Source organism: Pogona vitticeps, chromosome W, assembly GCF_051106095.1.
Source record: "Pogona vitticeps strain Pit_001003342236 chromosome W, PviZW2.1, whole genome shotgun sequence".
Lineage (NCBI taxonomy): Eukaryota > Metazoa > Chordata > Lepidosauria > Squamata > Agamidae > Pogona > Pogona vitticeps.
Window position 1 is genome coordinate 3,351,966 of NC_135798.1, and position 54,301 is coordinate 3,406,266.

The following is a 54,301-nucleotide window of genomic DNA, read 5'->3' on the forward strand; positions in this document are numbered from 1 at the left end:
GTCTGTGTTGAGAGCAAGGCTACAACATAAGGGGAGATAGTCACTAGCTAAGGGCTCACCCACCCGGAACTCAGCCACGCATGATAAAAGGGAAACAGGGATCAGAATATAGTCTATTCTGCTGGATCCGTAGGGGGAGATGTACGTGAACTCACCCTCGCTGTCGGACTCTGTAAGGCCATTTAGCCAGATTAAACCTCTAAGTAGACAGAGATTTGCCAATGAATCCCCGCGTCATTAATTTGGTGGTCTTTAGACTGCCTCTCTGAAACATAAGGATGTAAGAGGGAAGCATCACGAAATGTATCCAGGACACAGTTGAATACTACCTCACCCTGGCCTACTCTAGTCTCCTGCTAACAGCAAAGGGATCCCTGGAAACCTAAGATCAAGATTGTCTAAGGCGTGGCTCAAGGCTTCCCATTGACAGGCCCTGTGAGACTTGGAAGAGACTGGGGGCATGTAGTCATTGGCTATCAAGATTTCTTGGTTCCTGGTTTTAAGTTTTATACCCTGGATTTTACAGCTACCATCAACTGTGGGAACGGAATCTGAAGATAGGGAGTCAGCAACTAATATTGCTAGGCCCCCAGATGGGTGGCCCTTTGCTATGAGCCTTTGTGCTGGAAGGGAGTATGAGGCATTTCCTGTTAGTAGTATAGAATGAACTGCCAATTTCTTGGAGTTGGATAATGCTAAAGCCTCGGAGAAAATCACGGAACTCAGGGTCCTGCAGTTTCCTGTACCACCCCGCCACATTCCAGGAAATCAATCTAAGGTCAGCAGAGGGGCCAAAGGAGAGCAAGTTGGCTGTATGCCAGTTTGCAGACAGCAGTGGGGCACACATCATCGTATTCAGCGGCAGGCTGTCTGCGTAGGGGACCACCCTGGATAGGTTGTCTGCAGCCAAGGTAGCCGAAGGTTCTAGCAGAACCAGTAGGACCATAGGGCAGTCACTGAGCTTCTTGTGGTTGTGAATGTCCACACTCACCTTAGCTGGATTAGATGAGGAGCAGGGCACTTGCAGTGGTGTCAGTAGTTCCTCGCTCTGCCTAGACTCTTGGATATTAAGTAGTTGAGGGAGAGTTGAGGACTGAGAGGAATTACTGTGGCCCCTGGTGTCATGTCCTGGCTGGTCATCCTGCAGTCTCTGTGCTGCTCTGGTGGTTAATGACATGGGGCCCACTGGTGTGTAGGTAGTTGTAGGCAACTCTGCCTGGATATATTCCTTATGTGGGGAGGACCTGCCCTTGCAGGCTTTTAACCTAATTGTAGGCTCATGATAGAGACGTTCATCCCCTGAGGGGATAAGGATCCTTCAAGGGTGCTCTTAGGCTGGGAGGATTCGACTAGGGTCCTCATCTCCTGCCTTAGTGCCTCTATCTTCTTGAGCACCAGGTTCTGGTTTTCCCGTGGCAGCACTTTGAACCCATCAATGGCCTTGTTAGGCAAAGTCTCACTGTCTATATCAATATCACGCTGCAGTAGAAGTTCTCCTAGGTCGGGACCGTTGGTGGAGCTGGAGCTGGACCGTATGAGTGATAAGGTGGACAGTGGCTCATTCTGAGGACACACGTCAATGGACTTCCAAGAGAGGTGCTCCAAGGTCGGAATGGTTTGGGCTTCATCATAGGCAGTCTCTCCCTCGATGCAACTTTTTTTGAGGAAATGCCAATTGTTTCCGGTTGTCCCGGTGTTTCGATTGAGGGTCTGGCTGGCGATACTAGTGACATCAGATCTACTGATGTGTCTGGATCAGGAATGATCAGGTCCTTAGTGGCGGTCTTTTGTTCGGACGAGAGGCTTGGTGGCTTTGGCCCAGGGAGTGTATTTCCCAATGCATCAGCTGTAGACATGGATACTGAAGGGTCAAGAGGAGAATCACTGCATAATTCCTTACTTTTCCTCTTCCCTTTGCCTTTTTCAATGTCCTGGGCACTGCTTGAACTGGGACGGGGCGGGTGTGTTTCCACGCAAGGCTCAGGATGAGATGATTTTAGCTTAACTAAGGAGCTTCCGATATTGTTAGTTGCTGCTTTTAGTTCAGATAATAGAGAAGGAACACCTGGGCTCTTAGCAGATGGAGAGTCAGCTCTGATGCTTGTATTCTGACGGCCGTTGTCTCTTAGCTGCAGGCTGGGCAGCTGTACAAGACTTGGCCTTGGAGTTTCAGAGGAAGCTGATAAGGAGCATTTCAGCATGTTCTTTGGTATCAGTGATTTAATAGACATGTCGCTGAACACTCTATGCAAGAATATATTGTAAAATTCAAGAAGATATTTTTTTCTCATGAAGTAAATGGGGAATTCTGAGACTTTTGAACTTCAGCAGCACACGGAAGCAGCGCGGCCACCGGAAGCACCACGGGAGACGTGTCATTTCTAATAAATCAATCTTACGACTATCCAAGCATAAAAGGCTGCCCAGTGAATTGAGCACATGTTGTTTGTCTGTCCATCTACCCTTGTTTAGCGGAGTGTCCCAGACCTCTAACACAGTTTGATTTCTCATTAGGGAGTGGCTTGTCTCCTTGGAAACCTCTGCACACATCCGAGTATCAGGTACAGTTAATTTTCTGGTTCTTTCTGGGCAATTAGAGTGAGGTCCTGTGTCTTGTCCGGGGCATAAAGATATGGGCAGAATAGTCTTGTTAAGCTTGTCCAGCTGAACTATGATAGAGTTAAGCTGTTGACATATATATAAAATTGTCTTTCCAGTAATTGTGCAGTGTTTGCCAAGCAGAGTTAAAAAGTAATTGCTAAAAGAATTCTCACTCTGTGAGGACTGGGTATCTTGTGAAGTCAAGGAGGGTGACAACTGGTCTTCTGCGAAATCTCTGATTAGGGAACCAGGAGAGCCAGGTCTAACAAACTCACCCTCTGGGTCTGCAGCGTCTGACCATGCCGGGCAGTCTTCCAGCCGCCTCTGTTTTGATGTCTTTATTGGCAAGTTCTCTTGCCTGAGAGGGTGTTTGGATCTTCTCGTCTTCCCCATAGTTTCAAAGAACGTTATCCAAAAGGAGAAACAGAAGCAGAAAAACAGGGAAGAAACTTCTGTTTGGCTTGGTAATCTACCAAGTAATAGAGATTATGCCGGAGCTGTACAGAAATGTGTCTGCTCACAGTGCCATCTTTTTAAGCTCCTCAAAAATAATAATAGTAATTGAGTTTTAAAGAGGGTACTAATGAATTTGTATTCTCTATTTTTAAAATATAGAAATACCTGGTTCTTCATGGATAAAATATTCATGAAGAGGGTACCAATGAATCTGTATTCTCTATTTTTAAAAAATATATCGTATTGAGAGTACAGTGGTGCCTCGCTTAACGATGTTAAACCATGCCAGGAAAATCGCTGTTAAGCGAAAACACCATAAAGCGAAAAGAAAAACCCCATTGAAACGCATTGAAACCCCTTCAATGCATTTCAATGGGGTCAAAACTCACTGTCCAGCGAAGATCCTCCATATGGCAACCATTTTCGCTGCCTGTCTTGTGAGGAATCCGTCACAGGAACAGCTGGGAGCCATTTTTTGGTGGCCATTTTGGAACCACCAATCTGCTGTTCAGCGATCGTTGTTTTGTGAAGAATTGGTTCCCAAAGCAGGGAACTGATCTTCGCAAAGCAAAAAAAAAAAAACATTCTGACCATCGTTTTGCGATCGCTTTTGTGATCACAAAAAGATCATCGTAATACAGTTTTGTCGTTATACGAGGCAATCTTATAGCGAGGCACAACTGTATGCTGCTTTGTAATGGTAGGGATTGTTGGAAGGAGTGGAAATTTTGGTTTTTCAAGCTCTGATCTCTTCGGGCCCTGGACTGCACTGGGTCAGAGGTGACCAAATCCTTTGATCCTTAACATCTGAGCTTCTTGGAGGCTGGGAAACCAAAGCCTTAGGAAGATTTGGTTTTGCTGACTGATGCAGAACAAAGACATATAAAAATTGGGAGAGACCTCCCACAAACTGTTCTTAGAAAGGAACTGAGAACCGTAGATTTTTGGTTTCATGGAGTACAACAGATGATGGAACTGATGCCGGGTGAAAGTCCTTGGAAGAGCGGAAAGATAACCATGTGGAGGTGACAGCCGGCAATGGATTTTACACATGGCTGGGTGAGAACAAAATTTTCTGTGTTAACACACAGCCAAATAGTGCTTTTAAACTTTCTATATATATATTTGTAAAGTTTAAATACTTTTGCATATTTGTTGTGCATTTTTCAGGCTCTTTGGCCCTGTTCTGAAGGTTGCTCTTCCTTCGCCAGTCTCTGTGGCCGGCATCTTCAGAGGACAGGATTCAGAACTCTTTGCTCTGGTGCAGTTCTGAATCCTGTCCTCTGAAGATGCCGGCCACAGAGACTGGTGAAACGTTAGGAAGAACAACCTTCAGAACAGGGCCAGAGAGCCCGAAAAACCCACAACAACTACCAACATGAATCTGACACAACTCCGGGAGGCAGTGGAAGACAGGAGGGCCTGGCGTGCTCTGGTCTATGGGGTCACGAAGAGTCGGAAACGACTTGGCGGCTAAACAACAACTGTCATGATGATGGTTTATGTGGTTTAGATCTTGTACTGAAGATGGGATTTGTAGTAGTGTACAATATAAAATGGATGGCATTTTGTTTCTCTGTATAAATGATATCTGCAATGCTGACAGTGTATTTTTCCAGAAAGAGGGGGGAATGTTTTTCTGTAGGCCTGAGAAGAACATTCCTAGATAAGAAGGATGGACCTTGTTGTGGCAATTGCATACGGCCAGGACAAACCACACCTGTTACCCTTGGGAAGAAGACAGAGCATAGAAGAAAGAAGATAAAGGGGGACTGTTTACTTAATTTCATGCCGTGATTGGATGACAGCGTGAGAGATGGGAAATCAGGGATGTGCCAGCGAAGCTTGAAAAAGGAATTTTTTTTTATTTTTTACTATGGACAGGGGGATTCATTGATTCGGGGTTCAGGATTCATTATTCATTCTTTTTCTCACTTGGATTTATTCCTTTTACTATGGACATTCTTTGGGACATACTTTGACTCATTCATGGATTCTTTCCTGTGGATTATCTTTTTGGACTATGTAGTTTTTCTAGGTCTGGTTGCTTGCTACTCAGTGCAAGTAAAAGGACAGTGCAAAATGTAGGGAATTTTAGAAGGAGGGGGGCTTTTGCTTTTTTGCCTTCCCTTAGGTAGCTTTTTATAATTTTGGGGGATTTGGGGGATTTTCAGTGTTTTTGTATTTTAATGGATTCATTGCTTCATTTCTACAGTATTTTGTAATCAACCTGGAAAATGATCTTTTGCTTGCTTATGCATAAATTTACTCTTCTTTATGGAATTTTCTATTTTCTTTAATAAAATAATAATTATAAAAATCAATTGGTCTCTTGAACAGTAAAGCTGTCCTAGTGTCACCCTGAGGGGGAAACTTAGGCCACTTCATGCTACTGAGTCCTAACCTGTTGAGCATATTGAGTCTAAGGACTACAAAGCTCATATGTTTGGCTTTTTGAATTTTCCTAAGGTACAGAGGTGTTCTTATTAGGGCAGACTTGTAAGAGGGTGTTTGGCACAGGCCTTTGCTGAGTTACCAGGACTCAACCCAGCAACTTAAGGGTGTGCAAACTCCTAATTACTCTCTGTCCAAACGATCTAGCATCCTCTAGGGCAGTGGTTTTTAACCTTTTTGAAAGAAACGCCCCCTTGAGCCATTGAGGAAGTTATCATCGCCCCCTCCCCGTGGTGATGATATCTTATTTATTTATTTATTTATTTATTTATTTATTTATTTATTTATTTATTTATTTATTTATTTACAGTATTTATTTATTTATTTATTTATTCATTCATTCATTCATTCATTTAAGACACTTAAATCCAATGACCCCTGAAAACAAAATTCAATTCCAAGAAAATGAAATGCCCCCAAAAAGTAACATTTAATGATTTAGTTGCAAGGGAATTTTAAGACTCAAAAAGAAATATAAAAAGGGCATAAAAACAAGCTGCAATGCAGGAACTACAAATTTCAAGACAAAAACTCTGAAACTAAATTAAAATTGGAGGAAAATATATATTCATGCACACTAAAAAGGCTGCAGCCATCTTCACAGGTTTGGCTTGCTCCAGCGCCCCCCTACCGCCCCCCTTCTGCTCCAGTGCCCCCATGCCGCACCTTTTCGTTCTACCGCCCCCCTGAAAAATGAAATCGCCCCCTGGGGGGGCATTATCGCCCAGGTTAAGAACCACTGCTCTAGGGGAGCTGATCGCTTACAACAACAATATATACAGTATGAGATATACAGGCAAAGGGGAAACCAAGAGGAGATTCAGACAATTTCCTGAGAATATTTTTTAACCCAAAATCATCACTACCAAACCTCACACAAGACTCCACCCACCCACCCACACAGTTTTCCTAGTGTAGGAAATGGGCAGCCCCTCTCCCAAGGGGCTCTCCTGCCCCCATTGCTATGGGGGGGAATGGAGGGTCAGGATTCAGGTCAGGGCCTGGTTCCTGTGCAGGGAACTTCCCTCCGTTGCAGGGGCATCAGCAGCTGCCTTGGCTGCCAAATGGGTGGCATAGAAATGAAGTATCCATCATCAACAACATTCCCAGCTATCATCCAACCTACCCACTCCTGCTCTTCCCTCTGACTTCACTCACAACCCTGGCAGGAGCTGGGAGGGATGCAGGTGGTGGGGTCTTGTGGCTGGCTCCCCCCCTCCTATCGTGATGCCTGGGTTGTTTTGGAATGGACGCTTCAGAGCCATTGGCTTTACAAAAGACCTGCCTCTCACCCACCCCCAGATGCAAAGGCTGAAATGATCCCTGTGAGGAGGGACTCTTTCTGGGTTGCATTTCTCTTTTTATTTTCTCCAGCGCTCCATCTAGGAGGGACGAGTCTTCTTCTTCTGTCTCTTCCCAAAGCCCCCTCCGTCCGTCTGTCAAGAGGAGCCTCCAAAATCAGAGGCCGCAGGAGAGGTGGTTCGTCTATGGAAACAAGGAGCCGGCCTTTGGGAAACGGGCTGGCCCTGAAGGCGGCCTTTGGGACCCGACCCCCGGAAAGGGCTCTTCCTGGCAGCCAGGAGAAAACTTTCCAGCAGAGATCCCCTTTCTTGGGGGAACCAGAGGAACTGGCCGGCAGGATCTACCCCTCCAGTGCTGGTTGGAGGGGGTGAGGGAGAAAGAGGCAGAGGCCACCTGGCCGGAGGGCAGACTAAGGGGCCTGGATCTAGCCTCCCTCGTTCCCAGTTGACCCCTTATCTTCTCTCCACCTCCAAGCCCCACTTCTCTGGGGCCCCTCGTATGCCCCCACCCCCTACACAGGAACTTTGCCTGAGGACCCAGATTGAGGTGGGCAATGGCCCCGGGGGGAGAGAGAGGAGAGAGCAGTGGGGGATGTCCCTAGATATTCCCCAAAGGGGAGAAATATACCCCCCCACTCCTCCAGGGGGCGGGGGGGCTCTCCATTCCTCATTTCCTCCTGGGGCCGAGGGGGATCTTTAGTGGGGCTTGTTTGTGTTTATGTGTGTTGTGTGTTTGTGTTGGAAAAGAGAGATGGGAAGTCAGGGTGGGGGCGAGATCCTGATACTCTGAAGGGGCAGGAGGGACCCCCCAAGAAAGGCACCTGGGCCCTCTGTGTGCACGTGTGTTTGTGTATTTTTCTTGGTGTGTCCATTCAGGCTTGTGGTTGTTTGTCTCCCCCCACCTTCTCCATCCAAAGTCTGTGTATGCCCCCCCAAAACCCCTTTTGTTCCAAAGCTTGTCACGGTCCAAGCGCTGAGAAAATAAGAACTGAACTCGTGGCACAAATAAAAGCCAACAGCGATATATGTTACTTCCTGTTGCAAAGGCCGGGCAACTTTGGTCAGACAGAGAGTCAGATTTTCGCTACATCTGGAAATAGCCAAAAAAAATTTTTAAGTAAAGTGGTGGCAAAGCAAAAAAAGCAAAGCTTGCTGCTTATATACCGCCCCATAGCGCTTCAAGCACTCTCTGGGCGGTTTACAAATTAATTATGCAGGCTACACATTGCCCCCCCCCAGCGAGCTGGGTACTCATTTTACTGACCTCGGAAGGATAGAAGGCTGAGTCAACCTTGAGCCAGCTACCTGAGATTTGAACCCCCAGGTCATGAGCACAGTTTTGGCTGCAGGACAGCGGTTTAACCACTGCGTCACGAGGCTCCAAAACATCTCCTTCTGCTTCTGATTTCTTTTTAAGGTGAGGGATGTGCCCTTGGAGGGGAGGAAATAAGGCAAGACAGCTGTGTGATTCCTTGAGAAAAAACCAAATTGGGCCCACTGCACGTTTTGTTTGTATTTTGATTGATTGATTGATTGATTGATTGATTGATTGATTGATTGATTGATTGATTGATTGATTGATTGATTGATTGATTGATTGATTGTCTTGTCAGGATGGGGAAGGGGTCAAAACAGTTTTTGATGTTGTGTTGGTTTAGGAGTCCAGGTTAAGAGGTTGCTGTTTTTGCAGTGGCTCCAGGAGTGAAAGTAGTTCACAAAAATGGCCATTTATGGTGTCGAGACCCTCATTGGCCACATTCGAGGTTTCTACCACAAAGCGATTCATGCCACGTAGAGGAAGAACGGAGGGGGCTTGGATGCTGAGACTCTCCACAGGGACGTGGTTCCTAACTCAGACGGGACCTTCCACACCTGGCTCAGTACTGAGATTGACCTGGAGGAGAGGGACCAGTATCATTGCACTGCAAGCATGGCAGCCTGCTCAGGGATCCTGACCCAGCTGTGGAGAAGCCTGGAAAGAACCTGGAAGGGACGAGGAGGAAGGCCAGTTGAAGGCCAGTATCTCAGGGTGTGTGTGTCTGGTGTACACCTGGTTGCAGAACTGGATGTGCCATCAGCCATGCAACAGACAAACACCTTCCTGAACGGAGAAAATGATTACCTTTCTGAAGCAAATTGAACAGGATCCTGGGCTAGGATGTTCAGAACGGCTCAGTGGATGGGAACACAGGAAAGGCCCTGAAAGAGGATCAGGTCATCTTTCTGGCTGTGACTGGGTTCAATAAACAATTTGAGCAGTTCCTCCTTTTCGGCAGGAACGAACAACGGAGTCTCTTCATGCATGTTTAACTCTTTATTTAACTTAACATCAGGAGAATCTACAATAACTTCAACAGGGTCCGTTGGTTTAACATTTAAAGGGGACTCAGTCCAAGATAACATCAGTTCTTCCTTTAACTTCCCTTCATTCATTTTGGGGCTGGTCCAAAGCCTTCTTGATCAGTAGGTTTCCTCAGCAATGAGTAAGGGGAAGCAAAAGATGGGGAGCAGGGGGAGGAGAGAAAGGAGGTTTTGCAGACGTCACCCCTCCCAGATCCGGGCAGCTGGACTCCCACGTTGCTGATCACTGACCAAGGACACATTCTCAGCTAAACTACTTAGTTGCAAACAAGAGTAATCCAGGCAGCCTCCCTTCTTTGTTTACTGTTCAGTAAACAGTTTGAGAAGTGCCTCTTTTTTTGGCAGGAATAAATAATGGAGTCTCTTCATGTGTGCTTAACTTTTTATTCAGCTTAACATCAGGAGAGTCCACAACAACTTCAATAGGATCAATTGTGCCAACATCTTTGTTTAACTTTTCATTTACCTGGGGGGGGGGGGACCCGGGGGGGGAGCTGGTCCAAACTGCTCCTGGTCAGCAGGCTTCCCCAAGGGAATGCTTTGGATTGCACAAATCATCCTGCAGCATGGGTGACGGGCCCTGTCGCCTTCCGGCTTGATGTTGGTATGAATGGGTCCCGGCCGAACCCCATTCCTCCAAGGACTGTGGCCATGTGGAGAGACTACCACTGTCCATTCCACTGGATCTGGCAAAAACTCTTCAGCCTTCACCTTAGGGGGGTCCGGCAATTGTTCTCCCCACCTTGAAATTAGGAAAATCTTCTAGCCACTCTGGAGTCTTCACATAAGTTTCCTCTCTCTCTTTTCTTGTCTCATTATTATCCTCTTTTTCTAATCTCTGTTTTATTGGTGCTCCATACACTTGGGATCCCTTTCTTTCTCCTTCCTCTTCCTCTTCCCAAACTGACAGTTGCTCCACCTTCCCTGCACCTTTTTTCTCCTCCCCAGTTAGGAAAACCTCTACCCTCCCCTTTCTTCCCTCTTTGACCCCACCTCTCTCTCTTCCTTAAGGTTCAGGTCTTTTCCCCCTTCTGTTCCACCCTCTGCTGTCTCCTCTTTCTTTTCAGTCTTTGTGGTCTGAGGGGATGGCTCACTCACTCCTTTTTCCTCTATTCCTACCACTCCTTCACACTGACCTTAGCATTTGGTCCAGGCAGGGATCAGCCACCAGCCCCAACAGGAAGCCCATCAGAACGGTGGGCGGGCGTGTGGTTGCACTCCCAGGCCAAAATCCTGTCCCTTAGTGTTTTAAGGTACAGTGGGGTCTTGACTTAAGAACTTAATCCATATTAGAAGGTGGTTCTTAGGTTGAAAAGTTCTTATGTCAAATCTGCATTTCCCATAAGAATGCATTGAAAACCATTTAATCCGTATCTGCTCTTTTCCGTCCATAGAAACTAATGGGAAGCTGCTATTCCGCCTTCTGCCATTAGAGGGGGATATTTTGTTTCTTTTTTCTTTTTCTTACGTCAATAGGGGGGAAGCAGTTTGCAGAAGAGTTTGCAAAACACATCTCAGCCAAGCCAAGCCCGTTTGGGGCAAGCAAAGGAGGGAGGGAACACCTTTTAAAGCAAGCACTTTTCAGACAACAGAACAGTTTGGAAAACACGTTTCAGCCAAGCCAAGCCTTAAACCCCCACGCACACACACAGCAAGGCACAGAATCCAGCAACCATTCCTCCAGCACAAAAATGCCTGCCTTCCAGAAGAAACACCACATCGCTCTCTGCCTAGAGAAGTCCTCCCAGTCTCGGTCCTTCCTTCCCACTCCCCCGTGCCAGTCTCTCCTACCTTTGAGCTGGTCTCTTGCCTCCGTTTGGACCTGGCTGCCGGGGGGGGGGGGACTTTGCTCCAGCTCCCGGTGGCGGCGGCGGCCAGATTCCTTGCCGGGTGCAGGTGAGGGGAGAGGAGAGAGAAGAGACGGCCGGGGAGGGAAGTCAGGCAAGGCATGGGTGGCCATGGAGCGAAAGGGGCTCCCTGCAACCGTGGGCGGCCAGATTCCTTGCCGGGAGCAGAGAGGCAAAGCACGTGGGAGCGGAGGGAGTGGAGCCCCCTGTGGAGGGCTTCTGCCCCACTGCCACCGCAGGAGCAGGTCAGGGGGAGAGAGCAGACGGCAGGGGTGGGGTGTGGCTGTGTGGGGAGGGCCTGCCCGAGCACGGAAAAGCGGCAGCCAGAGCAGAGGCAAAGCTTGGCAGGGGTGTGTAACTTGAAATAAAGTTAGTGGGTCGAGGAAATATTTTCCTCTCAGAGCAGTTCATAAATCGAAAAGTATGCAACTCGGGCCGTTCGTAAGTCAAGACCCCACTGTACACTCGAGGAGGCCCCTTGAATCCTTGGGGAATTCAGTGATTCAGCTCATCCAAAAATTCCAAGTTCCAGCCTTGAGAGATGCAGCAAAATGCAGGCTACACAGACAGAGAGACCGTTTCAGCGGCAGCATCCTCACATTGCATTTCTAAGGGAACAGGGTGTGAGGAACGCTCACAGTCCTGCTCAACAAACTGCCATCAGACAACCACAAATTCAAGCAGCTCTCCTTTATTAAAAAGCACTTTTGCAAATGCAGGTGTAGTTGTGAACAATGGAAAATGGATTCCATATTGGTTCTCTGTAGAAGTGATTTTGCATGCTGGGAGTGTATTTCCAGAGGGCTGTGGGAATGTTTTCCTTTAGGCCAGGATAAGCCATTACAAGATGAGAAGACCAGACTCTTGTTGTGGCGTAGAAGGAGATGGACTGAGAAAAACAACACCTGTTTCTCATGAGAAGGAGGGACTGTTTCCATTACCTCATGCTGTGATTGGATGACAGCTTGAAAGACGGAGAAGGGTGGCTCCAAAGAAGCTTGAAAAATGAACTTTTACTATGTGCAGAGATCTCTTCTTTGTTTTACAATTTTTGGTCTGCTTTTTCCATCGTAGTTTTTCTAGGTCTGGTTGCCTGCTGCCCAGCGCAGGTAAAGGACTGAGGGAGATGTAGGAAGACAGGAAAGAGAGGAAGGGGGGCTTTATGTCTTCTGCCTACCCTAAGAAAGCTTTTAGAGATTTTTAGGGATTTTTAGAGCTATTGTAATTGAAGGGAATTATTGCTTCATTTCTATTTTGTAATAAGCCTTGAAAACGGTAATATGCTATGCTTTTGCATCAAACTGACTTTATTTTGTAAATCTATATTTTTTCAATAAAATAATAAATATAAAATCCTTTGGTGTCTTGAACAGTGAAGCTGTCTTAGCAATACCCTGAGGGGGAAGCAAGGCCACATTAAGCTACTGAGTCCTACTTTATTGAGCAAAGTGGGTCTGAGAAATACAAAGCTCATCGGTAATTTCTTCTTGTTTTTCTTATGGTTGAGCAAGTATCTTTTTAGGGCAGACTTGTAAGACGTTTGTTGCATGCCTTGGCTGAGGTCACCTAGGACTCAACCCAGCTGCATGAGGGTGCACAGACTTCCAATTACTCTCGGTCCGACCGGTCAAGGATTCCGTTAGAGGAGGCGGATCGTGACCATCTCAAAATGGCTACCGCCTCTCCAAACTGGCTGCCGCCTCTCTGCTGGTTCCTGACTGTCAGCTGTTCAGCGCTAAAGTCCAACTGTTCCGGGGCTACCAAGGAGGAGCGGGCCTCAGTCTACTCAGTCTTACTACCAGGTAAGTGATTTTTTTCTGACTTCCCCCCCATAGAAATGCATTAATTAAATTTCAATGCGTTCCTATGGGATACCCACGTCGCAAGACAAAAAATATTGCAAGACGGCCTGTCTTGCGAGCCACCAAAAAACTCACAAGACCTGTTCATCTTGCAATTTTTCTCATCCCGCGAGGCATTTGTCGCGTGAGGCACCACTGTAATAGCATAAAAGAGCCTAGTTCTTCATAAATAATACAAAATATATAAAATTTGTTTCATAAAAAATAAGTAATACAAATTCATTGGTACCCTCTTTAAAATTCAATTACTATTATTATTTAGGAGGATAAAATAAATTAGTTTTTCTCTCTTCACGACTTGTTTTTCTTTCATCAGTTGGCCTTAAAAACGTCAATCATGAGGACTTCTGGCTCGATGCTGCGACGTGACAGCAACAGGAGGACAGAGCTCTGTCCCCTGGGCTGAAATTCTGACCTGCTTGGGACACCATACGGGTTCGGAACCACCCTGGAGGGGTGGTGAACTGGGGGGGGGAAGCCTGTTGCTCACGGGGGGGCGGCGGCCACCCCGTTCGATCCAGGAAACTCCCTAATCAGCCAACGGGCAGAAACAAGCAATCTTTGCTTGCGAGTCGTCGGCAGCCGACTAATAAGAACAACAATCAAGCGATACAACATCAACGTTACTACGGGTGAGATAACTAATTGCTTCTGATTACCCCTGGACAATACAATTCCTATATATAGGAAAAAGAACCTTCTATCGCTCTCATGAATTATTAGCGGCAGATAATCTGGAGAGAGGATAGTTGATATGGAAAAATATTATGAAGATTAATTGAAATTAACTACTGTACTCATTCAAATACATTTAAATACTTTAAGAACATTATAATTTGGGAATTTTCTCATAAGTTATTACTAGACAAGTTTTGATTCATGTTCCGACTCTTGTTTTGTCTACCTGAACTCTTTTGGCATAACGCCTAGAAACACTGACCTTGAACATTCCTGTTCATCTCTCTTTGATTTTTTTTATGCCCGGCTGGATAAAATTAACCCTAAAGTGGTTTTTTCTTTAAACTGCACTGTGGGAATATGTTTGCTATGCTTGCTTCTACACATTGCATTTGCTGGTCTTTAGTAAAACTATGTAACAGTTATGTTGTAGCACACATACATGCTAGCTTTTTGCTTCCTTATATGGAATGTATATAACTCACGCATGCGCCTAAAATTACACAGGTAATATGTTTAACGAACATAGTTGATTGGTTTAGAAATGCCGCAGTATGAGGTGTATCTAAGATAATAAAGAGAGGCACAGAAAGGGTTTTCAGATTCCTTTCGGACTCTGGACAAGATAAGAGTCCGGCTGAGCTGTTCCCTATGCTGCTTTGCCTATTAAACTCATGCGTTAGTCCTTGTGTCTTCATTCCTTCATCGACCTGTATGGCAGCTGGACTGCTATACTGCACCTTGGCCCAAAGTAAACCTTTTGGAACTATCTCCAGAGACTTGGAATCTCAGTTTTTGTCGATGCAGAAATGTGGAAATTAGGCTACCAGGACATGGCTACAAACACAGAATTGAACTGTAAGACTTGGTGCTTCTGAATTTTGGTCCAGGCCTATTTAGCCAAACTGACTAGCTGGCATAAACCCGTGGAAATTAGGCCATCTGGCCATGGATACAACTAATGCATTCTACATTGAATTGGACTGTGAGACTTGGGGGCCTTGAACTTTGGCTTAAGCTGGTGGGCATCTGGAACAGAATGGCACAAGGACAATTTTGGGAGGAAACAAAATCTGCTCTTCAAACAATACTAGAGAAAGTGAGATCCCACTATCAAGAGGCAAAATTATCCAATCAACATCGGGAAAATTATAGTCAACAAGCAATTGGGAACAACGAAGAAGGAAATGTGCCAGATGATGTATACCAATCAAAAGAGGAGCCGGAGGAACTAACCTAAAAGAAACCTCAATTTTCGACCAGAGGAGAGTACTAAGGGAAGACAAGGGGACAAAAATAGTAAAATTAACCTAAAGAAGCCTGGAAAACCCATCGAAGATAGACCAAGTGCTTAAAGAGCTAGTGGACATAAACCAGATGCACAAAATAGTTTCAGAGGGCATGAAAGATGGCATAATGCTTAGAGATACAAGAACACAAAGTGAAAATAGGGAAATGAGAGGGAATTACTTAGAAAGATGAAAGGGAAAAACGAAAAGGGGCCCTTTAATGTTGGAAAACATGTATATATTTAACAGCAAGAATTGTAAAAGGGTATATTGTATTCTTTATATTAAAAAGTAGAACTAAATTGAAACAAGGGAGCCCTAATCAGGATAGATGTAATATGGTGGTCTTTCATTTTAGGTAAACTAAACTAGATATAAAGCTGGAGTATGGACCTGGAACTACCTTTAATAAGAATGCTATTAGAAGACTTGAGAATATTGTATATTATGAAAGTAGTGTTATGATAATAGCCATACTATATATCAAAATATGTATATGAATAGTTTGAATGTTTGAAAGATGTTTGGAATTTGGGGGATAATTGGGAAGACACTGAGATGTTAAAAACAAATAACTGTAAGCAAACATGTAACACGATGTTTGACAAGCACAAACTAATGTAGATAGGTTGAAAAACTAATAAAATGTTTATTTTTTTAAAAAGTCAATCATTTTCCCTTTTTACACCAATTTTGTATTCTTGCCACCTCTTCTTGATGTCTTCTGCTTCTGTTAGGTCTCTCCCATTTTTATCCTTTATCTTGTCCATCTTTGCATAAAACATTCCTTTTATATAGCCAATGCCTCCGGTACAATGTTACGAGCCTCTATCCAAAGTTCTTCAGGCACTCTGTCCACCAAATCTAGTTCCTTAAATCTGTTCTTTACTTCCACTGTGTATTCATAAGGGATTTGGTTTAGATTATACCTGAGTGGCCCAGTGGTTTTTCCTACTCTCTTCAGTTTAAGCTTGAATTTTGCTATGAGAAGCTGATGATCAGAGCCACAATCAGCTCCAGGTCTTGTTTTTGCTGACTGGTCCGTGCGGACCAGATAGGCGGGGTATAAATCAAATAAATAAATAAATAAATAAATAAATAAAAAACTTATAATTTTCAATAAAAGACATGCAAAAGTATTTAAATTTCTAAAATAAATATATACAAAGTAAAAAAAAAAGCACTGCTTGTCTCTAGGTTGTTCTTCTCTCCCAGGTATGAGTAAAATCCATTGCTGGCTGTCAGTGCCTCATGGTTATCATCCAGCATCAGTTCCATTTTCTTGTACTCCTTGAAAACAAACATCTACGGTACTCTGTTCCATTCTAATAACAGTTTTTGTGAGATATCTCCCAATGTTAATATTCCTCCATTAAGTCAGCAAAACCAAATCTTCCCAAGGCTTGGGTTTCCCAGCCTCTGAGAAGCTCAGACGTTAAAGATCAAAGGATTTGGTCACCTCCGACCCAGTGCAGTCCAGGGCCCAAAGAGACCAGAGCTTGAAAAACCAAAATTTCCACTCCAACAATCCTTGCCAATACAAAGCAGAAAACTCTCACTACAATAGCACAGAAATGCCTAGTTCTTCATAAACAATACAGAATACATATTAAATGGTACCCTTTTAAAAACTCAATTCCTGTTATTATTTATGAGGGTAAAGCCTTATAAAACAAATGACAGCTTTTCTCTCTTCATTACTTGCTTTTCTTTTATCAGTTAGCATTAGAATATCCACCTTTTTCTTTTTACACTAAATTTGTAAAAGTTTCCATGGCACAATATATGCTTATTTTCATTTATCACAAGGCTCAAGTGTATTTTGTGATATCTCTGTCAACTAATGATAGAAGTAAAATGAATCACAAGTGGTACTTCAAAATACACTCCTTTTTTCTATTTTCTTTCAGTTTTGCATTATGTCAGCATTTGGTTGCTTAGTATTTTCAAAGGAAACCAGAAGAAAACAGAATGACCTCCTACTGCGTACTCAACTTATCAGGAACTCTTTCCACATTCTGTGCATTTCTATAGTTTCCGCCAAGTGTGAGTTCTTTCATGTTTCCTAAGGTTACTACTGCAACTAAAGCTCCCACCACATTCCATGCATTTATGAGGTCTCTCCCCAGTGTGAGTCCTTTGATGTGACCTTAGGGTACTGCTTTTACTAAAGCTCTTTCCACATTCCATTCATTTATGAGGTTTCTCCCCAGTGTGAGTCCTTTGATGTAACCTAAGTTCACCACTTGAAATAAAGCTGTTTCCACATTCCATGCATTTATATGGTTTCTCCCCATTGTGAGTTCTTTGATGTAACCTGAGGTGATCACTGCGACTAAAGCTCTTTCCACATTCCATGCATTTATGAGGTCTCTCCCCAGTGTGAGTCCTTTGATGATACTTCAGGGTACTGCTTCGACTAAAGCTCTTTCCACATTCCAGGCATTTATGTGGTTTCTCCCCAGTGTGAGTCCTTTGATGTAACCTAAGTGTGCTACTCCAACTAAAGCTATATCCACATTCTATGCATTTATGAGGTTTCTCCCCATTGTGAGTTCTTTGATGTAACCTGAGGTGATCACTGCGACTAAAGCTCTTTCCACATTCCATGCATTTATGAGCTTTCTCTCCAGTGTGAGTCCTTTGATGCAACCTAAGGGTGCTACTCCAACTAAAGCTCTTTCCACATTCCAGGCATTCATGTGGTTTCTCCCCAGTGTGAGTCCTTTGATGTAACCTAAGGGTGCTACTCCAACTAAAGCTCTTTCCACATTCCATGCATTTATGAGGTTTCTCCCCAGTGTGAGTTCTTTGATGTGACCTAAGTTCACCACTTGAAATAAAGCTCTTTCCACATTCAAAGCATTTATGTGGTTTCTCCCCAGTGTGAGTCCTTTGATGTGAGTTAAGATGACTACTCTTACCAAAGCTCTTTCCACATTCCATGCATTTATGTGGTTTCTCCCCAGTGTGGGTCCTTTGATGTAACTTAAGGTCACCACTCTGACTAAAGCTCTTTCCACATTCCATGCATTTATGTGGTTTCTCCCCAGTGTGGGTCCTTTGATGTAACCTAAGGGCATAATTGCTACTAAAGCTTTTTCCACATTCTAAGCATTTATGTGGTTTGTCCCCAGTGTGAGTCCTTTGATGTGACCTAAGTGCACTACTTGAAACAAAGCTCTTTGTACAGTCTATGCATTTATAAGGTTTCTCCCCAGTGTGAGTCCTTTGATGCAACCTAAGGGTGCTACTCAAACTAAAGCTCTTTCCACATTCCAAGCATTTATGTGGTTTCTCCCCAGTGTGAGTTTTTTGATGTAACCTAAGGTGATCACTGCAACTAAAGCTCTTTCCACATTCCAAGCATTTATGTGGTTTCTCCCCAGTGTGAGTTCTTTGATGGAACCTAAGGGTGCTACTCCGACTAAAGCTCTTTCCGCATTCTATGCATTTATGAGGTTTCTCCCCAGTGTGAGTCCTTTGATGTAACCTAAGTTCAGCAGTTGAAATAAAGCTCTTTCCACATTCCAAGCATTTATGAGCTTTCTCTCCAGTGTGAGTCCTTTGATGTAACCTAAGGGTGCTACTCAAACTAAAGCTCTTTCCACATTCCAAGCATTTATGTGGTTTCTCTCCAGTGTGAGCCCTTTTATGTAACCTAAGGGTGCTACTCCAACTAAAGCTCTTTCCACATTCCATGCATTTATGAGGTTTCTCCCCAGTGTGAATCCTTTGATGTAACCTAAGGGTGCTACTCCGACTAAAGCTCTTTCCACATTCTATGCATTTATGAGGTTTCTCCCCAGTGTGAGTCCTTTGATGTAATCTAAGAACAGCACTGCGACTAAAGCTCTTTCCACATTCCATGCATTTATGTGTTTTCTCTCCAGTGTGAGTTCTTTCATGTGATCTCAGGGTACTGCTTTGACTAAATCTCTTTCCACATTCCATACATTTATGTGGCTTTTCCCCAGTGTGAGTTCTTTGATGTGATCTAAGGTGATCACTGCGACTAAAGCTTTTTCCACATTCAAAGCATTTATGTGGTTTCTCCCCAGTGTGAGTCCTTTGATGTGACTTAAGATGACTACTCTTACCAAAGCTCTTTCCACATTCCATGCATTTATGTGGTTTCTCCCCAGTGTGAACACTTTGATGTAACCTAAGTTCACCACTCTGACTAAAGCTCTTTCCACATTCCATGCATTTATGTGGTTTCTCCCCAGTGTGGGTCCTTTGATGTAACCTAAGGGCATCCCTGCGACTAAAGCTCTTTCCACATTCCATGCATTTATGTGGTTTCTCCCCAGTGTGGGTCCTTTGATGTAACCTAAGAGTACCACTGCGACTAAAGCTTTTTCCACATTCTAAGCATTTATGTGGCTTCTCCCCAGTGTGAGTCCTTTGATGTGACTTAAGGTGACTACTCTGACTGAAGCTCTTTCCACATTCCGTACATGGATATACTTTCTCCCCTTCATGTGATCTTTGACGTCTACTGAGGTGACATGCATTTACGTGGTTTCTCCCCTGCGTTACTCCTTTCATGTGAAGTCCATGCCTGGTCATTCCTATTTTCAGTTCTCTGTTTTCTTGCTTGATTGCGAGTTCCTGCCCAGGTTGCCCCAGATGTTACTGGGCAATTCTTCTCTTGGCCATCATCTGGTAGATTCGAAAAAGAAGAGAAACAATCACTTCCAAAATCTGGAGGAATCAAGAATGAGGTGTTCAGGTAGGATCATTTCCACACCCAAGTAAGTACATCAAATTCAAAGTATTTTAATTTTTTCCCTTCTCAAATTCTCCCCAATGATTGTACTTAAGTTTCCAGAAAATTAGAAAGGAATTTCTCAAAGTTGATTAAAAACAAAACAAGTAATTGAATTAAGGGAATTTTATAAGAAAAAAAGAATAACGGGAGAAGGACAGTTAGAAAGGAAGTATAAAAGTTGATGAATGTAGTTAGATTATTAGACTCGAGAACTGGTAAAGAGAAATTAGTGGCAAATGCCAGGAACTGACAACGTCTGCAGAGATTATTATTCAAAAGGTGAAGAGAAAGGACAGGTCCAAGAAAGGGATGGGATGTAGAATTTATAAAATGCTATTATGTGTAGAGAATCATCAGGAACTTCTGAAAACAGGATAGGAAGCAGAGATGGTAAAGGAAATAGTTAGTATAATCTTAGACCTGGACAGCTAGAAGGGAAGTCAACTCCGAACATCTGGCTCCAGAGTTAGGTACTTAAACCAATGTGTATGGAAAGAGGGGAGCGAAGAATTTGATAAATCACATCTGTGAGAATAAAAGCAAAGAATTTAAACATTGAAATTCAGAAGGTATTTGACCCCAGCTAAATTAAATATTACAAAATCTAGAGGCTACATATTAAAGTTGTACCTCCAGGACATTACATTATGCAAAACAAAAAAACAAAAACCTGGAACATAGGTTGTCATAGGGATGGTCGTGGCACTACAAGCCTCCAGGCACAGGGAAACTTCCATCACAAAGTGAAAGTAATGGGGGGGAAAGACATTTAAACCAAGACATTCTTTTGAACTGATTTCTGTTCATAACCCAGAAATTATGTAAGCCAAGGTGTACATAAAATGAGATACTACTGTACCTCAAAGGTATTGTTCTTGGAAGTGCTACCTGTTAATCGCACAGGGCCAGCTATTGATTGATTGATTGATTGATTGATTGATTGATTGATTGATTGATTGATTGATTGATTGATTTGATTGATTGATTGATTTTATTCCGCGCCCATCTAGACCAAAGTCTACTCTGGCAGCTAACATTAAAAAAGGAATAAAAAGAATATAATAAAATAAAAAACAACAATAGTAATACAGTTCAAGATGGAGGGGAAGAAATTCAAGTGATGACAACAGGGAAGGCCTGCCTAAATAGCCAGGTCTTACATTTGCTCTTAAAAACACCCAGCGAGGGAGCCAGACAGATCTCGGAGGGGAGACTGTTCCAAAGCCGAGGGGCCACTGCCGAGAAGACCCAGTTTCTTGTTCTTTCTTTCTGGACCTCCCTCTGTGTTAGGCCCCACAATCATCCTTCCTGGCTAGAACAAGTGATTCGGATATATCTAGGTGGGAGGAGGCGTTCTGCTAGATATCGAGGTCCTGAACCATTTAGTGCTTTATGTCATCATTAACACTTTGAAATCAGTGTGGAAATGAATGGGCAGCCAATGCAAGGCAGCCAGAGTGGGGAAAATATGCTGATATTTTCTCATCCCACTGAGAAGTCTGGCCACCTCATTATGCACCATTTGAAGCTTCTGCGTCAATATCAAAGGTAGCCCCACGTAGAGTGCATTGCAGTAGTCTAATCTCGAGACTCAAAGCACATGGACCAGAGTGGTGAGCACCCCAACATCAAGATAGGAACGCAGCTGGGCAATCCGCCACAGATGGAAATAGGCGGAGCGGAACATAGACGCCACCTGGGTTTCCATGGTGAGCGCTGGATCCAGATGGACCCCCAAGCTGTGAACCTCACTAATGATGGTGAGAGTCACTCCCCCAAAAGAGAGGGAGTTTCCCAAACCACTGATGGAGGGGATGACCACCCTCAGGAGCTCCGTCTTATCTAGGTTCAGCCTCAGTCCATTCTTCTGCATCCATTGCAGTACAGCCTCCAGGCAGCGCTGAAGGGAAGGAACGGGATCCATTGTGGTTGGAGAAAAGGAGATGTAGAGCTGGGTGTCCTCAGACAGGTGGAGCTCAAGGGTCTCCACATCTGGTTGAGACGATGGTGTCAAGAGGAGGGGTTTAGATTCATTTGGCACTCAGGAATTTTTTGGGACAAGCCAGGCTTGTACAAGAGGGAGGGGCTTCACTTGAATGAACACAGAACTGAACTGCTGTCACGTAACATTAAAAAGGTGGCAGAGCAGCTTTTCAACTGAATCCCGGGAGAAAGCCAACAGGAGCCGAGAGGTGTTCATTTCGAGACTCCTCATCCCTGTGGAATGAGGGTGGAGAGGATAGAGAAAAACAAAGTGATGATAGTGTAGGAATTAGGCCTGGGAGCGTGATGGGATGGGATTGTTGGTCCACTGGAAGGAAAAGCAAACATGCCGCCCTTCTTCGGGGACCCCAGAGGCAGGTGCTTTTAGGCAAATGCTCGAAGCGTCTGACCAAAGATGAGAGAACTGGAACATTGGGAGGATAGATAGAAGATTGAGAGTGGCCATAACAGAAACCTGGTGGGATTCGGAGAACCAGTGGGATACTGCAATCCCAGACGATAAACTCTAGAGGAGGGACAGGGAGGAGTGTGTGGGAGGCGGGGTGGCCGTCAAGGTCAAAGAAGGGGTAGAATCCAGCAGAAATGGAGATGGACGGCGGGTCTGACTCCATCATAGAATCACTGTGGGTTAAACTGCCAGCCCCAAGGAGTAATGTGATAGTTGGGGGGGGGCTTGCTATCATCCTCCAGATCAAAAACTTGAGGGGGAAATGTTGGGAAAAATTTGAGGGGGGAAATGGAGAGAAATCAGGGAGGTGTCCAAAATGGACAGGATTGTAAACATGAGGAACATCAATCATCCTCACATCCACTGGGCCAAGGCATGCTCAGGTCAAGAAAGAGAGACCGGGTTTCTTGACATGCTAAATGATACATCTTAGAGCAATTTCTCATGGAGCCCAAAAGAGGACAGGGGCGGGAATGTCGCTGAGTCACTAGGGAATAGCGACTACGCTGCCATCTCTTTTGCCGTGCATGTTGGGGGGAGAGTGTCATGGAAATTTGACACAAAAAGCCTTAATTTCTGAAGTGTGGACTTCCCTCAGATGAGGAAGCAAGTAAGAAAGAAGTTGAAAGGGAAGTTTACAAAAAATATCTCAAGAGTGCCTAGTCTTTTTAAAACAACGGTAGTAGAGGCCCACAGGAAGTGTATACCGCAAAAAAGGAAAGGGGGGGCTCAACTAAGTCCAAGAAAGTGTTGGAATAGTTAACAAGCAAAGTTACAGAGGCCTTAATGGGAAAGGAGGGGTCCTTCCGTAAATGGAAATCTTTCCCAGATGAGGAAAATAAAAAGGAACATAAATTCTGGCAAAAGAAATGTAAGAAGATGATAAAAAGGCAAAGAAAGACTTTGTGGAACATATGGCCAGCAATATAAGGGAGAATAACAAAAGCTTCTTTAAATATGTTAGAAGTAGGAAACTTGTCGGAGAAGCGGCTATCTGTCTGGATGGTGAGAGAGGGAAAGGGGAGGGAAAGGGGTACATGAAAATTGCAGAGAAATTAAGTGAGTTTTTTTGCAACTGTCTCTATGACAGACTTTGGGCAGATTCTGCTTCCCGAACGGCCCTTCTTGAATAATGAATTAAATCAGATACAAGTTATTCTACTCACGCCACACGTGTCACCAGGAGGTCTTCTCTGGAGGCCTGGAAATGGTTAACAGGGACTCAAATGGGAAGGAGCCTTTTTCCAGCAGTAGAGGTGGCAGAAGCCTATAAAGAGATTCACACCTTGGTAGAATTTGTATATAAGACTTCAGGAGCCATAGATCTCTTGGGGAATGTCACTATGGAAACACAAGCAAAATTAAAGGCTTAAGTAGTTTCCCTGAAGAATATGGTTTTGCAAAAGAGGTTAGCCACTCGTAGGATGCTCCTGCATCATGGCGGCCTGTGTGCGTATATAAATCAAACACGTCGTATGTACCATGAAGCCTCAAAAGGACTAGCATGGGATCATAAGGCGCTAGCAGTCTGCGATTAAGGGACAAGTGTTAGGACCTTCAGATTTCCATCACAAATTCCATCGAACCACTTGATAAAAATAAAGCATTTGATTGATTAATGGAACATCTCCACTGGTAATTAGGACAAACTCCTTCAGCCCAAAGGCACTGGAATCCCTCAAAACAAAGAACTTGGGTTTGATCCTAATTATAGTGAAAGTACAAATCCACCATTCATATAGGGAATATAGGAGGACTGGCTCTGTCCAAAGCTGGCACAAATATCTCTTCCTAAAAACACAATTAAAGAGTTGCGTAAAACACTGGTTCTTAACCTTGGGTTACTCAGGAGTTTTGGACTGCAACTCCCAGAAGCCTTCACCACCAACTGTGCTGGCTGGGGTTTCTGGGAGTTGCAGTTCAAAAACATCTGAGTAACAAAGGTTAATTCGGGACGTGGTGGTGCTGCGGGCTAAACCGCAGAAGCCTGTGCTGCAGGGTCAGAAGACCAAGCAGTCGTAAGATCGAATTCACGCGATGGAGTGAGCGCCCATCGCTTGTCCCAGCTCCCGCCAACCTAGCAGTTCGAAAGCATGCAAATGCAAGTAGATAAATAGGGACCACCTTGGTGGGAAGGTAACAGCGTTCCGTGTCTAAGTCCCACTGGCCATGTGACCACGGAAGATTGTCTTCGGACAAAATGCTGGCTCTATGGCTTGGAAACGGGGATGAGCACCACCCCCTAGAGTCGAACACGACTGGACAAAAATCGTCAAGGGGAACCTTTACCTTTACCTTTAACAAAGGTTAAGAACCACTGGTGTAAAAGAACAAAAGGCAGACATTTATTTGTGAACAATAGAACAAGCTCCAACAGGAAGTGACCCAGAAAAACAAACATTTGATGCAATTGTGGCTGGCTCCTCCAGGCTAGAAGTACAAGACCCTGCCATAATATCTCCACAAACATGGGTCAATATTTTTTATCCCTTCTTTTTGACAAAGATAGAGCTGTTAGACCCTTTATGGATTGTTGCCTTGTTGTGGTGAAGGGGCTTGAGTAATTTATAGAATCTATGGGCTATGCCGTGTAGGGCCACCCAAGATGGATAAGTCATAGTGGAGAGTTTTATTTATTTATTTATTTATTTATCAAGCGGCGACTCTATACATGGAAATCACCAGATGGGCAATATCGAAATCAGATTAATTATATTCTCTGCAGCCAAAGATGGAGAAGCTCTATACAGCCAGCAAAAACAAGACCTGGAGCTGATTGTGGCTTTGATCATCAGCTTCTCATAGCAAAATTCAAGCTTAAACTGAAGAGAGTAGGAAAAACCACTGGGCCACTCAGGTATAATCTAAACCAAATCCCTTATGATTGCACAGTGGAAGTAAAGAACAGATGTAAGGAACTTGATTTGGTGGACAGAGTGCCTGAAGAACTATGGATGGAGGTTCGTAACATTGTACAGGAGGCGGCAACAAAAACCATCCCAAAGAAAAGGAAATGCAAGAAAGCAAGGTGGCTGTCCAACGAGGCCTTACAAATAGCAGAGGAGAGAAAGGAAACAAAATGCAAGGGAGATAGGGAAAGTTACAGAAAATTGAAAGCTGACTTTGAAAAAATAGCAAGGAGAGACAAGAGGGCCTTCTTAAATGAACAGTGCAAAGAAATAGAGGAAAATAACAGAAAAGGAAAAACCAGAGATCTGTTCAGGGAAATTGGAGATATTAGAGGAACATTTTGTGCAAAGATGAACATGATAAAAGGCAAAAATGGGAGGGACCTCACAGAAGACATCAAGAAGAGGTGGCAAGAATACACACTGGAATTATATCAGAAAGATTTGGATATCCCGGACAACCCAGACAATGTAGTTGCTGACCCTGAGCCAGACATCCTGGAGAGTGAAGTCAAGTGGGCCTTAGAAAGGCTGGCTAACAACAAGGCCAGTGGAGGTGATGACATTCCAGTTGAACTATTTAAAATCTTAAAAGATGATGCTGTTAAGGTGCTACATTCAATATGTAAGGAAGTTTGGAAAACTCAAGAGTGGAAAGAGGATTGGAAAAGATCAGTCTACATCCCAATCCCAAAGAAAGACAGTGCCAAAGAATGCTCCACCTACCGTACAATTGCACTCATTTCGCACGCTAGCAAGGTTATGCTCAAAATCCTCCAAGGTAGGCTTCAGCAGTTTGTGGATCAAGAACTCCTAGAAGTACAAGCTGGATTCCGACGGGGCAGAGGAACTCGAGACCAAATTGCTAACATGCCCTGGATTATGGAGAAAGCCGGAGAGTTCCAGAAAAATATCTACTTCTGCTTCATTGACTATACAAAAGCCTTTGACTGTGTGGACCACAGCAAACTATGGCAAGTCCTTAAAGAAATAGGAGTGCCTGTCCACCTTGTCTATCTCCTGAAGAACCTGTATGTGGGACAGGAAGCAACAGTTAGAACTGGATATGGAACAACTGATTGCTTCAAAATTGGGAAAGGAGTACGACAAGGCTGTATATTGTCCCCCGACTTATTTAAATTATATGCAGAATACATCATGCGGAAGGCTGGACAGGAAGAATCCCAAGCCAGAATTAAGATTGCCGGGAGAAATATCAACAATCTCAGATATGCATATGATACCACTCTGATGGCAGAAAGTGAGGAGGGATTAAAGAACCTTGTAATGAGGGTGAAAGAGAAGAGTGCAAAAAACGGCCTGAAACTCAACATCAAAAAAACTAAGATTATGGCCACTGGAAGAATAACCAGGCATTGCTAGGCCCTGAACAAGCTGTTTTCAGGAAAGGTAAGGCCACAGTAAATGAACTGCTAAAAACTTTCGCATCTTATTAACAAAACAATTAAGCATGAAAATTCTAAATTGGATGTGGCTTTCCTTGACTTAAAGGCAGCTTTCGATTCGGTAGACAGAGAGCTTCTCTTGGAAAAACGTGAAAATATGGGAATAGATAAAAGACTCCTTTCCCTCATAAGAATGTTATACTCTGGCACAACATGCCAAGTTTGTGTCTCTTGGAAAGTGGAGTTAAGTAATCAGTTTCCAACCAACAAGGGAGTGAAGCAAGTCTTCATTCTTGCTCCCTCCCTATTCAACCTTTTTACGAATGACCTAGCCCCCTTTCTAGCCAGTGTGGAGGGCCATCCACCAAAATTGGGGATGCATCGTGTCCCGTTATTGCTTTATGCGGATGATGCTGTTATCATCTCGCGCTCCTGTCTGGGTTTGAAATGTTTAATTAAGAGAACTGTGGAATACCTGGACAAAAGGAAATGCAACTAAATTATGATGGTTTCCTACTGCAATGGAATCCCGATGGGCTCAAAATCGAACAGGTGAAAAGGTATAAATTCCTAGGCATCCTGTTCCATTACAAACATTCCTGGTCTCCCCATCAGAAAATGGTTATATATGGAGCTAGACTCACTGGTCAGGCAATACCTTGTTTCTACTATAATCCTGGCAATTGTTATGTTCTGGTGGCTTTACAGGTTTTTAAATCCTAAATTATCCCACAAATTATGCATGGCATCCCACTCTGGTTAAATGCCATGGATAGGTCAATTGAACGGGTGTCATCTCTATACTTACATAAAGTGCTGGTGCTACCAAATTATCTTCCCTATTCGGTGGATTTTCCTCTTTGGAAACGATGGCTTGGCTGAGATCATTTCAATTCAATTCTGGCTGAAACTTTTTTAAAACTCTGACCCAGATAGTTTATTATATCAACTATTTCTGGACTCTAAACCTCCCTTTGGGACTACTGCCCTTTTTAAAAAAATGATATATATTGGCTTAGGTAGTGACTCCTTGGGCTCACTAAATCAAGGGAAAGCTTTCCAAATGATTGGAAAACCAGCTGCTTTCCTTTCCCTGCTTAAATGTCCACAAAAACGCAGGGCCATTCTCCCTAGCCAGATGCAATGTCATGCCTGCAACCTTACTATACAGTAGGTTCAAAGGATTCCCGTCCCTCAAAAGACATTGCTCATGCCAGCAGGGTGCATTGGAAACCCTTGCCCACATGTGTCTGCGCTGTCCACACCACCAAAGAGGTCGTTCCAAATTTGTGGCACTGATCCTGATAAAATTGGAGAGAAAATCTGATGTGGACAAAGTCCATTTTATGTTATCTGTGGAGGTGCCTGACATTCTGGAAAGAATTGCAGATTTCATCAGCTCAATTGTCAGAAAGTGAAGTTTCGCTTTCAATTAAATCTTTTTAGGGATTGGTCTTCTGCTTTCCTCCCTCCAGGATTTTGTATGCATGGGGCACTTAATGAACCAGCTTGGTTATGTTTTATTCTCTTTTATGCCAATAAAGGTTTGTCTGTCTGTCTGTTAGCAGACTTGATTGGCAGGAATCGTGATGATAGGGAGAGAACTTATGAAGAGCTGAATTCAAGTTCATGGGATTGGTCTTGGATAACTTCATAGATGCTGGACTTCTCCACCCTACTATATATCTTGTAATTCCAACTGTGGTTATTATATTGGGATTATTTGTATGTGTTGTATCTAGACTTTTGCCTCTCTGTGTTGCTTTTTGTTCAACTCAAAGCCCAGGAAAGGCTAAACAAAAATGAGAAGATTTAAATTCAGCATTGTTTCTATTGTCAGAATTTAAAAAGGGGGGAGTGATACCTGGATATGGCCAAAATTAGTTTTATTCTTGGTCTTGGAGTAGAACATTTTATTCTACGTATTATGTTTTCAGCATTACTTCTCTCTTGACCTTTGTATCAAATCAAATGCCTGTATTTCACACCTTCCTCACCTTTCAACTAGTGCCTAGGTTCTTAACCTTTGTTACTCGGATGTTTTTGAACTGCAACCCCCAGAAACCCCAGCCAGCACAGTTGGTGGTGAAGGCTTCTGGGAGTTGGAGTTCAAATCTCCTGAGTAACCCAAGGTTCAGAACCAGTGAACTAGCAGATGGCCCATTTAGGAATGCTGCCCAGAGGCTAAACACAGATAGAATCATAGAATCAGGGAAAAGTGAAATTGGAAGGGGCCGACAAGGCCATCAAATCCACCCCCCTGCTCAATGCAGGAATACAGTCAAAGCAGATCTGCCAGGTGATATAAGATAAGGAAGTTGGGACAGTGTGGCATGTTCTAAAAGAAGGTCATTAAGGGGAGGTGGGCACACCCCAAGTATCTATAGGGGACCCATGTGTTTGTTTTGCACATGTGTGTACCAATTAGATGTAGGATCTCAATATTAAGTAGATTTTAGCCAATGGGTTTGTAGAAATCTAAGACTCTGTTATGGTATAAAGTCCCTGTACACTGTATTTTGGGGGTATTCTCTGCTTAAGAGAAGTTCCAAATGACTTTGCATTGGAAACAAGAGAGGAAATGTCAATGTGCAATTTTCCCCATAGAGAGAGGGGAAGAGCGATGTGCCCCAAGGATCAGTCCTGCCATCGGTGCTTTTCAACCGGTTCATCAATGACCTGGAGACAGGGATAAGCAGTGAGGTGGCCAAGTTTGCAGAGGACATGAAACTTTTTTCCGGGTGGTGAAGACCCGAAGGGATTGTGAAGAGCTGCAGAAGGATCTCTCCAAACTGGGAGACTGGGTGGAAAATGGCAAATACGGTTCAGTATGAAAAAATGTAAAGTACTGCACAGTGGGACATAAAACTGAATCTTTTTTTCATGAGCGAATGAGTTCTCAGCTGTCCGTGATGGATCAGGAAGAAGAGCTTGGTGTGCTGGCAGACAGCTCGATGAAAGGGTCCACCCAGTGTGCGGCGGCACTGAAGAAGGCCAATTCCATGCTGGGGATAATTAAAAAGGGGACTGAAAACAAAGCAGCCAACATTATACAAAAGGCTGGTAAGGCCACACCTGGAGAACTGCGGACAGTTCTGGTCGACGCACCTCAAAAAAGACAGAGTGGAACTGGAAAAGGTGCATTAGGGAGCAACTCGAATGATGACTGGGGACGGAGGCCCTCCCTGATGAGGAAAGGCTACAGCGTTTGAGGCTCTTGAGTCTAGAGAAAAGGTGCCAGAGGATGGTTACATGATGGAGACGTATAAAAGTCTGCAGGGGATGGATCAAGTGCCTAGACGGGGGCTCTTTTCCCTCTCACACAATACCAGAACCCTCAGGGGACGTCCACTCCAATGGAGTGTTGGGAGAGTGAGAACAGAGGAAAGAAAATATTTCTTTACCCAGCATTTTATTAGTCTGTGGAACTCCATGCCACAGAATGTGCTGGTGACATCTAGCCTAGATGCCTTGAAAAGGGGGGACTGGAGAGATTTCTGGAAGAAAAGTCAATCGGAGGTGACAAGCCATGATGGGGATGTATAATCTCCAGGCTTTGAAGGGAGGGACCTCAAAAGACCAGATGCAAGAGAGGGGGATCAGGAGACAGGGATCTCGTGGTCTCATGCGCTCCCAGGGGCTTCTGTTGGGGCCACTGTGAGATATAGGAGGCTCGACTAGATGGGCCTTTGGCCTGATCCATAAGGGCTCTCCACCCTAAAGAAGAGATGATATGGGTTAAGGCTCTGATGGCACCACGAAGCCTACGGAGGGAGAGACCAAGAGCTGACCGATGCTCTTTCTCAGGCTTTGACATCCCTCACCATCGAAGGCAAGGAAGAGGGAAGAAGCTGGTGTGTGATGCCTTTTCTGAAGAAAGATGTATTTTTAACACATCTGGGCGCCATAGCCCTAGAAGCAAAAGAAAAAAATACTTGCCCCATTCTTTGTGGGGCAGGCCAATGGGCCACTTATTCACTTTCCTTCTTTGCTTATTTATTTTATTTTTATTTTATTTATTTCATTTATTCCCCGTCTATCTGGTCATTACGACCACTCTAGTCATTACGAGCACTTGCTTCATTCTCCAGAGAGTTAGCAGGGTTTTTTCATTTGTTTTGTTTTTACATCAAAAGATACAAATGCCCAACAACTCCTTTCTTCCCGGAAAGTCGATTTAGGTCTGATCAAAGCCCTGCTAACCCAATAAAGCAGGAGCAGCAACAGGAGGAGAAGAAAGCAGAAGAATACTGGCCCAGGTCAAAGTGAAGGAGTATTTTTAACTCTCCAGCTATTTCTTACATCATTTTTAATTCCTTAATTTGGAATCACTCCCTTGCTCTTTCTAAATGGAGGAGACCCGCCAGCCAGCCTGTGGGAGTTTGTCAAGGCAACTCCGAGGTCGATGCATGGATTAAAGAGCCCTCCACACGTTGAGATTAATAATTGGATCTTTCATTTGCTTTTCCCTTTTCAAAGTTCCCCAAAGCAGAAGTGGCTTCTTTAGTTCAATCTTCAAGATCCCAAAAGGAGAAAGAAGAGACTCACAAGAGCCCCATGACAAAAAGGGGGGGAAGGGTCCTACCCTCTACCCAAAGAAAGTGGAGGGAGCCCAAGCCAGTGAAGAGGGGAAAGGGGACTGTAGTGAACAGCCCTGTCCTCACCTGTCCATAACTGCAGAACCTTATAGCAGGAGCCTATGAGTGGGCGGAAGGCGGAGCCAAGGGGGGAGGGAGCTGGATATATAAAGGCTGGTGGATGGGGTCTGATGGAGAAGATGCTGAGAAAGAGAGGCTGTGTGTATCTTGAAAGTGACTAGTGTGATGAGATGGGTTTTTAAGTTAAAATCTTTTAATGCATATGGGTTTTGTAATTAAGAAATAAGCCAGAGAGATTCCATTTTGTTTCTTTGTATATAGTATCTGTGCTATGCTGACAAATTGTTTTCTAGGCGAGCAGAGAGAATGTTATTCTGAAGGCCTGAGAAGGACTCTGTGTGATTAGATAGATGGGAATTGTTGTGACTCTTTGATAAACCACCGTAACCCAAATAACATCTGCTGTGTATGAGAAAGAATTCATGTGATGTAACAGGACTGTTTGCCTAGTAACGAACTCTGATTGGATGACATCGTGGGAAGGTGCATTAGGCCCTTGCCAGTTACTCTTGAAAAAGGAACTTTTTACCTATGGACATTGTCTTTCCAAGACTGACCTTTCAGTCATTCGTGACCTACACTTCAGCCATTTGGAACTTACCCTGATGTCTTTAGAGAGAGTTTGGTGGCCTACCTACATGGACTGGTTTCTATGCTTTGCTGGATTACTTTTGGACTTATAGGATTTTTCCTAAAAGGACTGTGCATGGACTATTTTCTATGGACTGTTCTATGGGATATACTTTATGAACTCTTTTTCTTGGAATACTCCATATGGACTATGCTCTTGTAATTTTGTAAGGACTATGGTATATTTACTGGATTTTTCTTTTCTAAGGACTATGGGACATATAAGGGATTTTTACTTTTGTTTAGGGGTTTTTATTCTATAGGATCACTGAGGACTATAGCCTTATTATAACCTACTTGGATTATTTGGTTTTACTAATGATTTCTTGTACTGGAACTGTTTTGATTCTTTTTAATGTCTTTTTGTATTTTTAATAAGGTTTTGGAATACTTTTCTATTTTTCATGTTTTCTTTGCCTCACTACATCTTTGTAACTAAACAGCACAATGCTAGTTTATTTGTTTTGGTTTAATTTGGCTTTGAATATCTAGTAACATGCTTTTACTTTAATAAAATAAAGATTATAAAACTCATTTGGTTTCCTGAACAGTACACTTGTCATAGGGTCATCTGAGAGTGCTGCCTCGGCCTAGCTTACTTAGAGTCCTGTCAGTGGTGCAAGTTAAGTCTAAGGACTACAAAGCCCACTTGACCTTTTAACAATAATATCTGAGAGTACCAGGGTGTTCTTATGTGGGCAGACCTGCGAGAAGGAGTGTTGTAGCATGGCTGGCTGAATTTGGACTCTTCAGCCCATTTTAGCATGTGCAAACTCCTGATTGCTCTCTGTCCAAGCTTACACGTGTGTTTTCGAACCCGTGTTCGTCACATGGTGGCAGCGGTGGGATGGACCACGTGCTGGGTTTTGTAGTACCTCAGGATGACCAATTTTTGTTCTATCTGGCAGCTTGAGTGTCTCTGATCCACAAGCTAAGTTTTGATTGCAGTGGGACACTGAGGCTTCAAGGAGCTAGGTGCTTCCCTGGGTGTAAACAGTAATTTCCTAGGAAATGCTGTTTGCCAGCAGTTAGATCTAAAGGCTGTGGTGAGAGGTGTTAAATCTTCAGGCTGTGGTAATGTGTGTTAGAATTTGGGGTGCTCTTTTAAGAAAGAGATTCCCAGTGGGACAAGCAAACTGTTAGGAAACAATTGGATTTAATCAGTAGGCATGTGCAGGTTGTTACAACGTTGTAGTGAAGAAATTCCAAGATGCATGTCCTTTATTTTTGGAGTGCTTGCACCCAAGTTGAGCAGGTCATTTCACAATCTTAGGATTGCATAAATGACTCTGGCTGCATTGTTTTGGAACTTGCATCCAGGGTTTTTTTTTGTTTTTGTTTTTGGCCTAAGTGTACTCCTATAATCTTAGGATTTGCCGGAGCACCTGGCCGTGTTCCAGACTAGCTCTGGGTCTCCCCACTACGATCTTAGGATCTGTCAGGAGTACCTAGTTGCATCTGGCTTGGCCTAGAGTCATGCCCTATGATCTTAGAGGTATCTATCTGCACCCAGTTCAGTCATTGATCATCTCTGTAACTTTAGGGTTCACAGAGTGATCACAGTTTTTCTTTTCTCTTCCTTTTGGATTTTTCAGTATTCTGGTTTGGCAGCTGTCTGTCTTCTCACAGACCTTAGGGTCACAGGGACAGCAGTTGGTCGAAAGTGCAGAAGAGATTTTTAATTTTATTTTGGTTTGGCAGCTGTTTGTTCTCTCGCCTATCTTAGGATAGCAGAAAGGACAGCAGTTGGTCAGAAGTGCAGAGGAGATTTTTAGATTTTCCTTTCTATTATTAGAGTTTTGTTATTGCTGACCTAGCCAAGGCTAGATTGCCAGCAGAAGATGGAGGAGAAAAACCAGTCAGATACCGTGGATATACTCTTAGAAGTGGCTTCGGGACTTTTCGAGCAAGCCAAGCAGAAAATTAGGGAAAGAGATTTCCTGATACGTGAGCTTTATCAGGAAAACATCCTTTTAAAACGTTTTCTTAGCACAGAACCTGGCTTGATGCAAAAGTTTTTCCAAGTTCAGCAGGGTTCCTTTGGGGATTACTGCAATGAAACGCTCCAAACAATTGGGAGCAACCCTGAGATGCAAGATGCTTGTGTGGAGTTAACGAGGCCCAGTGGAATGCTAAGGAGCATTCCAGAGAAGACAGCGATTCATCGCCCGTCCAAACAAAGGATTTACAGGCCCTGGAGCCGCGCGCAGAGAAAGGAATGCAGGAGAAAGTTTGCCGCGAAGGGAACTTGAGGAAATCAGCATCGAACGAAGCAAGGGAAAACTGCAGTGCTCCAGAGAATTGCAGTGCATTGGAATTCAGCTCAGAACCATCTTCAGCTCCTTTTCAGAGCACAGGACAGGTGAGAAGTTCTGAAATAATTCGGGATGAGACTATGGGTTTGCCAGGACTTGTGTCAGCAGATCTTGATGCAAGTCAGATCTCAAACAACCCCCCTTCTCTTAGCCCAGAGGGAACAGCGAAAGCAGACCCTGTTAGGTTGGCAGAGACCTCGTGTACTTCATGGCAGTTCGGAAATAAAGAAATATACCAAGGGGGTGGCCTACTCAAGGTACCGGAAAAGTCAGCTGAGGAAACTGGAGGAGTGAAGGTTTTCTCAGAGTCTTTGCCAAGTGCCATAGGAGGTGATAGTGGAGCAGTTTTGCAGCATGGACTTTCACATTGTTGCGATAGTACAAATGACTCTGTAAACTTGATTAAAGATAGAAAGCTGCATTTGAACCTGTCAGATTGTGAGACTGTTCCTAACACAACCAACTATGAGGGAAGCGCTAACTTTTTGAGATTACAAAGTACTGATGTTTCTCCAGAGACTGAAATCATATCTGAAAGATTTGGCCCAGTACCACAGTTAATCTTCTCAGAAAGATCTTTAGAGAGAAAAACAGAGGTTTGGGACCATTCTTATTTTCAACAGCCTATTTTCCAAGGAAGTGGTGAGAATGCTGATACTGTTTCTGAGGCTATGCAGAGTACTCCCGAGGGAACTTTGTTGCAACAGCGGCCTCTTGTGACCAAACCTGATAGCACAGCTAATTCAGTGATACATGTGTCCAGAGGTGTGACATTTCTGGACCAAGGCGTGGAAGGCATTGATCAATTTGGCCCAGGACAGATATTGGAGCCTGTGTTAGCTAATCACCAAGACGTCTTCTCAATTTCACCGGGAGAAACTAATGAGGTGACACATTTTATTACAATCAATGTTGAGATGTTGGTAGAAATTGTTGCAAACGCTGAATATATTTCTGTGACTGGAATAAAAGGAGGGCTTTACCAGATTTTAATTAAAGAGGAACATCGCCCTTATACGTCATTTAATTGCCCTCAGGGAATTTACCAACTCAGAAAACTAGCACCTGGAATGGAAAATACCTATGTTACTTTTCAGAAATTGGTTGATGAGTTGTTTGGTGATTTATATTATGTGATTGGCTATGTAGGCAACCTTGTAATTTACAGCCCTGATCCAATTCAAGCAGACCAAAATGCTTTGTCATTCTTAGAGAAGCAGAGACATCGAAGCCCAAGATTAATGCAGTGGTATTTCAGATTGCAAAAATATGATTTTGATGTTAAACATCTACTTGCAAAGGAGACTTTAATTCCCCACTGCTTATCTCGAATGTCCAGTGCAGATGCAAGGGGAGAAAATGGCTAGAATTGTTAAAGCTCTGATGTTTAATTTTCCTGGTATTCTGTATGACTATATTCCTGAGCATACATAGAGTGTTTTCACTATTATTACTTCATATCAGTATATTGGTTTAACAAGTTATTATGATGTTAACCCTGGTTTCACTATTTTACTGTTTGATGACTAGAGTATTATCTGAGCATATGCAGAGTGATATATTTGATTAATTATACTAACTTGTTTATTCTTCTGTTTTTCAGACTAGTAGAAGGTCTAACGCAAATTTCTCTCATGTATGGTAAATACTGTAATTATAATAGTTCTCATGTAACAATTGTTTTGCTATTTTAGAATCATATTTGAAATGTATTACTTTATGTTCAAGTTAATATCTTTCTCTATTTAGTTACTGCTTAATTATGGCATCTCATCTTATTGAGTTATCAAAATTAAAACTTAAATTGTTTAGGAATTTTGTTAATCTTCAGGGGGCTTGTGATGAGATGGGTTTTTAAGTTAAAATCTTTTAATGCATATGGGTTTTGTAATTAAGAAATAAGCCAGAGAGATTCCATTTTGTTTCTTTGTATATAGTATCTGTGCTATGCTGACAAATTGTTTTCTAGGCGAGCAGAGAGAATGTTATTCTGAAGGCCTGAGAAGGACTCTGTGTGATTAGATAGATGGGAATTGTTGTGACTCTTTGATAAACCACCGTAACCCAAATAACATCTGCTGTGTATGAGAAAGAATTCATGTGATGTAACAGGACTGTTTGCCTAGTAACGAACTCTGATTGGATGACATCGTGGGAAGGTGCATTAGGCCCTTGCCAGTTACTCCTGAAAAAGGAACTTTTTACCTATGGACATTGTCTTTCCAAGACCGACCTTTCAGTCATTCGTGACCTACACTTCAGCCATTTGGAACTTACCCTGATGTCTTTAGAGAGAGTTTGGTGGCCTACCTACATGGACTGGTTTCTATGCTTTGCTGGATTACTTTTGGACTTATAGGATTTTTCCTAAAAGGACTGTGCATGGACTATTTTCTATGGACTGTTCTATGGGATATACTTTATGAACTCTTTTTCTTGGAATACTCCATATGGACTATGCTCTTGTAATTTTGTAAGGACTATGGTATATTTACTGGATTTTTCTTTTCTAAGGACTATGGGACATATAAGGGATTTTTACTTTTGTTTAGGGGTTTTTATTCTATAGGATCACTGAGGACTATAGCCTTATTATAACCTACTTGGATTATTTGGTTTTACTAATGATTTCTTGTACTGGAACTGTTTTGATTCTTTTTAATGTCTTTTTGTATTTTTAATAAGGTTTTGGAATACTTTTCTATTTTTCATGTTTTCTTTGCCTCACTACATCTTTGTAACTAAACAGCACAATGCTAGTTTATTTGTTTTGGTTTAATTTGGCTTTGAATATCTAGTAACATGCTTTTACTTTAATAAAATAAAGATTATAAAACTCATTTGGTTTCCTGAACAGTACACTTGTCATAGGGTCATCTGAGAGTGCTGCCTCGGCCTAGCTTACTTAGAGTCCTGTCAGTGGTGCAAGTTAAGTCTAAGGACTACAAAGCCCACTTGACCTTTTAACAATAATATCTGAGAGTACCAGGGTGTTCTTATGTGGGCAGACCTGCGAGAAGGAGTGTTGTAGCATGGCAGGCTGAATTTGGACTCTTCAGCCCATTTTAGCATATGCAAACTCCTGATTGCTCTCTGTCCAAGCTTACACGTGTGTTTTCGAACCCGTGTTCGTCACAACTAGAGAGTGAGTTAGAGATCTGTAAGAGCCTAGATTGAAACAGAGGGTGAAAAGAGTTTTAAAGTTATATCAGATTTGATTCCAATACAAGTGATTGGCAACCTGTGATTGATCTAATGAATATTTATCACCTAATAACTTCCCTAATCAAATAAGAGCCTTAAGTTTTAAACAGCACACTTGTCTCTAAACATATTTGGTATTAAAGAATTAATATCTGGTGGCAGCGAAGAAGAAAGAAGGGCGAGAACCTCGTGAAGGCCTGGGGGGGGGGGAGAACAGGGGCTTCAGAGGAAATCGCCACAGGGACAAAGTAGGAAAGTTATGGCTAGAAGGGATGGAGAACGCATGGATTCCTATGTGGGAGAGGATGATGATACCAAAAGAAGAGGCAGGAAGGGGAAGGAACCACACACACCCCAAATCAGGACAACCAAGGTTTGCCTCTTGTCAAGAGGACCGAGGATGGGGTTGAGGGGTGAGCAGGATTGAGATCTTTAAATAAAAACTTTAAAATAAGATGCAAAGAAAACCATATCCCCCCAAACCAGCACTTTGCACATGTTCAGAGAGGCAGTGTGGTGCTGTGGATGGAGTACCGGACTGGAAACCAGGAGACCTGGATTCAAATCCCTGCCGGGCCAGGGAAACTGAGAGGAGAGATATAGTGTGGGGGGGGGCAAGGCTACTTCAGCCACCTCTTGAAATCTCACTTACCTTGCAAATGTTGGAGGGATCTGGGATGTGGTTCTTTGTTTTCGGTCCCCCCCCCCCAAAAAGCAAAGGGACATTAACTCAGTCTCGCCCCTTCCTAGGAGAAAAGAAAAACAGGAAAGATCATCTGGGAGGCTTTTATGCATAAAGCAAATGGTAAAAAAATCTTTCCTTTCGGGAGATTTTGCCTTCCTCGTGCTCCTATCGAAGGGGGGGCTCCCTCCCCTCTTTCTCACATTGATGGAGGGTCACGAGAGGAGAAAGTGGAACGAGAAGTTCGGGGGGGGGACGACGCCCTTCCCTTCCCTCCCAACCAAGCGCCCCTGAGAAGGGGGGGAGGGAGGAGAGAGAAGATCCCGGAGAATATTGTTTCCGATCCAAATCAGCAGCAGCCAATCTCACACAAGACTCCACATACGGAGAGACACAGAGCTCTGGGTGGGAAGAGAAGGGGGGGTGGGGGGGTGGGATGGAGGGTCTGGGTTCAGGTCAGGGCCTGGTTCAAGGGCCAGGAACTTCCCTCCCTTGCAGGGGCAGCATCAGCACCCGCCCTGGGTGCCATAGAAATGAAGAATCATCCTCATCATCCACACCCCTCCTTCCCAGCTGGACCCCCTGTCTTCTCCCTCCTCCAAGCCCCATTTCTCTCCCCCACCACAAAAAGCCCCCCCCATTTTCTCACTTGGGGTTCTCCAGGACCCCCTTTCCCCAAAGCTTTCCAACAACAAAAGGGTTTTCCTGGGGGGGGATCCTGCTCAGACTTCGCCCCCCCTGGGGGGGGATCCTGCTCAGACACACACACACACACACACACACACAAAGGGTGAAGGGACTCCGTGAGAAACACACAAAGAGGGGGCCTTGCTGGGGGGGCGGCCCTCCTGCCCCTTCGGGGTATCGGGATCTCGCCCCCCCCACCCTGACTTCCCGCCTCTCTCCCCCCCACACACAAACACACAGAGACACAACAACACACACACACAAAAGCCCCGCCGGAGATTCTCCCCCCTTCCCCCGGAGGAGTGTCAGTGGGGGGGGCAGCGAGTGGGAACCTCTTTCTAGGGACCCCCCCACCCCACTGCTCTCTCTCCCCCCCAAAATAAAGCCCCAAATCAAGTGTGAGGGGGAGCGGGCAGGTATTTTTCTCCTTTTGGTGGGGGGGGAAACCTTCTAAGGAGCCCCCGCCCCCACTGTTCTCATGCCTCCCCCTTCCCTCTCTCCCCCCCCCAAATAAAAGCCCCAAATCGCCCCCACCTCCGTCCCGATCCTGAAGCGGGAAAAGAGGCCGGAAAGAAACAGCGAGAGAGAGGAAAAAAGGGGGGAGGGAGGGAGCACAGCATCCACTTCCTGTGGGGGGGACACACCCCCCCCCGGAAGCACCCCTCCTCCCTCTCCTCTACAGCTTTCATAGCTCTATGTTCTCCCCCTCCCTTCCCTCCCCAGGATGCCCCTCCCCCTTGGACACAGAGACAAAAAACCCTCCCCCCTCCTCAGTGGCGATTGGTTGGGAAGGAGGGCGGGGAGAGAACATAGAGCTACGAAAGTGTGAGAGGACCGGGGAGGAGGAGGAGGAGGGGGCTGCTTCCGGCGCTGCATCCCCCCCTTCCCTCCCCCTTTTTCCCTCTCTCTCACCCCTCCCCCTCCCGACCTCTTTCCTGCCTGAGAGGATTTGGGGCCTTTTTGGGGGGGGGGAAGAGAGGGACAGGGAGGGATGTCCCTAGAAAGATATTCCCCCCCCCCCGGAAGGGGAGAAAAATACTCGGGGGGGGGACGAGGCTGAAGTTAGCTTCTTATTCAGCCAGCTTCTTATTCACTTCTTATTCGAGATCCAGCTTCTTATTCACTTCTTATTCGTGTCCCAGCTTCTTATTCAGAACATGTTGTATTTAAACTATTAAACCAAGTTGGATCACTCAAATATCAGGGTATTAATAATAAATCATATCTCTAACACAAATTACAATAGTATTTTGCCTGGCCCAACACTGTTTTGGGCACGGAATAGGCTGGTAAAGTGGGCACGGCTGCATATTTTACCATTTTGAATAAGAAGCTGGAGTGTTGCAAGGGTTAATGTGTCTTGGGCCACAAATTTGACACCAGAAACCAGCAGAGGGGGGTTACTTACATATGACCCCATTGTATTTTGACTGGCCCAACGCTGTTTTGGGCACGGAATAGGCTGGCAAAGTGGGCACGGCTGCATATTTTACCATTTTGAATACGAAGCTGGAGTTTTGCAAGGGCTAACGAGTCATGGTCAACTTCTTTATTCTCATAGTGGCGATAATTTTATTGTTGATTTTCCATTTTTGCTAAATCTTTCAAATGCTGATAATATGTCTAATTACCTTTTACGCCATAGAGTCATTGATAATTGAAAAAAACTTTATTAATGGAGCACAAAAATGTATAAATGAGATTGTTGAATAATTCTGTGCAAAACAAGAATATCTATTTACAATAATACAGTGGTGCCTCGCTTAACGAGCGCACCGTAGAACGACGAATCCGCATACCGATGAGGTATTTGAGATCTCAAATGCGATCGCATACCGATGGCACCTACGGGCAAAAATCGCTTTGTGATGATCGGTAAGCGATGCCCGGGAATCAGCTGTTCGGCGGTTCCAAAATGGCCGCCGGAAGCCCCAAAATGGCCACGCGCAGCATTTTTGCACCCTGCCCTCGCTTACTGAGGGCGCGAAAATGCCTGCGCTATGGAGCAAATTCGCTGAACGGTGAGTTTGGAGCCTATGTACAGTGTACAGTGGTGTCCCGCATAGCGACGTTAATCCGTTCTGGATTAATCGTCACTATGTGGAAACATCGCTAAATGGAACGGAAAAATCCATAGGAACGCATTAAACTTTGTTTAATGCGTTCCTATGGGTGATAAACTCACCGTTCAGCGATGTTCCTCCATAGGGGCGGCCATTTTCGGTGCCTCTAAAGCGAGGCAAGACAGCGGGCTGGCCATTTTGGAACCGCCGACCAGCTGACCGAAAATGGGGCCTTTGGCATTTCCTCCAGCTGAGCAGCGGGAGCTTCAAAGGCCCGCCGCTCAGCTGGGAGAAAATGTCTGCAGTCTTTCGGCAGTGGCTTTGCAAGGACCCCGAAGCCACCGCCGACCGCCCCAACATTTGCCTTCCGAGCTCTCAAGGGCTTTCCCCCCGACATTGGAGAAAGCCCTTTGAGAGCTCGGAAGGCTCTCAGCGGCGGCGGGGGCAGGGTAGGGGGTGTCCAGATGGCTTCCAGGTGAAGCACTGGACGCCATCCGGACCCACCTACCCGGCCCCTGCTGCCGGGAGACGTGCCTTGCCCACCTATCCCAGCCATGTTGGGACTCCCGGGAGTCCGGGCATGGCTGGGTAAGTGGGTGCAGCGTGGCTCCCGGAGGCAGGGGCAGGGTAGGGGGGTCCGGATGGCTTCCAGACGAAGAACTGGAAGCCATCCGGAACCCCCCCCTGCCCCCGCCCCGCCGCTTGAAGCTGCCCCGTGCCCGGCCAGCGCGTCCGAGCAGCGGTGGAGAAGCCTTTCCCCGAGGCCTCTCGGAAGCGCTGGCTGCAAAAATGCCGGCCAGCGCTTCCGAGAGGCCTCGGGGGAAGGCTCCTCCACCCCTTAGGTGTGCTGGCCGCCATTTTCGTGGCCAGCGCTTTCAAGCAGTGGCGGAGAAGCCTTCCCCTGAAGTGTCTTGGAAGCGCTGGCCGCGAAAATGCCGGTCAGGATGTCTGAGCACCGGTGGCGGAGCCTTCCCCCTCCTCCCGGCTCTGCACGACCCACCCCTTACCCTCCGCTCCGCGGGAGCGGAGAAGGGGGTGAAGGGTTGGGAGGAGGGCGGCCGGGAACACCCGAGCCTTGCTCTCATCGACCCACCCCTCACCCCCTTCTCCAACGCTGCGGCTCGGCTTTGGAAGCGGCTTCCAAAACCCAGCGTCAGTGGCGGAGAAGGGGGTGAAGGATTGGGAGGAGGGTGGCTGGGAACGCCGGAGCCTTGCCCTCCTCGACCCACCCCTCACCCTCATCTCCGCCGCCGTCGCTGGGCTTTGGAAGCCACTTCCAAAGCCAAGCAGCGGCATCAGAGAAGGGTTGAGGGGTTGGGAGCAGGGCAAGGCTCTGGAATATGCAAGCCTTGCCCTCCTTGACCCACCGCTCACCCTCATCTCCGCCGCCGCTGCTGGGTTTCGGAAGCCGCTTCCAAAGCCCGGCGGCGGTGGCGAAGAAGGGGTTGAAGGGTTGGGAGGAGGGTGGCCGTGATCCGCATCGTGGCCGGCTACCCCATCCATGGATGGACTACCAAGAGTCTGACAATGGGGGAGGCAGCTGGCCGGGACCCGGATCCCAGCCACGGGGGCAGGGTGGGAGGGATCTGGATGCCTTTCAGGCATCCGAAGTGGAATCCCGGCGGTGGCCTCAGAAGGACCCTTCGGAAGGGTCCTTCCGAGGCTACCACTGGCATTTTCCCCCAGCTGACCGGCGGGGCTCCCACTCAGCTCGGGGAACATACCCCCTCCGAAGGGGAATCCCGGCGGTGGCCTCGGAAGGACCCTTCAGAAGGCTACTGCCTGCATTTCCCTCCAGTTGAGCGGTGGGAGTGGTCCTTCGGAGGCTCCCACCGCTCAGTTGAGAGAAAATGGTGCCAATGGGGAAAATCGCAAAGCGATTTTTCCCCATAGGCAACATCGTAATGCGATCGCAAAAGGGATAGCAAAAAGCCATCGCTATGCGGATTCATTGTTAAACGGGGCGCTCGTTATACGAGGCACCACTGTATATCAAAATTGAATATCAAACAGAATAATTTACTAAAACTTTGTTCACTCAAAACTATTCCGTTAGAACCAAATGCAGCCAGCTGCAGTTATCTGTGAATAATATCCTGTTTCTGGGGTGGATTGAGTATGTTAACACATGGATCTGTGATTTTATCCCTTATTACAGTGGTGCCCCATATAGCGACGTTAATCCGTTCCAGGTTTCATTGGCGAACATCAGACAATTGCATAACCACTTCTGACAAAATGCATTGCAGAGACTGGGCATTAGCTGTCATCTGTACAGACAGCACTTTGTTGTCCTCCTCCATTTTATTGATGTCATAAAACAATCCAGTTAGTGTTAGATCCAACCACAAAATGGAAAAAAGAGAAGAAGGGGGAAATGATTATACAGCACATACAAGGAAAACAAGATGTTTTGTGACATGTTTCCTAATTCATTAATTAATTAATTAAACAAACAAACAAACAAACAAACAGATAAAAGAGCCCTAAAATACATTCAGCATTACTGAAGTCTATGGTTAATGAAATAAACTGAAACCTATGGATATGAGGAGCCACAATGTGCATAAAATCCAAAACATCAAGTATTACCTCAGTGGTGGAACTCGGTCATTCTGCTATAAAGGCAGGATGTTTGATGATTTGCTTGAAAGATGACCTCTACCAAGCAGGGAAATTGGAAGATTTGGATTGAGTTATTTAGCACTTTCACAGCTAAAGGTGGTGGTGGGGTTTCTCTCAGATGTTCGCACAACCACTATTGACAAAAAGCATTGTAGAGAGTCTTTGCAGAGGTGGGGAGAGATCGTGTTGGCCTCCATTTGGGGGGGGCTTTCCCCCCAAGCTCTGAGACGTGACACACACACCCCAAAGTCCAGGGCTGGCCCACGTCTCCTTTGTACCACAACTGGCCCGCCCAGCCTCGTCCGGGGGGGGGAGGGAGGGATTTCTTCTCTTGCCCCATTCGAACGTGTGGGGAAGGAGGAGACGGTTGGGACCGGAGGAAAAGCCCCACCCTGTTGAACTTCTGCCTGTCACGGAAGCCTTTAGAAGGGCAGGGTGTGGACGTGACGACACACAGATAAGAGGCGAGCACCAGTGAACCCCTGAACCCTGAAAAAACAGCACATCCCCCCTCCCGTTTTTTCTCTCCTGAGGGAGGAATTTTTTAAAAAATGAACAGCTACTAAAACTCGCCCAGCAACCTTCCTGAGGCAAAATGTTCTGCCCGCCTTCTCAACTGCGCAGGTGCTACAAACCCCCCACCCTGCTGGCTAACCCCAGCCCCCTCTGTGGGGAAGAGGAGCGCATGCACGGGAGGGAGAGCGAGCCAGTGAGGGGATCTCACACGTGTGCAGAGACGAGCTGTGGGTGGGCTTGGAGGGCAGCCTGTCAGTCACTCGAGGGGGAAGAAGAGGTGGTGGTGCACAAGAAAATAAATAAGATTTTGAGAAGACTGCCACAAGGAGGCAGATATCCAGGATCATGTCCCTTCCAGACTATGCAGATAGATTTCACAGAATTATTGCCATTGGGGAGACTGAAGTATTTACTGGGTTTGGTAGATCACCTGACAGGATGGGTGGAAGCATATCCAATGGCATCAGCAACGACCGCAGGTGTAGCAAAAATCATATTAAAAAAGATAATACCTCGACGTGGGTTAGTAGAAACAGTGGGGTCAGATCAAGGAAGTCATTTCACTTCTAAAGTATTACTACAGGGAATAATGGATGGTGTGGGAATAACATGGGAATTTCATACTCCAGGGCACCGTCCTTCCTCTGAGCGTGTGGAGTGGATGAATCAAACGCTGAAAAAGCAGTTGGCGAAGTTAGTACTGGAAACAAAGCTGCCATGGAGCAGATGTTTGCCAATTGCATTATTGAGAATCAGGACTGCCCCCCGGAAGGATATCGGTTTATCACCCTAGGAGATGTTGTTTGGCTTACCATGCATGGGGGGAGGTAGAATACCCACAGTTGGAAACCAATGACACGTTTCTTATACAATAGACACTTGGCCTGTCCACCTCTTTTTCTTTCTCCGATCAAAAGGGCTTTTGGCTCAAACTCCACCACTGGAATCTGCTGTACACAAGGACCAGCCCGGACGGTGGGTGTGGATAAAGTGTTGGAGAGACCAGAAACTAAAACCTGATTGGGACAGCCCACTCCGAGCACTCTTGGTCACTGAGATCACGGTCCGAATAGCGGGAAAAGGGTGGACTCATCATACCAGAGTAAAAGGACCAGTCAATCCACCCAAAAACACAGAATGAAGCAAAATCGTATGGATGCATGCTCCAACCAAGACAAAGTGTATCCCACTACTGGACAATAACTGAACGGTGGGAGGTGTTTGGGCAGGAATTTTTGGATCCCCCGGTGACACCTGATGGGCCTGATATAACTGATCAGGGTAATCTTTGTACTTGGAGTTGGTATCGTGTTTGGTACTCAGGGACCACACCACTGTGGGCAGAAGAGGGAGAAGGTTGGGGACTAGTTCAATACAAAAGAGCACACACACACACACTACGAGTGGGTCACACATTTCACACAATCGTGTGTGTCACCGGCTGGAATACAATTTGTTAGTACACCCTTCCATAATCTCACAGGAAAGGAGAGTAGTTAGGGCGTATAGGTCACATCAACTGTACTTCCCCAGGGAACCCTATGGCCATGTTGGCAATATTTTGTTGGGTTATTAGCCTAACAGAAGGACAGTTGTCACCAAGAGCCCCTTCCGCTAATGTGGTAATTGAAGTGACACAGCTGCGGGCAGACTCGTGGAATCTCTCCAATTGTTACATGCGCCTCGTGGCGCAGTGGTTAAAACGCTGTACTGCAGCTAAAACTGTGCTCACGACCTGGGGTTCAAATCCCAGGTAGCCGGCTCAAGGTTGACTCAGCCTTCCATCCTTCCGAGGTCGGTAAAATGAGTACCCAGCTTGCTGGGGGGGCAATGTGTAGCCTGTATAATTAAAAAATTGTAAACCGCCCGGAGAGTGGTATATAAGTCCAATAAATAAAATAAAATGTGCCCACCACCTGCCAAAGGATTCTCAGACAGGCTGGCCTTTTTATGTTCAACATGCAAATTCAACAGAATTAACTAAACCCTATAGCAACTGATCTTCCAGATGATGCCACCTGGGATATAAAATAACCTTCAGCGAGAGGCTTTCTTAAAGTGGTAAAACCTGGTGCTGGTACCTGGTGTTGGGGGTGTAACAGAACCGGCCCAGCAATAGGATAGAGTAGTTGCAGGATAGATCTCAAAATGAGTGGTGCAAGAATGTCAAATGGAACTTGGGCCACAGGCCACACAATATCATGGCACTAAATATTGCAGGATACTGTTTACAATGGATTATGAGACAAGAGTGTAGCAAGGTCTTTCCCGCACCACGGGGGCATTACTTTATTTGTGGAAAAAGAGCATACACGATACTGCCGAGTAAATGGAGCAGAAATTGTTACGTAGCTACAGTTATGCCTGCCCTGCGAATTCTGACAAACTTGCCAGAAATATGTGCAAGAAAGAAAAGAGATCTTGTCCAGTCCCGTCAGTATGTCAAGGATTACAGTCCATTGTCGCATTTTGAGGGTCTAAGGTCCCTCAACCATGCCATGTACTGCATACTGGCAATGGTGCGGCTAAAAAATATTGTAAATAAATAAATAAATAAAATACAAGCGGTGGTGGAAATATTAGCAAACGAGACAGGGGGAACCTTGGAGCTAATAAAAATAGAACTGAGCCACTTGAGACAGTTATCTTTGCAGAACAGGAAGGCCTTGGACATAATCTTGACTGTTACAAGAAGGAACGTGTAAATGTATTGGAAAGGAGTGTTGTGTGTATGTTCCCGATTATGGGAAACAAAATTGAGGAACATATAAATCATATAGAGGAAGTAGCTGAGGGTGGAAGAAGGGTGGAAGAAGGGTGGAACCCATTATCCTGGTTAAGGAGCTGACTACCAAATTTAGGGTGGTTAAAGACAGCTTTTCTGGGAGCAGTAATGATGATAGTAAGAGGGTTAGTATGTTGTTGCATTTTACACTGTGGTCCCATGCTTTGTGGATGCATAAAAGAGACACATCGGGGTGTGTTTATTCCAATGATGGCAATTAGGGAAGAGACCTATGGGTTACCAGAAATTGGGAAGGAAACTATGATTGAAAGAGAGGGAACATTAAAACCCTTTGAGGCTGCTAACGGCAAAGAAAAGTAACGCAAAAGGCAGCAAATTCTGAAATAAGAAAAGGAGCGAGTGTGAGAAATAGAGGAATCAGGGCTGCTTTGGCAGGATCTTGTAGAGACATAATGATTAAGTAGATTGCTTCTGTAACCAATTAGTACATGCATTTGTTAATTATGTAGCTGACATTAGGAAGTTTAGGGGAGATCCGGGAAGCCAACAGAGAATGTGCAGATACGGGAGGTGCCCCATGGTCCTGACAAAAGGATGAAGTGAGTGAACCTAAATAAGGGTCTGGGGTCTAGGAAAAGAGGGGAGTGGGAGATGGAAACAGCGGCGGGGCTTCCTGTGATCAGTTTAGGCGCACTGGATAGGCTGTACACCTTGGATTGCCCAGACCAATGGGGAAGCAAGGGAGGGCCCCTGCAGCCGGAAGTAGGCGATTAAATATCATAGGACATGTAATGATGGGTGTGTCCACCCAGCTAGGACGCCCGCTTTTGCAAAAGTGCTTTTTAATAAAGGAGAGCTGCTTGTATTCGTGGTCGTCCGTTTACTGCATTTAAGTAGCAAGGGGTGGGCATTTGTCACACTTCCATCATCAGCGTCTTCCTTCCTCCCTTCCATCCCCTTGTCTATCTATTCTCCCCCCCTCCCTCCTTCCCTCCTTCCGACACTCTCAAAACCTTGCTTGATCAAGAAAGTGGCTCCTGCGGCTGGAATGGCCGACTGCCCTGAGAAAAGCTTTTTTCCTACCCCGTATTTTACTTTTTGCCATTGGGGTGGAAGTGTTCCTGCTGCCTTCCTCAGTGTCTAATCTCTCCCTCAGGAGGGTGAAGGAGAGAGAAAGAAACAGGGAGAATGAAAAAAATGCTAAAAAGGAAAGGGGAGGAGGGAGGAGGAGAAAAGTAAAGAAAAAAGCAAAATTCTACCTGCCACAAAGCCTTGAAAAAGGCAGAAAAAGCTCTCCCTCTTCTCCCTCCTGGGGAGGGGAGGAGCAGAGGGCAGGGCTCTCCTTGACTGCACTTAGAGAGAAAACCTGAGGGATTCCCCCCCCCCCAGAAGGAGAACCACCCGAAGTGTCACCGTTTGCCCGGAGGAGCCTCTTTTCCTCTCCTTAAAGGGGGGGGGGACAAATGGCTTCCAAGTGAGCCCCCCCATTGCCCCTCCCAACTGCACAGGCACAGTGACCCCCCCAGGCCTTTCCCCACTTTTTGCTCAGCATTCAGAGGGGAGAGGGAGAGAAGGGGGAGTGCCTGCACCCCAGGTGCTTGAGAGGGATTGAAGCCCCCCCCCGAGACGAAGGGAGGTTTGCATGCACACACACACACACACACAGATGAGATGTGCCTCAAGGGACCTCTGCATGTGCAGAGACCCATGGAGATGGGGCCAGCCAGCCAGGAAAGGGTCAAAGGGTGGGGCAGCTGATGGGCCCAACCTCCCTTCTCCCTCTCCTCCTCCACACCTCTCTGCCTCCCTTTCACACCTTTTCCAATCCTCTGGGGATCCATAGCTCACTCCTTGGAAATGTCATTCTATACAACACATCACATGTGTGCGTGTTTCTCTGTGTGTGTGTGGGGGGGAGGATCAGGAAAATGTGGTTTACAATCCTTTTATAAGCCACATGTTAGATGGCCAGAATAGCCACTGATCAATTTGGGACGAATCCTCGAGGGGTTTTGGCTACAACCGGACACAGTGAAAGACGGCAGACGGCAGTACAGGAAAAATGAATAAAGAGGCTTCGGGCAGTCAAAGAATCTCCTTTATCTTCAATAAAAAGAATTTATTGAGGAGGGAGAACCTTTCATCATAGATACTGAGGAGTAGCAAAGCTAGTATCAGCCTCTGAGGCTCTTGCATTTGGGGGTGTCGTGAGCCAGGTTGAAATGTGAACATTTTAAGGGCATGTTTCGAAGCTCTCGTATCCCACGTCTGCAATGGGACAGAGAGTGGGGTGAGAGGAGGGAGTAAGTAATGAGAACGGCTATTGCACTTCTAAATGACAATTTCTAATAGACAATTGACTATTAAAAAATGAAGTTAAATCCAAAACCTGCACTGGATCCCAACTCTTCAGTTGTGTGGAGCAGCAGAACAAAATGCTTTCTTAAATATCCGGTCCTGTTTTTGACTGTGGCACTGGAGCTTTGCGCTCCCGACACACACGCTCGGGGTGCTTCCATTGACTGAGGCATCTCTGGGGGGGGGGGCTGCCAACCATCATCCTTCACAGTCTCAGCCCAGGAGACAACGGGATCCTTACCTGGAGAGACCTCGTTTCCAGTAGGAGATCCTGGTGCAGAGATCTCGAACCTCGATCCAGAAGATCCCTCGCTCTTGTTGGGGGCAATACGGGGTCACCTCCTCAAAGGCCACTGGAAGCGGGAAGGAGAAAACACAGTCTTACTGGGTGGAAAAGGCCCCACAACATCCAGATGTTTTTTTTTAAAGGTTTGGAAATAACAGGCATCCTCTGAAGTTCAGCTTCAGTAACGTGAGTCGCATCTCCAGTTTTCTGACAAACAGGTCAGCTGCGACAATTACGTCTGGCTGATTTTGAACCACCGGGCCAGTAGAAAGGAGTAGTAATTCTATTCAAGGTCCTTTGGAGGCGAAGGTGGCCAGAAAAAGCAGCAGCGTGGGCTAAAGCGAAAAACCTTTTCTCGGTAAGGCTTTGGCACTGTGTCCAGGGAGGCAGGAGCTCCTTGTAAGAAAGTCCCAGACCAACCCTGACACAGCCACCCACACCTATGGGGGGACAGTGCTTGGAGGGGCTCCCCAGCCTCAGTGCAAGGAGAGAAGGACGTGGGGGGTGGGGTGGGCAGGAGAAGCGAAGGAAGAAGAGGTGGAGCAAAAGAGATGCCACACCCACCTAGAGGCTCCCAACAGAGACATCCGGGGGGGGGGGAATAACCTAGCTCAGAGGCAGAAACCTCTGCCTGAGCAGACAGCACTCCCTCCCCCACTTTCGGAGTTTACAACCTCAATCTTAATTAATTGTTCATCAGGCTCCGGCTGCCCATCAGTCCCTTCAGCATGTTTTGAAGGCAACGAACTCCACTTCCCCAGCTCAGCAATTTCTCTGTTTTTAAGCATTCTGTGCAGCCTTTAGGCCCTTGATTTCTTTCTCGTGCCTAATCAACCGGGCTAAGCAAAGACACCCGTTTCTTCCTTCAGGATTTAGGAAGTCTCATTCGTAGCCCCCTTTTTCTCCTGGTCAGAGGTCCTAAGGCCGCCCAGAATGTTAAAAACAGTCCTATGGGTTTTAAAAGGCAAATGGGCAGAAGTGTGTGGAAACGCTGGTTTAAAAAAGGAGAAATAGCACCTCCCACACAAAAGGGCCACAGAGCAGACGGGCGTTGGAGAAATCAGCTTTCCCGAGGATGACCTCCCTTTCCTTCATCCTTTCCTTCATCCGGCCTAAAGGCTGACAGAAACAGGCAGCGACTCGGGTTCAGCAATGAATGACCACGGCTTCCCTTGAGCTACAGAAATCATCCTGTCAGAATGCAGAACGAACAACTCTGGTGACCTGGAAGGGTATCTCTTCACCAGAAATACCTTCGTTCTCTCATTTCTCCCCCCCAAACGTGCAAGCCGGTTGCAGAAAGAGTCGCCCCCCCCCGAAACGCACCGACTCTCACAGGCGCCGAAGCCTGGCAGACCCCGAGGGAGGTGGAAAAAACTCTTTACCCCCTCACACGAAAACACGAAAAGGCTTGTTTCAAAGAGCCTTTCCTGCCATGTCTTGCCCGCCTATGTCCTGTCATGATCTCAACTCCTTCCCCCCCCCAGGCTGGACACTGCCTAACCCCCCACCGGACGCTGATCCTCTTCACCCACAGCCTGGGATCGGGGCCCCAGAGAGGCCCTGCCCTCCCTCCTTGGCCTTGGCTTGTTTGTGCGTTTGTTGGAGGAGACCCAGAAGAAGGGAAAGGCCAGCCTCGACCGAAGGGAGGGTGTGTGTGTGTGGGGGGGTGTTTTGGGGGTCAGGTTTGCCATTTGGGTTCCTTTCCACTGTTTTTGGAAATGACCCCCCCCCTCTGTCTCTGCTTCCCCCACCCCACAGACAGCTTATGCCACGTCCCGTTCTTCCCTCCCTCCCTCCTCGCCCCCCCCCGCCTTTGCCCACCTCCTGCCCAGACCCGATGGGGGGGGAAGATCCTCGGAGCCCCATAGAGGTGGGGGGGGAGAGGGAGGCAGGAGGGGGGGTGATCTCCGGGGGGGGGGCTTCCGCTTCCTGTTAGAGCAGCGCCTCTTCCGCCTTCTAGGTTCCTCTCTCTTCCCCCCCCCGCTTTCTCCCCCCCCCCCAAGAATGGAGAGAGAGAGAGAGAGAGAGAGAAGGAGGCAGAGGGTCATGAGGGGCCAGCGACCTCTTCACCCCCCCCCCAATATGTGCATACCTGAGGCCAAGAAGGAGGAGAGACCGGGTGGGTATCGTCGCTGAGGGAGGGGGGGCAGGGACTTCCGAGGGGGGAGAGGGTGAGGCGCCTCTCCTCTTTTCTCTCTCCAGAATGCCCCCCCCCCCCGCCTGCCTTCCTTCCTTCCTTCCGGGCTTCCCTCCAACCTTGAGGCCTTGAGGGGGGGAGGGGAGGAGAAAAAGGGCGGGAAGGAAGAGAAAGCCCCCAAAGGGCGCAGGCGCGTCAGGGACCAACCGTCCTCTGGTGGGGGAGGGAGAGAAGGGGGCGGGGCCTCTGAGGGGGGGGTCGGTCACTATTTCCCCCCCTCAGGAGGGGATACTGAGGCGAGCGGGGGTGGAGGGGTGGTTCTCCCTTCCCTCCCCTTGGAAGGCTCTCCCCGTTCGGAGCCTCTTTCTCTGAGGTGATTCGCCCGAGGTGGTTTCCCTTCAGGAGCGAAAGGAGGAGGCGCTTCCTTTGCCAAGGGAGGGGTTTTTTCTGCCCTCACCGTCAACGTTTCGTTTTTGTATATATATATGGTGAACGGAGAGCGTAGAACTAACTACACAACATATATATATAGAAAGAGAGAGAGAAGCGGGATATTCTCTTCCCTTTACATTCCTTTCTGACTGGGAAAAGTTCCACAGGAACTTTGTTTGAAAACAAAGGAGACCATCACCACCACCATCTCTTTCCCTAGAACAGTGGTCAGGGAACAGGGGTAAATTACCCCAAATAGAGTAAAAATGAAAATCCTGGGGGTAATGAGGACGCGACCATAACCCCCTTCGCTCCTCCTCTGCCTGGAGGGGGGGTCCCCGGTTTCCCCCTTCCCGCCCCCTTCTCCAGCCCAGCTGCAACCAAGCCACGGCAGATGGCGGCCGGCGACGGGCCCTGTAGGAGTCTGTTGGGCGCCAGCGGCAGCGCTTGCCCGGTTGCGTGGCTTCCTTCGGCAGTGCCTCCGCGCCGGCCAGGCCTGGTGGAGCCTCTTCCCCTCCATGCGGCAGCTGTCGCAGCGCTTCGATGGCAAGGCCTGCGGGAGCCCTGACGCCGAGGCCCAACACGGCCACCGCGGCGAGCAGCTGCCAGAGCCAGTGCGAGAGCGGGAGGTGGCCCCGGAGGGCGAGCCACCTGCTGCTCCTCAACGTCCGCTCAGGAGCCACCCGCGGGCGGAGAAGGGGAGCCGCCCCCATGGGGCCAAGGACTGAGCGCGGCCCCGCCAGGCGGCAGCAACGGAGGCCTGGGCGTGGGTGGCGAGGCTTCAGCGGCGGTGCTTGACTGGCCGCGCGTGACCGAGATCCTTCCTTTCAAATCAAGGGGGTAATGTCGGCATATATACATTTTTTAGGGGGTAAAAGGTGAAAAAGTTCCCTGACCCCTGCCCTAGAATGACCAAGGTCTTAATTAAGCTCATTACTCCTCAAACCTTCTCTCACACTTTCTTCCAGGCTCAGAGGACAGAAGCTCTCCTCAAAAGGGACGTGTTTTTGGAAGGAGGAAAGGGGGATTTCTTCCATTCTTTCCTCTTGAGAGAATTTTTTAAATTCCCCCCGTGAGGGAGGCTCTTCTTCCCTCAGGATTATCTCATAAATCTGAGCAAAAGTTCAGCTTCTATGTCTTTGAATTCAATTTTTCCCCACTGGGGCTCCTTGGTCTCTGTGGCAATTTCTTCCAGCCCTCCTTAGGGTATCCTACGGAGCTCACTTTCCAGCTTTTAGATTTTTTTAAAGTGGGCTTTGTGACTTCTTGGTGTCCGCGTGTGGTGTACACACGGGCAGGCCTTCCATGCCACCCTGTTTAGACACCCACCGTGCCTCAGGTGAAAAGCCAGAGGAGTCTTGGAAAGAGAGCTGGATTCTGCCACAGAAAAAATGGCTCCTGGTTGTGTGTTTTTCCGCTTGCTTTCCTCCCTGCAGTCAGGTGGGAGAAGAGCTCGGAGGCGGTTTTTGTGTGTGAATATTCATTCTTTGTATTCATGCCATTCTTCCAAGTGGTCCTTGAATCCCACCCCATCCCAAGGCTCACCTGCTCACCCACCAAGGAGATACAGGATCAAAATGGCATTACACCAACATGCAGGCCTTTAGGGTTGCCACTTGTGTGCCTCAGCTTCCAGTCCACGGGTGATCTTACACTCTACTCAGGGGTTGTGGACATAATGCTTCCACATCCCACCCTCCATGTCCTCACAAATCAATTACAGGTGTGGCCAACTTGGCTTCTCACCCACTGGGGGGGTGAAGAGGTCGCCGGCCCCTCATGACCCCCTGCCCCCTTCTCTCTCTCTCTCTCTCTCTCTCTCTCTCCATTTTTTTCCCGTTCCCTCAGCAGGGATCTGGGAGAGGCAACCCATTTAATCAGCACTGGGGCCCTCCTATAGTGGAACAGACTGGGATTTTCTCTCCTGTATTGGAGGTGTGTAAAGAGAGGAGCTATTGCTTCTACCCAGGGATGACTTGGGGTGGATTTGTCACCTTTCGATTAGGCATCCTTCAGTCTCGAGAGACTACAGTAACGTGCTCTGAATAGAGGACTTGGAACAGCATCTAGTCTGGCTGAGAAGGCCAATTCGAGAGTGACAATCTCTTCCACACTGAAGACAAATCCAATTTGTCCCCTGAAAAGCTTCCTGATTTTGCTGCTTTCGGGACTGCCTCTTTGCCTTGGCCTGCTGAACAATTGGGAGAGGCCATGATGCACCACCTGCCTCCAGGCTGAACGCTCAGAGGTCAGGGTCTCCCATCTGTTGAGGTCCATTCAGATCCCACTTGCAGATATCCTTGTATCGCAGCTGTGGTCTTCCTCTGGGGCAATTTCCCTGCACTAATTCTCTGTACAGGAGATCCTTTGGAATCTGACCGTCAACCATTCTCACAACATGCCCAAGCCAACGTAGACATCGCTGTTTCAGTAATGTATTCATGCTGAATAATCCAGCTCGTTCTAGGACTACTCTATTTGGAACTTTGTCCTGCCAGGTGATACCAAAAATGTATTGGAGGCAACGCATATGGAGCGTGTTCAGCTTCCTCTCCTGCCATGCACAAAG

General features: G+C 46.2%; 1 protein-coding gene across 11 annotated transcripts; it reads right to left on the reverse strand.

Moving 5' to 3' along the window:
• Positions 1-15,962: 15,962 nt before the first annotated feature.
• Positions 15,963-51,399, reverse strand: LOC140702908 (uncharacterized). 11 transcript variants are annotated; one of them, XM_078382455.1, is made up of 5 exons: positions 51,256-51,399; positions 49,116-49,227; positions 37,850-37,943; positions 20,044-20,148; positions 15,963-19,514 (listed from the first exon to the last, which is right to left on the reverse strand). In XM_078382455.1, exon 5 carries the CDS (start codon positions 19,419-19,421, stop codon positions 17,040-17,042), a length of 2,382 nt encoding a protein of 793 aa, XP_078238581.1. In that variant the 5' UTR covers positions 19,422-19,514; positions 20,044-20,148; positions 37,850-37,943; positions 49,116-49,227; positions 51,256-51,399; the 3' UTR covers positions 15,963-17,039. The 11 variants fall into 11 exon arrangements, with proteins under 11 accessions (XP_078238581.1, XP_078238574.1, XP_078238575.1 ...); XM_078382448.1 differs by lacking the exon at positions 20,044-20,148 and adding an exon at positions 23,242-23,342 and having other exon boundaries at positions 51,256-51,398; XM_078382449.1 differs by lacking the exon at positions 20,044-20,148 and adding an exon at positions 23,242-23,416 and having other exon boundaries at positions 51,256-51,398.
• Between the last annotated feature and the right edge of the window lie 2,902 nt (positions 51,400-54,301).

Coding starts and splice junctions, on each gene's coding strand:
- LOC140702908 (XM_078382454.1), bottom strand. CDS start 19,421: ATGACCAGGCATGGACTTCACATGAAAGGAGTAACGCAGGGGAGAAAC.